The following is a 71,405-nucleotide window of genomic DNA, read 5'->3' as shown; positions in this document are numbered from 1 at the left end:
AGCAGCTTGTCATGTGGGTGTGGCGTTGTGTTCGTCCCTCAGGTGGGCGGAGCCCGCGATCCGTCTCACCTGAGGGTCGTTTGTTCGTCTAGATATGTCTTGTCTTTGTACCAGTTGACTGCTGGTTATTATATCCTTAATTCGGATCAGTTCACGGGTTTTGGTTTGCGCACTTTACATATTAAACCATCCTATTTCCCTGAGACTTGGCGTGATCGCTTCCATTTATTTTCGCTCACCCTGCCCGTCACAATTTGATTCAATTAAAGCTGTGGTTGGACGCTATGCTTGTACATCTTCCAGTGTGTCACATCCTGTCTTGAGCCCGCCCCTTCCTCTCACAACTCTGCTCTTGGCCGACACCCACAAGTTTCGTGTCACTGTTCTCATTTGTTCAGAGTTAAACTCTAGTGCAGTTGATGTTATCCCATGTGTGGATCATACTTTGACGTTTCCCATTGAATTGCTCATACATCCCACCCCTGCACACAACACTGTAGACTCTTAGAAGCAGTTAGGAGCATCAGATGCAAAGTGCTGTTTAATGAATGCATGCATAAAATCCTATTTAATATCTATTTACCCACACTCAGGTCCTGGCCATGTCTTTATTATTCCCAACATTTCAACATAGCCAGTGTGTGTCCAATGTTTTCATTTTGTGATGAAGGCCTGCAGAATGATTCCTACAAAAATGCCTGTGTGTGTGTGTGTGTGTGTGTGTGTGTGTGTGTGCTGTCTGCACAGCTAGAGTGCTTTGTGGACAAAGTTGAGTTTTGGAAACAGGTTTTTATTTGCAATGCCTACAAAAGTGCCACAATCCTTGATTATCCTTATCCTATATACAGATAAGAACAATACACCATGGCTATATTAATACCCAATAGTTTCATATAATACTAGTATAATACCCTTAGACCAGTAAAGAGTAACACCATCAATTTAGTAGTCTATGTTATTCATATTTTATGGTTTAAAACACTGTCATATGTCAACATCCAAAAATACATTGGGGGAAAAACAGCAGTAATAAATAATACAAAAATAAAATGATATCCTATTTCACATATTTGAGAAAGAAGAACACTGAAAATAACTGAATAAGATTAAAAATAAAAAACTGTCCTACAAAAGTAGAAAGTTAGCTAAGTTAGCTGTATACAAATGGCAGCTGAATGACTTGATAAATACAATAAAACCAATTTATGTTGCAAAGACTGAGAGGAAAACTTTGATTATAACAATATAACAAAGTGTTTAGCAAACCTTAATTTAGTAAACAATTTCAACAAACAAGTTTTTAAATCTGTAAAGTCTATGACATCATGTAAATGTAACGTAAATGTATCATATTCATCAATTTAGATTTCCACCCCAATTGAAAATTGTCCTCCGCATTTACCCATCTGTGCAGTTAGGACACACACACACACACTAGTGATTACTAGGGGGCTGTGGATCACACGTGCCCAGAGCGGTGGGCAGCCCTAGCCCGGCACCCGGGGAACAGTTGGGGTTAGGTGCCTTGCTCAAGGGCACCTCAGTCATGGCCTGTCTGGGAATCGAACCCACGACCCTCGGGTCACAAGACCAGTTCCCTACCACTAGACCATGACTTTTTATCAACTAAATGAAAAGTCTACACAATATAACCAAGTGAATTAAAAGAGAGACATGTAACATGTATGTATGTTAATTATATCCATATACACTTGGTTATATGCCTCTCTTGATTTTTATGCATTTTCTATTCATTTCTATACATCCATTTATTGCATTTCAAGTATAAATTAATTTTTATACACCAATTGGAAATGCTTGTATAGAAGAATGGGGATGAAATTTACGTTTAGAAATTCTTCCACTATTCCTGTGCAAATGATGAGTAGAATTATTTATTTATCTTATTCACTGTGGCATAAATTGTTTCAGGAAGGGTGTGAGGTCTTTCCAGCATTTCTTCATTCTAGATGATCACAAGGGGACAGAATGAACGAATAATTATCATTTTAAAATGTTTAATGTTTCTTAGCAAACATTTTTCACCACAGCTTTCACAGTAATGAATTAACAACACTGACAATGAGTTACTGTAAGGAAAATGGGAATAGAAGAAACATATTTTTATCGTAGAACAGTTTTGTCTGCAAAATAGATTTCTATTTGTATTTTTTAGATTTTACTTCCTAAATATTTTAAAATGTTTGCAATTTGAAGGTTTTCTCAGGCAAACTGAAGCATCCCGGTACATTAAAGGTTCTTCTCATGAACCATCTAAAACTACATTGGTGTCACTGGTACTGGTCACATTTAAGTTTGGGTGGAGACATTAAAAGGAAAACAAAATCAAATGGTGATTAGTGCAATGGGGTCTATGACACCAAAAATTGTGAGGAGATAGATATTAGTGTGTTTAAAAGCACGAAACTAATAAAAATGGCAAAGTTGTTCTGTTTGGGAAAACCAATACACTTTAATACAAATGTTACATTAATGTCTTTCAGAAATGTTTCATGCCTGTCACACTACAGACTTCCCCTCCCCCAACAGTACCTAAAGAAGCAACAGTTAATTTAAATGGCTCCAGACAGGGGCGATTCAGAGCTATAGGGGTGCTCAGAGCATTTTTTGGAGGGGGGCGGGGGTTTAGCTTGCTAGATAATAATGTCAGATAGCCACACCTACCAATAGCAAAGTACAAGAGTGATCAGTGATTCAGTGAAACTGAGGACTGCTATTAAGGTTCATAATGTGTGTAATGTGTGGTAATGTGTGTAACATGCGTAACGTGTATAACGTGTGTAACGTGTTGGTGCTGAGCGATAAAGATATCGCGTTACTTACTGGATCCACCACATCACAGTCAAACTAGCGTGTGAGTGCGTGCAGCTTGGGGGGAAGGGTAGGAGAGGGCAGGGTTAGGAGAGAGAGAGTGGATCATACCATTTGTGAGGCAAGGGGATGGCTGTATTTGTATTTATTTGTTTATTCATTTTCTTTATTTATTATTCATAATTTTTCTCTTACTTTAAGGTGCTGGGATTAAATTAATGGGTGCTTGAGCACCCCTAAAAAGGGGCAAGACACGCCTCTGGCTCTGGATAAATGGATAATAATGAAAAAATAGCTGTACGTATTTGCAGCAGATGTAAATACCATTAATGTCACAGCTTGGATACTTGCAGTAGCATTTATAAAATGGCTAGCTTTTAACCACAACACACACAAACCAAAATAAAGCACATCAGTATTATATATTTATACAGATTAGAAACATACAAATTCCACATTTCAAGCTAACACCTGAAATGAGTTCATAAGCTGTTATAGCTATTACTGTTTTTCTTTAGTCTCAAATAACTCTCAAATCTCAAGTAACTCAAACAGCAACAGAAATATTCACAAAGCAAAAACAAAACTCTTGTATTCAAAATCAACCTTTGTGTCTGTATCATTCAGCATGCATAACAAATCACATCCCTGTGATATTCACCTGTCTTAAGGTACCTGGTGTGGTCCCATTAGATTCTTGATTTTCTGAAGACAGTGCTGGACACCCTACTGTACTGTACACAGTAGAAGGTGATTCCAGCTCTCCCAGTGCCACAGCAGGTACTTCACGTCCATTCTGTACAAATGATATAGTGAAAATTTCATATACAACATATGCTGTAGGTTTCATCTTCCATACATCACTTAGCATCTCCACAAAGGACCAAAGAGTGGTATGTCTGTGTCTGGAGTTTTAATCATATATATGAGTTTTATTATTCATTACCTCAACTTCAGCATAGACAGTGTCTCCCTCTGGTTTACCTGTAGAAGATGGAAAGGGAAAAGATATCATTATCCCTTCAAATGTCAAATCAGTTACAGAAATGAAACAAGACAAAACACAAAACTAAACCTGAAGACATACATGATAACAGCCATGTGGTGGGATGATAAATCATCTCACCCTGTACATCACCTCTTCTGAGTCTTACCCTCACACAGAAGAATCAGAGCCAACTAGACTAGTGCTACCAGACACATGACTACTTCCAAATAGACACAAGACTACTTGCTAATACTAAAATTACTTTTTATCATCAGGCAGTATGTTGCATTGATTATCTCACATATATAGTTATTTTATATAGTTATATAGTTATTTATAGTTTATAGTTATTGTATCATAATCATTTGCACTATTATCTAGCTTGGAATTCTGCTTCTCATAATCATGCAATCAACTTTATCATTAAAAGATCAGGTTTCAAGACTGAACATTCATACATTTGAAGTAAAAGACCACACCTGTTGATTTTGTCTTGCTTTTCATCATAATGGGCCGGACCACAACAACACCAACAACAGTAATGGCCACTGCAGATATGACAGCAGGTATGAGCCATGTTTGCCAATTTTTTGAATCAGATTGCATGTGATCTAATGGAGATACAAATCATTGGTTATGATCTTGCAACATTTGTGAAGCAGTATAACAGGATGAAAGATAGAAAAGATGTTATCTGGTTTAAACAATGTAGTATTATTGATAAATGTTAAGACCCACCATTCAATGATTCAATGACTATTGTACACCACATTTATGAGTATTTATTTATATACAAACACTGACGACACTGTACATTGTCTGTAATTTACCATTAACATTTTTAACAACAGTGTGGATCAGTGTTTGTTTCAAACAGAGTCAGTGAGTCATCTAGTGAGCAATTAAGCAGAGACACTATGGAATAGTGCATTTCTAATTGTCTAATGTCTGTATGATATGTAATATATTGGTTTTATTTGTCTGGATAGAGAAATGGCAGCCACTCAAACACAGATGAATTCACTGACCAGACCCATCTGAAAACTGTACAGGTATGGTCCTAAAATTCCAATGAATGCACACAGCTGATGTGTGTATCCAAAACTCCCAGCATGCAATGCTACTCAATCAGAAGTGCAAACAGTGGAGCAAGTGAGGAGAATCACAACAGTTAAACTCCACATGTACGAACCTAAAATGATGGTGGAGGAAGATTAACTTTCTCTCTTCAATATGCCTTTGCTTGTTAGGTTGGGAGTGACTAGTAACATGAACCTTGTAGTTCTAAAGTGTTCTATCCAATAATCATTAGGATTAGAAGGATCATTTATTTCCAGATGAAATAAGAGCTTGTCTATCTGAGCACTCACGTCTGTTGTGTTTACACAATCTTATCTACCATGAACGTTCATCACATTTTGTAGAGGAAGAAGTTTATTAAAAGTTCATGCTTACATAATGCATGTTAAGAGTTATAATAAAACATTTCAAAATGCATGTGTAACTCAGTTAAATAAAAGTCTGTTGTCCAGTCATATAATTTGAAATTTTAGTGTTCTTAAAATCTCGTCTCGTCTCGATCTCGTGAACCCAATATCGTGTCTCGTCTCGTGAGCTGAGTGTCTCGTCACACCCCTAGTGACAGTGGACCATTAGGAGGCGCTGTGCTTCACTGACTGGCTACAGCAACACAGGCAGCACACAGACAGGGTAATGAAGGGACTGGGCAATTGATGATTATCCTAAAAGGATATTTGTGTGTGTGTGTGTGTGTGTGTGTGTGTGTGTGTGTGTGTGTGTGTGTGTTTGCACCTTTGCGATGACAGAGTTGTTTAAGGTTGCTCATATTCATGGCACGTGTTTTCCAACTGACTGGGTTACTAATGTTACAGATGATAGAGCTGCTGTCTCTGACAGACAGGAAAAGGGTGATGTTTCCAGGTGGTGTCATTTTCTTCTCCTCACAGGTTTCATTATAACAGCTAGAATTGATTGAGAGGTTATGACCTCTACATGTAAGAGTTATGTTACAGGGATCACTATCAGTGCTTAGATGGTCAGGAACAGCAGTGAGGTCTAGAGTCTCTACTGGACCTGTGGTAGAAATACACATACACACACACACACACACACACACAAAATGTGGTCTCTAAATTGCTTTAGTTGCTTTTCTTCATTCTGTGCTGGCAAGGCGTTTCCCGTGTGCAAAATCTACTGTATGTTGATCGTTAAATAAAGAACAGAGAAAATATAACATCATAACTGACAATAATACACTTGTTAAATAAGGAGACTCTGTTAAACTTACCCAACACAGACAGCGTGTACTCAGCAACTGTCTTGTCCTTTTGACCAGATGCTATTGCTCTGTACAGTCCACTGTCACTCTCCTGTAGGTTCATCAGTGTCAGACTGTGGGTTGTCTTATTGAACTCTACTCTTCCTTTAAAGGGGTCGTATGTTACCTCTTTAGAGTTAATGTAATATTTTACTATTTTAACGTCATTAAACATCCATATGAATTCTTCATATTTATATTCATGCTGCTGTACATCCAGTTGAACTGAACTGCCCACGGGCTTGAACACTTCACTGGACACTAAACAAATGACAAAGATAAACAGACTGGTTTATTTGAGGTGGGAAAAAACATACAATTTTTGTTAGAATTAGAACTGTACACTTTGAGTGAGCTGAACTCCCTGGTAGTTATAATATGTAATATAAGATGCAAAGTCACACTGTAAACAACACTGTAAAACATCAGAGTGACTGTGTAAAACTGGATTAGTTTGCTTGTGACAATAAGTTAGATAATTACATAAAACAACTCATTCACCTGCCAGCAGTTGACACCATGAACCAAAATGCATTATATAGCATACTGATGGTCCTCATCGTCTACCTTTAATTTCTGCATCCTCCACACAAAATGTTTTTAACATTTAATTTGCAATGTAGATTCATGTCTGCACCACACGTGATGACAACAATACTGACTGTAATAATGTTTTAGTGACAGTTTTCTGTTTCTGCTTTCTTTTGACAGACTATCTTGACAGTCCTTATAGTTTGTTTTATATATAAAGAGACAGGTTGGTATATAATTTTACGGGTTTTATATATTGATTGTCATGGTCCCTGAGGAAATGCCTCTTGTTTTGATTTTATTTTCTGGTTTCCTTTATTGTGTGTCTGTAACGTTCTGCATAGCGCAGAACAGGGAGGCGGACACAAACGCTGAGGAGAGCGAGATTTATTCAAGGAAATTCCAAAACCAGTGTTAAACGGACAGGCATGGGTCAAACCGGGAGGGCAGCCAGAACAAGAAAGGACAACGGGCATATTCAGACAAGAAACTAACGACGAGGGGGAAAACACGGAACAGGCAGATGTAGACGGATAACAAAACGCAAAGCTCAAACTTACGAACAGCAGGTGACGGGTTTAAACAAAAAGACCGATACGGACATGGGAGACACAGGGACTTTTATACACAGAACTAAACTAGGGACAGGTGATGACAATGACACAGGGGCGTGGTAACAAACGAGGAATCCATCAAAACCAACGAGCAGGGCGGGACAAACGGGCAAGAACACAGACACGAGGGAACCCAGAGTGACAGCTACGATAGGGGGCGTAGCCCTACGTGACAGTGCCTTTTATTTTGAATTTTCTGGTTGTGTAACTTTACGCCCCAACTTTGTAACTCCGCACCCCTTGTCATTTTTTCAAGTGTGTCTTGTTTGGTTCTTTGTTTATACTGTGTATTTAAGTCTTGTGTTTTATCATTTGATTTATCAGTCATTGTGTATGTTTGTAAGCACCTTGTTGATCATCTTTAACTGCAATGGTTCCCCAGTTCTATGTATTAGTGTTTTCGGACAGTGTTAGTTGGTGTTAGTGTTAGATTCATCTCTGTTCGATGTCTGTGTGCTTTGTGTAGTATTGTTAGTCTTGTTAATAACCCTCTTCATATTCTGCACTTGCGTCCAGCCTCCTACAGCCCAACGTTATATTGAAATTATAATAAAATATTATTTTATAATAAAGAATATTGACAATATAATAATAAACAAGCAAAGGTGCTTTAATTTTTTTCCAATTTAGATCTATCACATTTACCTGCTTACTAGCCCAATACATAAAACATTAGAAATACACTACTCACAAAAAGTTTGGTTTTCAGGTAAAATTTCAGGATGAACCTAAAGTGCTCTAATCTTTATAGATGGATTTAATGTAAAGGTCATGGTAGGCTGGGTCCCAGGCTCAGGGGAGACGCCCACTTTCTGACACACCCCCGCTACACCACTCCCTCAGTCTCAATCACCCGAGTATTGATGCAGCGCACCTGATTCACATTCCTCACATTCCTTTGCTGCATATTCATCAAGCATGACCCACGAGTGCTGACCGTGAGACTGTCCCCTTGAGTATTCCAGTGTTAATCCTTATTTAGTTGTACTACATTTACTACTTTGAGAAGAACCATAGTATATATACTATTTTGCTGGGCGTTTACTACTTTGATTGCTATGGACAATAAAACTCTACAAACGCCTTTAACGTCTCCTGCTGTTTCTGCCCCGTCACAGTATTTTTGCTGGGTATATTTTCTTTAACAAGAAACTTAACCGCAAAATGCAGAAAAACAGGTGTTTGATCCATGAATTGACCAACACATTTCCTGGTTCAATTAGAACAGTCCATCATGCTGTTCACATTTTGACATGTTGAGACAACAATGACACCTAACTATTGATCTACAGCCATTGCGAGACTTCAAACAGGATGTTCTCAGACGGAAGTGGCCACTGAGCTTAAAGTATCACAGAGTGTCATAACAGGTTGCAACAGAGATTCAGAGAGACAGGAAGAGTCACAAAAAGACAAAAAATTGGTGAATGCCACACAACTCCAGACACATTTAAAGGAGGTGAGAGGCACCCAAGTGTCTTGTCAGACCATTTGAAACTCTTTAGATCATAGTGGTCTGTGTGCTAGATGACCTGCAAGGGTACCTGACCACACCTGCAGACACAGGCATCATTGTTTTGTAAGGCAAGCCCATACTACTTGAATAACACCATTAATCCAGTCATTGTGCCCTTGATGAAGAGCACAGACCTAATTTCATCTTCATGGATCATCATTACGCAATGGATGCTGGAGATATAGTGACCTGCACTTTCTCCAGACCTGAACATTTGGGGCAGTCATGGCCTGGCGTTTAGGGAACTGGTCTTGTGACCGGAGGGTCGTGGGTTCGATTCCCAGACAGGCCATGACTGAGGTGCCCTTGAGCAAGGCACCTAACCCCAACTGCTCCCCGGACGCCGGGCTAGGGCTGCCCACCGCTCTGGGCACGTGTGATCCACAGCCCCCTAGTAATCACTAGTGTGTGTGTGTGTTCTGACTGCACAGATGGGTTAAAAGCGGAGGTCAAATTTCAATTGGGGTGTAAAAATCACAATTGACAAAATATGGCACATTTCATTTCACATTTCAACATCATAGAAAACCTGTGGGATCAGCTGAGTCGCCGTGTAGAGGCTCGTAAATCTCTACCCCAGAATGACTCTACCCCACCTCAATGAGCTGAGGGCCCTTCAAGAAGAGTGGGGTGCCATGCCTCAGCAGACAATAAGCCGACTTACGAACCGCACAAGATGTTGTTGTCAAGCTGTAATTTATGCTTAAGGCCACAAGATACTGAGACATTTTTGTTGGGGTATACACACCACTGTTTTTGGCTTTGGTTTCTATAAATTTGAGATGAGAAAATTACCATTGCATGTTTATAATTTAATGCCTTATTATCATGCTATAATATCACTGTAGCATGAACATCTTACATTCTCCATAAATTTCACTTGAAATCCGAATATCTTTAACCACAGGAAATACTGTACAACACAATAGATCATGCTGTTCAAGCTTCATAACTACCAACCTTGGTGAGACAGACCAATTTAAAATTGTAGAATGTCACAGACCCTCGGAGGTCTAGGGGCCTTTTTTCTGTTTAAGCATGTTTGTTTTCATAAATTTGTCTCTAAACATACTTATTCATAACATTACACCCATATATTTCATATCAGAATGCTTCAATAATGTGACACTTTAAAGAAGACTTTAAAGAACTTATTACCAAATTACGTTCACTACCATCATCGCCATACTGAGTAATGTACTTCCCTTATACAACAAAGACTATACTAGACTAAAAACTAGAGTAAAACAATCAACTTTATATACAATTTAAAATTATTTAAACATTGAAATGAAAAGTTTAGAAGAATCTTTACCTTCAGCTGAGAATAAAACACTAAAAAGAGAGAATAAAAATAGAGCGAAAATCCGTTGCAGTAACATCGCTGGAAAACTGAACTGAAAATTAAATGTTTCCGGTTTTTCTGAAGCAGCAGACCACATGTGACAGGCCTTCCTGTTTTGTGCTACTGCTCTAACACATTTTCTATGTAGTCATATTGCAAGTACATATGAGACACAGTACTTGCAGGAGAAATACATGTTCATATAAGTGTGTAGTGTGTGTTTTTGTGCCTAATTCAGATCCAGTGCCAGATTTCCCCTCCACCCCTATGATCCTGCTCTATTCCACTCCACCCCTATGATCCTGCTCTGTTCCACTCCACCCCTATGATTCTGCTCTGTTCCCCTCCACCTCTATGATCCTGCTCTGTTCCCCTCCTCCACTTTGATCCTGCTCTGTTCCACTCCACCCCTATGATTCTGCTCTGTTCCCCTCCACCCCTATGATTCTGCTCTGTTCCCCTCCACCCCTATGATTCTGCTCTGTTCCCCTCCACCCCTATGATCCTGCTCTGTTCCCCTCCACCCCTATGATCCTGCTCTGTTCTCCTCCACCCCTATGAACCTGCTCTGTTCCCCTCCACCACTATGATCCTGCTCTGTTCTCCTCCACCACTATGATCCTGCTCTGTTCTCCTCCACCCCTATGATCCTGCTCTGTCCCCTCCACCCCTATAATCCTGCTCTGTTCTCCTCCACCCCTATGATCCTGCTCTGTTCTGTCTCTCCAGGCCAGCCGAGCTGCCCTTAAACAACTCCTACACAGAAGTAGAGTGAGTTAGAGCGTGCTGGAGATGTTTGTGGGTGTTTGTGGCTTCCTGTGACAGTTATTTTTATTTGTTTTATGTGTGACTTTGTTTCCTGTCTTCATACTGAGCTTGTTTGTCCCCGAAGCGCCTTCATAGATTTGCATATATTTTTGGATTTTGTTTCTTGAAACAAAACCTGCACCAGGTTGTCATGCATCCATGCTCTGAGAATTCAATTACCCAGGATTCCACAACCTGGCTTAACATATCCTCCTCCCCTCATTACTAAACTCACACCTATTCTCCATTTCACACACGCACACACATACCTAGACTCTGAACCTTGCAAAGTATTGCAGAACTATAGTACTCATACAGCATTTTTTTGGATACTTGTACGTGTATTCTGTGGTGCTTTTGACATGGTCTGTTTTCTACCTCTCTTGTGAGTTTGCACTTTTGTGTTGGTTGCCTTGGCTGTGTGTTTTGACGATCTCAAGATCACGTTTTGCTGGCTTGCCTGTTCTCTGGTTTTGACCATACCATAATCTTCATTTATCTGCACACGTCAGCTCATACTAAGATGTCCCAATCATCACACAGGTACCAGTGGTGTATATATTGTGTAGCTTTTTTTCTAAAATATATCAAATGTAGTGTCCAATCTGACAGTGCACACAATATCACAATGACTCCCATGGTCTTTCCCTGGGTTTTTACATCATGATCGCATCAAACATTTCTTAACCATATTATCTCACTACTCCTATCATGGCCTTACTGTGTATACAAGGTCAAAGCAGTTCCTCTTTCTCTGTTTCTGTGTATTCTCTGTCAGTGGAAAATTACCAGAGGTTATTAGTCAGAAAGCACAAACAAACCCTCCAGGATTTTGCTGACAAAATCGGGCACATTCAGTTTAGGCTACGCTAACAGTTAGCATCCCGTAGGTCTTGCCACTGCCTCGGTGTAACGGCGGTTACTTTGAAAGTCTTTATTCTCCATCAAGTCCAAACAAATAATGATGGCTAGGCAATTGTATTCTGTCCAGTTAAACATACTGAGTTTGTTAAGGAAGGTGGAGGTCCTTGGGAGCTTAGGTGTAGCATTCTAACCACACCCAGTCTCTTCAGGGTGGATTTGTTTTTTTCAATCTAGTAATTACAAAACAGTAGTAGGCAGGAATGAGTGAACTTTTCAACTTTTTTTGCATCCTGTACAAAATGGCGTATGTCCTATGCTCAGTACGTTTCATGAAGAGCAGTTAAACTTACATTATCAGACTAAAACACACAGAGGAAGTCAACCCTTCAGCAGGAGCCATGCTGCTATCACCTCCCTGAATGTGTGAAAAGTCTGTGCCGTAGTCTCAGAGTAGCTACGTCGCTGACTCCCAGAGCAGGACAGGGGAGACCGTAATGACGTAACCCCACAGGAAGTCCTCGAGAGTTTAGATAAGCTCGGTTTGGCTGACCAAGTCAAAATCAATGTGTTCAAACCCCTCCCACATCTCCCCCTCCTCTCAAACATGGATGCTTTCACCCCACGCTCCACTGGCCCCTGCACTGGGCCTCATGCTGTTCTTCTCAAAGTACGTAAACAGACTGCTGCACTTCTTAGCTTTGGCACACAAGCTCCTTTAAGCTCCAGTAACCAGGATGTGTATGACTGTAACCCCTGGTCTTCTCGCCCGTCCTCCCCATACATACAAAGCTGGTGAAACACTACTGGTGAGATCTGAGGAACCTTTAGTAAGACCTCTCTGGTTTGGAGGTTAAGGATGGGACAGCCTTTGGCATGAAGGAGGCCCTAATGTCTGAACTCAGGTGAATCCATCACAAGAAGTCCTCCATGCACCTAGTCAGTCTGTCATATGAGCTCTAAATAGCTCATGCATCTCATCAGTGTACCAGACTGAGTTACTGGAACTAGCAATTAGGGAAGTGAAAGTTGGAAAGAGAAGTTGGCATGACTCATACTGCAGGGCACGCTCGGCAGTCCGGCTGTGCTGTTGTTCATTGGGTCGTTCTGTCGTCTTCTGACTTCATCTCTCACACCTGTCTGACGAGGTGCATTTCAGGTGACCCTAAAATTTGATGCTCTTTTAATTTCCTGATCATGCACTGACGTTCTTCAGCTTGGCGGGAAACATATTTCCATTGACTCGCAGTAGCAGCGGAAGGGGGGAGGGGTGTTGGTAGCCATGCTGGGTGTTGCTGGGCTGCACACACACACCTCCTCCTGTGTGGTGGCTGCAGACTGCTGCATTTCTGTGTGAAGTGTGAAAAAGCCTAACACAAAAAAAATGAAAACATGAACTGTGTATGTAATGCATTTAAACAGAGTTGCATGGATGTTTGGGAAAAGTATATTTCAATTATTTTAATTGTTGGAGTGACACCTCCTCCATAAAACTGCATGTGCACATTCAAGCAACAATGACAGCAAGCTCATTATAATTTTAAGGTTTTACATTTACTAAATAAGTATTAGACTATTTCTGGCCATTTTCATTTCTATTTTTGCTCGCTAAAGTACAGACAGCTGCAAGGGTGATCTCCCTGCTTACGCTGAACATTTTAATGAAACTATGCAGCACATTGCAAGATGGATCATGGACTACTTACTGTATATGGTGTAATGCCCTCAGTATGTACTGTACACTGGTCCTTGTAGTAGCATGTAGGATAGCATCCACTGTGCAGTAAATGAAAACCAAACTGTGAGGTCATGTGAGTATATGAAGGTTCCTTCCACTTCTGGAACCTTTTTTGGTGGAATTTATGAAACATTTTCCACCACCGTTGCGTGATGGGATTCATTACACCACAAAGACAACTCTGACACATTTTGGTTGTATATGGCATACTGATTTGGACACAATCACACACTCCCTCCCACAAACTTTGAAGCAAATTCACATCACCATTATGGGTATGTTATATTACTTCATAACATAGTGTTTTATGTGTGAAATGCTTCAAAAAGTCAAGATATAGATCAGGCCAACTTCAAAAATCAACAGTGGGTGTTTAATTTTTTGTGGAGGACGGTTGCTGTTCATTTTATATTTACACAAGCAGACCTTTACCTTACTTGTGGGTAGAAAACTGTTACAGCCCCCGCAACACCCCCCCCGCCCCTCCCACAGGTTCCGCAGTCTTCTCCTCCGCTCGTCTGCACCATACATGCAAATCAGGCCAATATATATATATATATATATATATATATATATATATATATATATATATATATATATATATATATATACACACAATACAATATATATATATATATATATATATATATATATATATATATATATATATATATATATATATATATATATATATATATATGTATATATATTTACAGATAAAAACGGTCTGCAAGCGAGTTAAATTTAATAATTAGTGGTGGGCCGTTATCAGCGTTATCGCCATAAACGGCCCACCACTCATTTATATATATTTATTACGTGTGTTGATGAGGGTGGAGGTCCTAGGAAGGTGATATACAGCATTCTAACTACACCCAGTCTCTTCAGGGTGGATTTGTTCTTTTTCTTGAGTTCTGTCAGATATGTATTTAAATTACATTTACAGTTCTGTTTACTTGGTTAGTCTCACCCTTATACAGCACTTGTATTGTGTGTATATACTGCTTGTGTCCATATACTATAAATGAAAGACACTCCCACCCCAAACAGTTCACCACACACCATGAGTCACACATGCAATGTCAGTCAGCCTGTCTCTCTCTCACTTAGGGTTTTCTAGCAAATCATGAGGCTGTTCTCTAATCTACTGGTGACACATCTTTGTGAATAACTTGTGACCAATGTCTTGTTTTCTTCTGCATGCGTGTCAAAGAAAACAGGACAAACCCTCGAAAATGAAAATGGTCACGTTCTTGTCATTTAACTTTTCCGTCTGGTGGCTCAACTCGTTTGGTGACATCACTAAACGTCACGAACTGAATATTACTGAACTTACCCATTTCTTTCTGAGATAAAAGAACACCTCATAATGCGCAGGTATGTAAAGAATCTGCATAAAACAAAAACATGTGTTGCATGTGTCATTTCTCTGACTCTGGTACATCTGCGTATAGTGCTGTGTCTGTAGGACCATCGCGTAAATTACAACTAAGATGAGAACCAGCACTAGCAGAAGAGCTAAGCATGATCTGTCATGAAGTAGCAGATTCCAAATCTTCATTCTTCCAAAAGTCTTCATTCCTGGTACCATGTCTTGTTTTCATCTGTGTGTGTTTCAGAGAAAATAGAAGTGTGACATCTAGTGTTGAATGAAATTCCAACTTACTGAATCGCAGGACAGCAATGTGGCATTAATGATGTAATATGTACATTAGATTATTATTTTACTTTATGAAGATATAAATGTTTGTTATGTTAATTGTTTGCCTAATCTCTAATCTAGAGGTCAGAATAATTTGTAACCTTAATCTTACTTGTAAAATACCTTCTTTTTGAAGTTGTTATAATTTGCTTCTTTTGTACTAGGTAGTGTATTTTAATGTTTTTTTTTCTTTGCTTCGTGAAATATTTCAGATGGAGACCAACTCAAACTCTGCTTCTTCTCTCCCTCCGTCCCTCACTCCCTCCCTCCCTCCCTCCTTCCATCCCTCACTTACTCCCTCATCCCTCCCTCCCTAATGCAGGTTCTTCACTCGTGACGTACACATCCTTGACCACTGCTGAATGTGAAGAGGTAAAGGCTAAATCATTGTAGCTGTTAAATTCTCTCTATTGTATTATTCATTTATTTATTATTTACCTAAATCTGCAAAACAAACAATATATGTAAATACAAAAATTAATAACTCCCAAAAATTAACTGTTTAAAAATGTATTATATAGACCTGTTAATTTAAATGAGATATATTTAATCCACTTTTTAATAAATTCATGAATACATCAATACATTAAAACATTTTGATTAATCCTAATTCTAATATTTTAAATAATGCAAAAAAAAAAAAAAAAACCCCATCGGTATCTATTGATACATAAAATGAACACACACACACACACACACACACACACACACACACACACACACACACACACACACACACGACATTGCAGTAGCATAGACACAGGCCACTTGGTTAAATAATTAGAATTTTTTAAAAGCTATTTTGTGTCTCATGGGAGCATCAACTATTTCTGTTCTTGGTACTGTTCAAACAAGGTAAAAAAATACATTACATACAGTAATCCTGAGTCCTGGAGGAGCCCGCAAATGAAAGGATTTATGTTTAGGCTGCTGTTGGAAACGATGTGTATGTTTTTACTTTCTCATATGTGATGGGGTTCCATCTGCAGCTTTATTGACCTTTTTCACTGTTCCATAAATGGTTTCAGGCTTAGAAACACCCACTTTACTGTAGACTGTTGATGGGGAATTCTGAGATATCTGGGTGATCATAATAAAACAGAATTGTTAGCATTGTTAACATTCAAAATATCAGACTTTTGATAAGTCATATTGACATACAGTCATATATAAGTCACAGATAAGTCATAGATTGCATTGGGCAGCTCAGGAGAGTACACCACAAAAAAAAGTTTCTGCCATCAACAGAAGTAGCTTTTAGCACAATCTTAACACTGGTTAACATTGGTTAAATTGAAACGTGCTAGCTCATATCAAGCCCTGAATATAGTTTTGGCTTTCAAAAGCAGTCTAGAACCAGGCCTAGTGCCCACCATTGTCAAGAGCAAATCTCCACCATTGGAAGCGTGCCAGAAAACATTCTGCACACAGTATAAAGCATATTTTATCTCTACTGATACTAATGCAATTTGGCTACAGCAAATGCATTAGGCTAGTACATTCAATAACTGTGCTACGTCTTGAAAACTGCATTTATACTAGCTTAATAATTCAGAATACAAACAGTTTTTTTTTTAGCTGTTTTGCAGTAACATGAAACCACCTGCTCACATTTCGTTCATTATAGAGAGGATTTTGCAGCACCTGAGCAGATCCATCACTCGGGCGTGGCAGCATCCCTATGATACTGTACAGAGTAGAGGGTCCATCTGTCTCCAACCTCCCCCCATTTCTTGGTCTTTCAGTTTCATTCTGCAGACATGATTCATTCACATACACCATGCTGTGGGTTTCATGAGTCCTTCAACTTTCTTAAACAATATAAAGTGTACACTAGAATAGCAGACAATATTTAATGTTTTATTAACAGCTGGAATTTTACCTCAATTTCTGCATACACAGTGTCACACGGTGGAGAAGCTATGCCATCTAGAATAACAAACAGAAAATGGACACTTGAGGATACCAATGAAGATGAGTTATAGAATATAATCCAAGATTTTAAAACACTTTTGTTAAAAACACTTACAGTCTTGCTAGGCAGCAGCTTTATGCTGGCCATAAAGACAAATGCACATACTGAATGTTAATGATTACACGCCAATGAGTCTTATGAAGGTTTGTCTTTAATATTTTTAAAGACAGAAAGATTATTTTTAAAGATTATTTTTAAAAGGTGGCATATTCACCAGAGATGACTCGCAGGTTTATACATGACTGGATTGGCTTTTATGATCATTACGACTGATCGGTGCTTACTGAACAAACCCAGAAAATGTGGGGAAGCAGCCTTCTCTCCAGTGGTGAAAATATTCACTAATCACTACTCTATGATACTTTTGTTTGGTTTTTCATTTGTATTATTGCCACAGATGCTCAGCACATAGATGGAGGGACACCACCCACACACGCACACAAACACACGAACACACCCACATACACACACCCACACGCACACACTTACACCCTCTGCTGGTTACTGATATCCTGCATCTGTGCTATTTTGCTGTCTCTTCTCAGTAAAGCCCACAGGCGCCTACCTTTAAGGCTGCACCTAGCTCCTGGTACTGTGCTACAGAAGATGCCTGTTTCGCACTGATGCACCAAGAGCCTTACAGGCAGTGTTTTACTGTTTTGGTTTGACTCTGATTGCCAGTTTGTGCGTTCACCACATCACCTCTTGAAGCAACATCTCTTACATCATCTTCATTATGCAGCACGAGTTTCTCCAAGTTTGTCTTATAAAAGTGTATCTCCAATTATAAAAAGGCTGTTCATTTTATTGTCTTTTTTATTGTTATTGGATGTGATTTAGAACATTATAAAGATGATACCTGTGTTCTTCCTCCTGACTCGTATGACACAACCAACCACAGTCAGCAGGAGTGTCAGTGCCACACAGCTCAGGGCTAGTATAGTGTAGAGCAGATAGTTGGTACCTCCCACTGGAGAACAAAGTGTATTTTAGAGAAAACTATTTATGTGTACAATAAGATTGAAGGTGTGTGTGTGTGTGTGTGTGTGTTTTAGAATTAATTTGTACCTGAACAGATTTCTTTAATCTCTATGGTACTTCCCTTCCAGCTGACTGGGTTGCTATGGTTACAGATGATAGTGCTTCCACTGACAAACATAGAAAGGGTGTGGCCTCCTGAAGATGTTTCCTTGTTCTCACATATGTGATTAGTACAGTTAGTGATAATTGAGAGGTCGCGACCTCTACAGGTGAGATTACAGGTATCACTTTGCTGGTGATGGACAGGAGAAAACACTGGAATCTCAGCTGGATCTGGGGAACAACCACAAACATCACTGTGATACAACATATGGTATCAGAGCAGTCAGAGTGGAGGAATGATCTACATTTGATGACTATTCACAGGATCTGTTATTATCTTACAGCGTCTCTCTAGGGTGGAATGTGGGTACCTTAAATAGCATGAATGTTTCTCCTCAAGTTTACTATAGTGGCAACACTGTTATCGACTTTCATTACTGCTATGAATGCTGCCTTGTAATTTTTAAGGTATTACATTATGGCAAAACTCACTTGAAAATACTCAATTTAATGATACTTAATAATGTTAAATGTAAACACCTTAAAACATACTCATCAGAACTTTTGTCATCAAATATATCATCATAAACTTCTTAACTGACATTACTGTTCAGAAATGATTCAGTAATGCATTTTTCCTGTGTAATCAGTGTTAAGACTTACCCAATACAGAGAGTCTGTACTCCACATCAATTCTCTCCTCTTCATCAGTAGTAAGTTTTGCTTTATAGAGTCCACTGTCACTCTTCTCCAAGTTATTTACTGTCAGACTGTAGTCAGACGTATCAAACTCCATCCGACTGTTCTTAGCGTTGTATGATGTTTCTATATTAAATTTTGTTTCATATTTCAGTATAAATGATTTGATATACATCCATGAGAGGACATTGAATGGTTGTTTCCTGTCATTCATGTGCAGCTGAACAGAACTGCCAACCACCTTAAACACATCACTGGACACTGTAGAGAAAGAACAAACGTATTCTGTTCATGCTGTTTTTTTTTATTATTATAACATTATTTGTAGTATTGTATTTTATGTTTTTGTATGTAATTGAATTGTTATAAATTTTTTACAAAAGACATCCTGCTTGCTTTTTTTTTATCTGCAGTTTTTAACCACAACGCTTTTGTAACGGGCGCGAGGGAGTCGAGGATACAAAGACGAGGTGTGTTCAAATAAAGGCTACGTTTATTAAGCTGGATGCAGGACATGCTTAAAGCATGCTGGAACAGCAGTCAAACACAACTTGACAGGACACACTCACAGCGTGTTTCACTAACAACAATCACTAATGTTAAACACACAGATCACATTAAAGACGAGCACCAAACGTTACAAACACACACACTATATACACGTAGCCTAACAAGCACCGCGTGAAACACATTAGACTAACGAGACAAGTGAACACACACACCCAGCCACACCCATGGGCGTACATATAAAGACATGGAATACATTAACACACGCCCGACGGGAGAGGTTCGGGGCTGTAGCGTGACAGCTTTATTCTCAAAGTCCCTCACACAAGCTCAATGTCACTGTACAGATATACAAAAGGAACAAAAATAGGAAAGACATAATAGTAAAAATACAGAAATACTAAATACAGAATATGAGTCAATATAAAACATACATTGGGGAGCAGAATAATAAGGATAGAACAACAGAGTTAAGGTGCTGCAACATTGAATGATTTGCACACATAGATGAGAGATGAAACCAGGTGATGGTTTATATCATATTTGGATACATCTGTAAATATAGATGTGGTGGGGCAAGTTCTCATTTTCTCAGTTGTCAGAAAAGATTATTTATATTACTCTGAGATATCTTGCTTCCAGTGTATAATCATATTTAAGATAATCACAAGTGAATTAAACTTGAAGTGAAAATTGTGTGGCGTTGCTAGAGGATCTATGTGAAGGAATATATCCCACACCACCACTGGCCCGAGGAAAACCTGACTTGACCCTCAAAAATGCATCCTGGTTGAATCTCTGCACACCAGTGTTGAATTTGAATGGGATTAGCCTGCTATGGGTCACATGTATGCACAATTCTCAGCATGCTCCACTGGCCTCTAACATGCATGAGTGGTTATTGTCCACAAGAGTGCAACCAAAATGCTGTGGTGTAACACCTCCTCAACGTCCTTCGCCACACACACACACACACACACACACGCACATAAGTGGGTGCTTTTTATTAAGCACATGTTTATTTTTGCAGAGTTGGTTCCAAGGTAGACCCCACATCACATCAAAGGTATTTGCTTTCTCAAACAGCACAGGAATACACTTAAATACTGTCCACTTAAATGTGTCTTATGCAAAAAAAAAAGCCCAAAACTAAAAACACATAACTAAACTCTTACTAAGCATTTATGGAATTTCATCAGTTTGAAAATAATTGATCTTTTTATTTATCTTTTAGCAATGCATTTTAACAAAATTAGTGCCAGATGTACATATACATACCACAAGGTTGTAGTCATCTGATATCAAACGTTTAATCAATTATGTGAATAGATCTTCAACCAGCAAGATAGTGTTGCATATTTATCATCATATGCATGTATAACACAATGGTTTATACTATTCATAATTTAAGGACAAGCTTGGCTAGCCAGCCATTATACATCATAAAAATAATAAATAGATAAAGTTTTGAGGACTCTACCTGTCGCTGAGGTCAAACTGGAGAGAATGAATATCAGCTGTGTTACCATCGCCATTGCACTGAGAGTGAAATACTTCCTGTTCTTGTGCTTTATAACCGTCCATGTATGTACTTCTGAATAACGACCTCCTAATTATTTTGTGTGTGCACTTCTAAGAACAACGACCTTAGTCTTGATACACACACCACAACTTAACTTAAAGAAACAGAAACCCAATAATCCCTTACGGATCTGTGGCATGGCTGTAAGCTTAATTTGAGTTTAACATTAAATGTGCAAATCCCAATTGGAGTTCCTGTATTAGGAAGACCGCAATAGCAACAGCGAAATACCTAGCCGTCTTGGACGCTCCCACAGGTATGGGACACGCCCACTGTAGGTGGAACGCAGGTAGGGAGTGGGCTTGGTGCCGAAGTGGGGCGATAAATGTGAGCGTATTCACTTCCTTTCTGGGTGAACAAAGACATTGCAAATTGTTTGGCGTGTGACCGTCGCGGCTGGAGGAACTGAGTTTGCGTTAGTGCAGTGGTGGCCATCCAACTGAGAAACGGAGAAGTACACACAGGGGATTCGACCGGTAGGTCGCTGGAATGTTGTGCATAGACGTGCTGGTGAGTGGCTATTGGGAAGCATGGCTTATCGGCTACTAGCCTGTGTGCTAACTGGCTGTGCCTTTACTTGCATAGATTGCGAAGTGTTGGCTTTAGTGGTGACTTTAACAGGTGTGGAATTGAGCGAAATTCAGATCAGTTTCAGGACCTTTCTAAACAGAACAAGAGGTCCAGCAAAATTCAACAGCTCGTTGTGGATGGTTCTCAGATGCACTCTCTTCAAGTACAAGTAAAAAATCTAGTACACGTTTTACACACAGAAATACTAAGTAAATTTAACATAGCAAGACACAATTTGGGTTAGGATTAGGGTTACACCCACCCACCACGCCCCCGCCCTAGCGCTGGCCCTGATGTATAACCTGTTACTTTCCGTGTCCATTTCATGACACAATAACCAAGAAGAACAGGACAGCGAACACCATCACAGCACAGCTTTGGACAGAACTGCCATTTGGGTTGGACTTGTTACTGTTCCCTGCAGACAGAAATGGGTGGTGATTTTGTTACACATCTTTACCATGGCATGCAGTGGATATGTGTGCAAGTGCATGTGCGAACCTTCACAGAGTTTAATGTCCAGTGTAGTGTTGATCCACATGGCTTTGTTGCTGACAGTACAGTTGACAGTCGTGCCGGTGACATGCAGGCCAAGATTGAGGTTTGATGATGCTGCGTTTTTTGCCTCACAGGTTTCATTAGAACAGCTAGTAGAGACTGAGAGGTCCTGACTTTCACAGGACACTTTACATGTGTCACTGCTTTTCTGAGGACGACTATAGGTAAGAATTGGAGCCACCACTGGATCTGAGTACAAAAAACACACAAACATCCCATAAACAGTCCCATAAATATTCCTGCTCTATTAACTGGTTCAGGTGGCACTGGTGTTGAACATAGCTTCAGTGTGATATTACATAACAATTTCAAAGATTCTGATGCGATAACCATATTTATTACCAACCTATCCTGCATCAGTACTTACCCAGTACAGAGAGTGTGTAGCTAGCAATGACGATTTCCTGCTGATCTTCTCCTTTCACTATATACTTTCCAGAATCATTCTTAGTTAGGTTCTTCAGTGTCAGACTGAATGTTGTCTTATTCAAGTCCACTCTATCTTTATAAGCAGAAAAGTCCGTTGCACTTGATTTTTTTGAGTATATCAATATAAGTTTGTCATTAAACATCCATTTAAGTTCTTGGAAATGTTCAATGTTTTGCATTTCCAGATGTATGTCCAGTGAACCTCCAACCACCTTATACACATCACTGGACACTAAGAAGCAAAGACAAGACAATTAGTTTGGTTTAACAATAATAGCAGGACTTTAATTTGACTATTTTAATATATAAATATAATATAATATTAAATATAAATAATAATAATCTTCTCGATACCATAGGTGAAAGTCAGAACATAGATTGACCAGTAAATTGAGAGCTTTGCCTTTTGGCTGAACTCTGTCTTCACCACAACAGTCCAGCATAGCATCCACAACACTGCAGCCGCTGCACCAATCCACCTGCCAACCTCCCGTTCCATCCTTCCCTCACTCATGAACAAGAACCCGAGATACTTGAACTGCTCCATTTGAACCAAGGACTCCTCTCCAGCCTTGTCCGACTGACTATCATGGTCTCAGTGTTAGAGGTGCTGATTCTCACCCTGGCTGTTTCACACTCAGCTGCAAAATATCCAGTGAGAGCTGGAGGTTCTGGCTTGACGCCGCCAACAGGACCACATCATAAGCAGATGCCGTAACAGTCAGAACTGTACACTGTCTCTTTAAGCAGCAGCGAGTTCGCCTGCGTCAGTACGCACCGCGCAGAGAGAGTTAGTTTAGTCCTCCCTCGGTGCTACTCACCGACAGACTACTTGGCCCTGCTCATTCATGTTGTTTCTTTTCATTGTGAGTAACGCAAGAGAGCTTGTAATGGTCTTCATTCATGTATGGATGGTCCCGTAGAGCTGGAGCTCAGACTGTGTGAAATAAACCAAGCTTCTTACCATCGACAAGACTGCCAAGTTTCTTTCCGGCCTCCTCCCTGTGCTCCACGACTCATCTCCTAAGCTCTGTTGTAAAGCATCCTTCTATCCGGTTTGAAGTGGAGACTTGATGTCCACTCCCCAAAGCGTTACAATACGGAATCCTGAGGCCACCAAACCAGAGATGGAGACTCGAGTTTGGGACTTGTACTCATCTACTCGAGCAGGGCCTGAATTTCAGTGCGGGATTGCGGGAATTGCGCACTATTTCTTCGATTCCCGCAATTGTAGCCATAATAATGCGGGAAACTGCCGCACACAATTACAGCGAAAACGTTCAGCAAAACAATAGCTCGGTTTGTATTGTGAGACGGACAGATAGTCGGACAGACCGACGTCCGTACTGGACGCTGCACTCGGCGCGCTCACTCTTCCTAGCACCGCAGCGGTGGCGACGTTGACCAAACTAATCCTCGGAGTCACAGACAGGTGACGGTAGTAAACTAAAGCAGCAGTCCAAAGATATGTTTCAGTCCAACTGGCCAAGAATATATCCTTGGCTCGAATTTAATAGTGGTGAAATGAGCTGCTCGATTTGTAAAATGTACGGTGCTGTGCCTTTTACCAGCCGATGCTACAAAACATCGAGTTTAAGTCGCCACTCGGCTAATGTCTCTCATACAGCAGCACTGAAAAGAAAGCGCGAGGCTGATCTGAAAGAGGTGGTCAATAACGGAGGAGAAGGGCAAAAAACAGATTACCAGCGTTACCAACTTTATCACTTTGAGTGAGATTTGATTTTAGGAGGGGGTGGCGGCGTGTGTGTAAAATATTGGCCGGGGGGCGGGGTGTGCGTGTGTAAATTTTTTGGGGGGGGGGGGGGGGTGTAAAATGGACACATTAAGTATTATATCAGAGCGATATAAGCGAACTAGTGGCGCCAGAGCGAACTAGTAACTAATTGAATCATAGATGTAGATCAGAGGTAAATAAACTAGATTTTTTCAGCGTGAGAAATCGGATGTGGCGTTTGTGCGTGTGAAGACGGTCAAATGCGTGTGTCTCATGCTCATTGCGTGAGAGTTGGCAACCCTGGATTACTGCAATGTATACATTTCTGCCTGATGCCCAGTCAGCTGATTGTGATGTGATGACACATTTCAGCACACAAAACAGATGTAAAATTAAGTTATAACAAGCCTAACCAATGTATGCTAATTTCAGCTTGGCCCTCCAAGAGAGCAGTTGGAATGTTTTTTTTTTTTTTTTTTTTTTTTTTAGAAAAGAAAGACCAAGTAGAGGACAGATCAGGGTAGAGAAAAACCAAGAGACAAATTACAATGTATATATATTATATACATATATATATGGATGTGTATATATATACACTGTATATATCTTGTTGAAGCACAGCAAGACCTGTATTTAGGTTCACCAGAAGTATCCCCCCCCTAAAATGTAGAAATCCCCCTTATGTGACACATTTAAGGGGGGAATTCCCACTCATTTTGAAAAATGAATTTCAGGCCCTGTACTCGAGTAGCACTTAAGTCGCATATACAATAACTTCAGACTTGACTTAGACTTGCATTCAAAAGACTTCCAACTCGACTTGGACTCGTGAACAATCTTTTATTTGTAATATTCTTTTGTGTTTCATTTGACAATCTCTTCTCTGCCTGTCTGTATGCTTTTCACTTCCTGCTCATGAGGGTCCGCGCACGATGCGTCAAGTATAAACCTAGCTTTACATGACACAAATGTGCGTGCCGCAAACCACCGCTATCGTGGCGGCACCAGTGAGGACGCTTTCTTACATTTACATTTATGGCATTTGGCATTTTATCCAGAGCGACTTATATTTTTATCTCAATTGAGCGTTAAGGGCCTTGCTCAGGGGCACCTCAGTCATGGCCTCAGGTCTGGGGATCGAACCCACGACCCTCCGGTCACAAGACTCCCTAACCACCAGGCCATGACTGCCCTACCTTGCTTCTGTTCCAATATTCATAATGAGTTTTGGGTACAAGTAGCAAAAAGAAGAGCAGCAAACAGCGTGTGTGGCATAAAAGACAGGACGCTGGTTCCACCACATCTAATTTTATTTGCTACCTGAAAACCCACCCGGAAAGGTTAGTCACAACAGGTGTTACACCAGATTCTGTGACCGTCGTGTTTTGTGACCACAGGGGGTGCTATGTCGCAGTTTCTGTTCAGAGGCACGAACGCTTTACAAATGATACGTAAACTACGCTAATGCGGTTTCTTTTCTTGTTTTGTTGGTGTCCATGAGCCAAAAGATGACAGATGTTTGTATTTACATTTTATCGTCTCTTAATTACATAAATGTACTTAAACAAGACAAAGAAATCATGAATGGGATGGACAGGTGAACCGTTTAACTGGGGTCACCAATTCTGACGGCAGCCATCAGAATATGTGACCCACTAAATCTCCAGGTAACAATAGTACACCGTGACTCCACAATAACAGAAACCAATGAAAAAATTACCCTAACCATTTATTAGTCTATATTTAAACATTTTATTCAAATGTTTAGAATTACGATTCGTAATGTCAGCATCTTGCAGAGCTTGCTTATGATGAAGCTTGCTATTTTCATGTAAAATGATGCAACAAAACATTCTTGTTTAAGTACATTAATGTAATTAAGAGAAGATGAAATATAAATGATCTGTCATCTTTTGGCTGGCGGAAACCAACAAAACGAGTAAAGAAAGCACATCAGCGTAGTTTACGTATCATTCGTAAAGCGTTCGTGCCTGTGAACAGACACTGCGAGATAGCGCCCCCTGTGGTCACAAAACTCGACGGTCACAGAATCTGGTGTAACACCTGTTAGGTTATCATCTGCTACAAACAAGCTTAGCGTCACAGTTAGTGTGTTATAACAACCTAATGTTTAGCCAGTTAGCTTGGTATTGACTTGCCACTAGTGCACCAGTAGAGAGGGTGTTCAGTCATGGAGGCCTCATAATGCGCCCTCACCGAGCCAGGCTAAGTGTAAGTACCCTGTCAATCTTGATCTTTTTAAAATGTAATGTGTTAGTTGCAAAACATATTCCTCTTATATTGGAACACTAAAAGACACCTTGAAGTTCAAATAGATTGTGTTGTATCCAGTTCATTAGGAGACAAAAAGTTGTTGCTGCAGGGCTTTTTATGTCAAAATCATTATTGTTGTAAAATTTGAATTCTGTTTCTAATTTTTATTTTATAATTACTAATTTGGTTTCTATTTTCTTTATATGCAGACCTTTCATATATGCCCTATAGTTTAAAAAATGTGATTGTTAGAAAGATTTTTATATTTTTTTATTTCACAGCCCTTTATCTTTTAGAACAAAATATAGCAGATGTTCTACTGAAAGAAGAGAATATTGTATCCAGAAAAATACATTTTGGAGAAAAATACAGATACAAAATTTATCTGGAAAACATTTGTGTGTGCACGCGCTTTTTAAAATTTTATTTCTTCATTAACCAGTTTAAGGTATTATACATCAGAAGTGTCATAACAGAACTATAAAGTGATTTGCGACTGCAGTGTCACTCAAATATTTGGGACTTGACTTGGACTTGCAAAAAATGACTTGTGAGCATCTGCACCAAACTGAACCCTCTTTACCACTTGGCTATGACAAGAAATTTTGCAACTCAACCAGGACACATGCAGTGAAGGGGATCCTCAAAACATCCATCCAACCACAGCAACATTTAATTCATCACCACAATAACCAAAGGTCCTCCAATACCTGTAACCAGCTACTAAAATTCCCAATCTTTGGTAGATACATGTCTGTCTATACGTGTGGCAAGCTTTGGTCCTACACCCAACATTCACTAAAAATAAAGCACCAACAATGATTATACTATATATACATTAAAGAATATTTATTATCAACCGTCTTGATATAATGTTCAATCATCTAATATCAAATGTTTAATCAATTATGTGAAAATATCTTCAGTCAGCAAGACCACATTGCATACTTTTAACGTCACATGCATGTATGACACAGTGATTCATAATATTCATAATTTAAGGATAAGCTCTGCTATCCAGCCACTGTAGATCATAAAAAAACAAATTAAGTTTGAGGACTCTACCTGTAACTGTGGTCAAACTGCAGAGAATGAATATCACACGTTTTACCATCGCCATTGCACTGAGCGTGAGATGCTTCCTGTTCTAGGGTTTTACTTCCGTATAACGACTGACTTATTCTTACATTTATGGCATACGCCCTTATCCAGAGCGACTTACATTTTTTAAAATCTCATTTCTATACACCTTAGTCATGGCCTCAGGTCTGGGAATCAAACCCACGACCCTCCGGTCACAAGACCAGTTCCCTACCACCAGGCCATTCTTGAAGCAAAGGGCCTCATGTCCATATTTAAAATGTTTACATTTCAAGACGTATGTAATGTAATACAATGCATAGAAAAATACATTGTACAGTTTACAGAACAGTGTACAGTGACATTTGAAGTTAGTGATGGCCTAAATGGTGTGACCTGTAATACTTTTTCCCAAAGCTCTTTCTGCTCTGGTAGTGCCTGAATATATGAGCCCAATTTCAAAATAAACCACCCCAAATTCTTGAGCGTTTGAGGTGATTCTGAATTAGAGGTGGTGCATCGGGTCTTGGTGCAGACTGAGAGCACTTCTGCAAGAAGCAGTAGTCCTTGCGTGCATCGCCTGCCGTATACCGGAAACCACAACTGAATTATGTGCAGGACGTGGAGTGAGACAGACATCCACTGCTGGATGTACAGACACACATTCATGCACAGACACACAGACAACTGTTTTATCGCACTCACGTACACTCTGAATTTTCTTGGACTATGGGAGGAGACGAAAAACCCACAAAGAAACCCACACAGGGAATACAAGGAGACTCCAGATAGGGATTTGAACAAAAGATCAGTGCTGAGTGGAAAACATAATAACCAGGAAGACATGTTGCCCATTTTCATCTCTTTACAGAGCCAAAAACAGGGGTTTAATGTGATTATTACTCTTAAGTAAGTGTCTCTTAAGACACATCTTCTTTGTTCTGTATTTAACTATATGTATTATCATTAAACTCTTTACTGACACCTGTGTGTTGTGAATCTGTACTCTCAGCGCTGGTAACAGAACACTGAAGGTTGAACAAATTGAGAATTCTGTTTACCCCTGATGGTTTTAATTCCAGAAAACCCTTAACATGGACCAATTAGACAATATACCTGAAATAGTAATCAATGGAGAGAAACACCAACAGCTGCACCAGAATTGCCATAATGTCAGGTCTACTTCGTCCAGTAGCGAACCGTGACCATTATACCTGGTAATTTGTTTCCTCTCCTAATTTACTGCAATTAAAAAAATAAAAAATAACAATTGAGACGACAGTACAGCTTTAGAAACGCAATAAACAATAACATCTGTACTAGATAACTTCTTAAGCAAAATAAGGTTCACAGCTTCGTGTTCCTCGGGAGCGGAATATGTAGACAACACGCACGAGGGCATCAAAGGAATGAATCGAAACTAGCTAGCGGTGGTATGCTAACGACAGCTAGCGTTGCCACAGCGGGCGGAAATTATCATACAGTTAAGCCCGCCCATTAAGAGGGAAGATATGATTGGTCAATTTTACTGTCATTTGAAACTGGTATTGCGCTGAATTCTAACTGCCAGGTCCTCTGTAAACGAACAGCGGGCATCACAGTCCTGATAGGGGGAGACACAGGCTCACAGGCTTCCACTTAACCCCTCACCTTCCAACACAGATTCAATAGACACGGGTGAATAATTTATTTGCTTATATTTTTGTAATTGCTTAGATGTCGATTGTCAAACTGTAAGTAGATCAAATAAAATTGGATAAATTATATTATATACATTTATGTTTTAAGAATATTTTAGGCTCTCTGAGAGGGCGTAGAGGGCCCTGACGGTTCCCCACTGACTTCGTATTTCGCAAACATGGAAAGATAAGTTAAACCTCTTAGCCAACAAACATGTAGAGGTTAGCAATAAGCTGGTACAAAGAAACAACATATAAAGGGACAGACAAGCGGCCCTCAGGTGGAGAACTTACTAATGAGTGCCACTAATGGCATACACACAACAAAACAACACAGGACAACACAAACTCTGCCACTGCTGACGGAGGCAACCGGCAGGGGGCATCCATACCGTGACGCATCTCCATGGCAGTGCGTCCAGTAGCAACAGCACGGTGACATTAAAAAAAGGAGGGAGGGTGGAGACAAAGTAGGAACGTGTCTGCCGTGGTCCTAGAGCTGAAACAGACAATCCACATAAGCTACTTGCCCCCCTGGGCAGAGTCCTGGACTGACTGGGTCATTAACGGACGACAACCACGCCCCAGTCGGAGCAGTAGCTCTTCTCGCCTGAGCCCCTTGGTCTCTAACACATATGGGGAGCCTCCACCTCATAGGGTTGTTCTTTCAGACTAGTGCTTCAGTTACCCCAAATCATCAGGGGCTCCTGCCTACAGAGGAGAACCACCATACACCTCCAGGGAGGAGCACCTACACATTAGACACACAGACATATTAACACGTCCCTGGCCATTCCACATGGCTACGGACCCCACTAGTTCCCCACCCCCTCCGCCAGAATTTTTTAAGGGGGGGGGGGGGGGGGTACACCTTCATGAGGATTTACAAAGAACCCTGCACAAAACACACACAGAATCAACATGAACATCAACTCTACATATACAAAACACACATGCAACTCAACACACGTGACAAGCAGCATAAAAACGCACTCGCACACCCCCCTCACTTTATCCACGACAAACCACATACATCTCACACAGACAAACACTTACCACAAGACATGACACACACGACATGGATGACCCGCTTGCCAAACGTTTGAGGACCTACATACACACGCAATTGCCTGATGTCCCACACAGGAAGTAAATGGTATACATGTAATGTGAGAGAAATTCAGCAGATACAATTCTTGATCTTTTTTTTTGTTTGTTTGTTTGTTTTTTAAGAAACTATAATGGCCTGTATTACTAGTTTCATAATGCTTTTGCAATATATAATTTAATTTACATGAGTTTACAGTATATGTTTAAGTAGTATTTATTCTCTGGATTATTTAATGGGGGCAGCGCCCCAGCGCCCCCTATTGACACGTCACCACTGCCCACAAGAAAGACAAAAGCATGTCAACTGGCTTTTTGTGTCAATACTCCAAAAAAACTTTGTAGTAAAATAAAAAAATGTAACAATTCAATAAAATGCAAAAGTACATACAAAAATACTTAATAAAGTAACAAATGATGTATAGTTTATTACTTGTTCACGTTTGCATCTGACCAAGAACACTCCTTTACCCAAATACTTGTCAGGCATAATGACAAGTATAAACACTTGAATTATAGTGTTTTAGATACATTCATGTGTAAATATCCAATAAACACTCGTAAGTTATAGTGTTTCTCTCGAATGTGCGTCTACAGTTAGCACACTCACTTCCTTCCTTCATCGTTTGCATTGCTGATGATCAAATCAGTTAATCTTGACTGAATTATATGAATGTAACAGCTGAGACTAAATTACAAATTACAGACTATGATACTGTTCGACTATAAACTATAACATGATGCTGTTATACTATTATCTGGGACAGATACAACATACCTGTAATGGGAATCAAAACAGAGAGAAAAACGAACAGCCGCACCAGAATCGCCATCACGTCAGCTCTACTTCTTCTTTTTAAATAGAGGATGTTTTAAACATAAAGAAGAAATACAGCACCATTGTAATTCTGGTTAAAATATTGCATTAATATGCAATAATATGCAAACAAAAATCTGGCATATGAACATTCACATATATTGATGCTCATATTTTCAAATGGATGCCTGTCTTGTTATGGTGTATAAAGAGCACATTTTACACCTCCATCTCACTTCTACAACACTGCAGAATCTATGCAAACCACGAGATGAATGAAACTTCAATTAATACAAACACCTTTCAATAACCCAAGGTCACTTTACAAGCACAGGTTCAAGCTTTTACAACTTCTTTCTGGCAAGGTGCAGCAGACCTTGTGCACAACATGACCCAACATGTCATTACAGGAAACCACAACTGAATCACGTGCAGGAAGTGGAGTGAGAACACCCATGACAGAGCATGAGCCACCAGTGGTTGTACAGACACACCTTCATGCACAGAAAACTTTTATTGAACAAGAAGACAAGGAGAGACACACTCAGAGAATTTTGTAGGGACAGCCAATTTACCTAATTTCCTCCGTGTTTCTGGACTGCATTGCCCATTTAATGTTTTAAAGCTGGTTCTCACCTCTTTACAGCACATGATTAACACAGAGCCTGGGTTTAATGCAATTATTTCTTTAGCTTTTTACACAGAAGTCAGATAGCATGATTATGTGAGACTGCTTGATATGTTGGGGCATGAAAAAGGAGCCTTTTAGACCCTGGGGACATCTGCTCTGAAACTGGACTGCTAGGCTGATTATCAAAAGTTGTTCAGGCTTCATGTAATATAATTAGTAGGAAACTTTGTAGGGCAAACAATTAATGTAACTAGTTTGCTAGTCTATACATAACAGGCAATAATGATTTAATAAACACCAGTGCATTATTTTTTCAACTTTTAAATAATAACAGAAATTCTTGAGCACCTCCTACAAACTGAGAAAGTATAATTCTGCTAAAATACTTACCTAAACTGTACAAAAACTTTGCTAACTAATAAGGAACATTAAAAAAATCAACAGTATATTCATTTATATATAGACTAAGTGTGATGGTTATGACATGACAACAGACGCATGCAGATTAAATTGAAGGGGTATAATTGGAATTGTCATGCTGAAATGGGTAGAAGGCAGATTGAGGATTATCCATCAGAAACACAATCCACTGGAGTCATAACACCAATAAACAATTCAGAGATGCAGACAAAGTACAGGGGTGAACCAAAGAGAAATGTAGAAAACAAACCAGCTCAAATATTCAGACTTAGAAAAACAGAAACATGATCAGTATGTTTACTAAATTCAGCAATACTTCACAAACACCATATGCCTGAGACCAACAAACTGTTCGAATAGCCTACTACATACTGCATACTGCACTCAGTATATACTGGGTACAGCATACTGGTCTTCGTAGTAGTATTACAGTTTCCAGTATGAGACAAAACCAAAGCATAAGTGAACATGTAACCACCAGAGATTAGCGCTTGCTTTGTCTCAAAATGTTTTTTAGAAGATGATTATAAGAACAGCTACCATTATATACCGTTTAATGTTTACCTCAGGCGTACCAGTAGCCTACAGTATTTTGCTATTACCTTGTTCTTGTCCAATGCTGAAATTAAACGTTACTTCAATTTGCTACACATACTGTATGTGAATCTACTATCCTTTTAAAAAGTATGAATAAAATAAAGGTTGGGGCAATATTGAATCTTGGATTTTAGTTGACTTTATTGATTTTCCAAAAAAAAAATTGATATATGAATGATATGATGCATACATTTTTGCAAAAATAATAATGAATAATGAGCACAATAATTTCAAACACTAATTTATTGCAGATACACCTTCTACACATATTACCTATTCCTATTGTTTAACCCCCATATACAGGTTCACAAGAGAGGTCAGTACTGTCATCTTAATCTCAGAACACCTGTCCTTTGTCTGTCATCACTGAGACTGTCATGCAGAACTGTCACAAGCTACTGTCAACTCCCCTGTCCATGCTCTTGAGGGGGGAGTACCATCACAGCTGGGGAAAGGCCCGGGAGGTGGGGATTCTTCTTTATTGGCTCGCCAGTGCCACATCCTACCACGTGTTTTCTGAGGCATGGGATGTTCCCTGAATTAGTGCATGATACTGTCCACCGCACTGCTGAAGGGATTATGGACAAAGAGTGGTCCACATTCTTCCTGCTGAACTGGAGGACATCGGTGTCCAAGGCCAGGTCTGTGGTGAAGAGGGCATTTGGGATGATGAAGACTCAATGGAGATCAAGCTTTGTAAAGGCTCTTGAGGTGAAAGCGGGATTATTAAAGGTCCTTTACAGTATCAGTTGTCACGGTGAGGCGGCCCCCTACCGGCCGCCTCCGTCCACAGCGGCTGTGTTGTTGTTGTTTTGTGACGTCGTGTACGCCCCTCAGGTGGGCGGAGCCCGTGATCCGTTCCCACCTGATGGTCGTTTGTCTGTCTATATATGTCTTGTCTTTGTACCAGTTGACCGCTGGTCATTATATCCTTAATTCGGATCTATTGCACGGGTTTTAGGTTTGCACACTTTATATTAAACCACCCTTTTTCCCTGAGACTTGGCGTGATCGCTTCCTTTTTGTTGCTCACACCTGCCCGTCACAGAATGACCAGCCACCCTTCGGAAGCCGCCGAGTCTCTTTTTCTTTCTCCTTCGTTCGTGGTCATGTCTCGTGGTAAGTGTTTGTCTGCGTGGTGTTTTGTTTGAAGAGCTCCGCCGTGCTTAGGTGTTTTGTGTGTGTGTGTGGCACGGCGAGGACCAGGGCAGTCTGCCCTGAGAAAGCTTTTCATGTCCGTTATTCGTTGCGAGAGTTCCGCCGTGCGTTTGTTTGTGTGTGGCACGGTGAGGACCAAGGCGTCTGCCTGGGAAAACTCTCATGTGTATGTTATAAGTGTGTACGGGTAGCGGACCGTAGGATCAGTGTGCATGCTCGTTTGTTATATGTTCAATGTTGCATGTGTGTGACGCGGTCGCCGCTCGTCACGGTCGCCTCGCTCCCCGTGTGTCTTGTGTTTAATGTGGAGAGCGACTGCGACTCTGAGCGGCGCGTCACCATTGTGTTTGTATATGTAGAGCACGCATGTTTTTGATCCCGTTCGTTTACCGTCTGTGCACTACTTTCTGTTTGTGTAGTATTTGCGTGTTCGTTGTGTCCTAGCGTGTTCGTGAAATGTCGTTGTTATATGTAATTCCACGCTTGCTCCTCCCCTTAAATGTGTGTTTGGGGGGGGGACCGGTTGTGGTCCCGTGCCACTGGGTATGGCACGGAGGGCGTCGGTGTGGCGCGTTTGTGTTGTATGTTGGTGTGTGGTTGGGTGTGTGTGTGTGTTTGTATGTGCCGTTTCTGTGCAGGTGCTTCCCCCTGGCGGTGTCGTGGTGTTCCTGGACCTTGTGGGGGTCTCCACCTGGCAAGAGCCCCCTTATATTGTGGGGTGACCGGAGCCCGGTCATGAAGAGCCCCTCCCTAGAGGGCTGGGGCCCCCGGATGTTTGGGGACCATGGGGCTCCGGTCTGAGAAGCTCCTGCTGAGGAAGGAGATCCTCCCTCCTGCCCGGGGTGACCAGGAGGCCCTTGGGGCTGCTCCCTAGCCCGCGTCGGGGGTGCTCTGGGCCTCGGTCTCTGGCGCTCCTGGGTTGGGTGGAGGAGTCCACCTTGCGATGAGAGGCCCCGGGAGGGGTTGGCTCCCCAGGAGGCTGGGGTGACCCCTAGCAGAAGGCAGGGGTCAGCTCTGGGAGGAGGTAGGTCCAGGAGGTGAAGTAGCCACGCCTCGGGGAGGTAACCTGCACACACGCACACACTAAGGACGACAAAGGAGTCGTAGCTCCTCGTCCGCACACCCTTGGGGCTCTCTGGCTAAATGCCGGTTAGGGCGTGAGGGCCCTGTGACCGACTGGGGCGTGGTTATGTGTTGTTAACGGCCCGGTCGGTCCAGGGTCCCGCCCGGGGAGGTGAGCTGAGTAATGTTTTATGTGTTTTGTGTTTCAGCTCGTGGACTGCAGGAGGTGTGTCCCTGCCTGTCCTTGCCTTCCTGCCCCTTCGTGTTGTTGTGCAGCCGCTGTGTGCCACACACCCAGTGGAGGGGAGTGCGGCTTGGTGGGGGGGTCTGTCACGGTGAGGCGGCCCCCTACCGGCCGCCTCCGTCCACAGCGGCTGTGTTGTTGTTGTTTTGTGACGTCGTGTACGCCCCTCAGGTGGGCGGAGCCCGTGATCCGTTCCCACCTGATGGTCGTTTGTCTGTCTATATATGTCTTGTCTTTGTACCAGTTGACCGCTGGTCATTATATCCTTAATTCGGATCTATTGCACGGGTTTTAGGTTTGCACACTTTATATTAAACCACCCTTTTTCCCTGAGACTTGGCGTGATCGCTTCCTTTTTGTTGCTCACACCTGCCCGTCACATCAGTAATGTAATATAAAATCATACCTTGTAACTAATTACAAGGCTTTCTATTATTAGTCTTGCCTTAATCTTAATCGTATTCTCTGTGCTAACCCCTGTCTTTGAGGCCTTCAACTCCTACATGTAGCAATAATTCAAAATGAAATTAAAATTAATAATGCACATGTAAGCATAAATGGATTTTTATATCTCTGATTTTTTTCATGTTCAACAGGCTACATGGAATCAGTGGAAAACTCATTTTTAAACACTAACTAAAATATAAAAAACATATACTGAAAGTTATCTTACCTTGTGTTTTTGCTTTAGATTTCCCCCCCTTTTTTTTTTTACTTTAATGGGGTCCATTTTGCATTGTAGTCTGTGAATTTATATTATTTTTACTCTAGCGTCTGATAGGTAATTTAGTTAACAGGTTGTGAAGCAATATTTAGAGGCTGCTAAGATAACACTAGCTAAATAACTGTTAAGGTTTCTGAAATCGTCCCTAGACGTAGATCAAAACCATCAGGGTTCATAGACACTATTATAAATTTGTACAGCCCTCAGAGTTCTGTTGCTGGCCAGGAGAACAGATTCACAAAACACGGCTGTCAGGAAAGAGTTCCAGTTGAATAATACATGTAGTTAAATAGAGAATAAAGAAGATGTATCTTAACACAATTGGGTAATGTCACGTAGGGCTACGCCCTCTATCGTAGCTGTCACTCTGGGTTCCCTCGTGTTTGTGTTCCTTGCCTGTTTGTCCCGCCCTGCTCGTTGGTTTTGATGGATTCCTTGTTTGTTACCACGCTCCTGTGTCATTGTCATCACCTGTCCCTAGTTTAGTCCTGTGTATATTAGTCCCTGTGTCTCCCAGGTCTAGTTGTCGGTCTTTTTGTTTTCTCTGTGTTTTGCCTGTTCGCCCTAGTGCTGCTGTTCCGTGAGTCTTCCTTGTTGTGTTCGCTATGTCTGTCCGTATTTCGTGTCCTGACTGCCTACCCGTTATGACCCATGCCTGTCACTTCGACTCTGCCTATGGAATTTCCCTTAATAAATCTCGCTCTCCTCAGCGTTTGTGTCCGTCTCCTCGCTCCGTGGCGTGAGCCACGTTACATAAAGACCGACCTTACAAGGACACAGCGAGGGAGCGAGACTCTGGTGAGTTTACTCGCTGCGATGAGATGTTGGCTGGTTCGGTCCAGTTCAACTCTCCGATATCGCAGCGTGAACGAACCAGAGACAGAAATTCCCCTGGCGCTGTGGGAACACGGAAGTCTCGACGCGCACCAACGAAAGCCCAGTCACTTTCAGTTTCGACTGGCTTTCGCGTCGAGACTCCTGTTGAGCGCTACGTGTCTGCCCGGCTTGATCACTATAGGGAGGAGAAACCTGTAGTACAAGTCGCGGGCAGACGGATTGAATGCACAGACTGGCGTTTGCTTAACCCTCGGTTGGCTCTCGATGGCTTCTGCGAGCTCCTGACGCCTCAGAGGAGGCGGAGCCGTCGCAGAGAGAGCCACCGAGGGGCTTCTGTGTCTGTGTATTCTTCCAGGCTCACCCAGGACCCTGAGGAAGAGGACCCACCGCCTCTGATCCCGCCGGCTACTCCACATGACACCCCCAAGTATTTTTTGGGGGGGAGTACTGGCCACGTCGGCTTGGCGGTCCCGCCCCCCGATGATGTCAGTATGGCGGTCTCGCCCCCCGATGACGTCAGTATGGCGGTCCCGCCCCCCGATGACGTCGGCTTAGCGTACACGCCCCCCGAGGACGTCGGCTTGGCGTACACGCCCCCCGAGGACGTCGGCTTGGCGGTCCCGCCTCCCGAGGGTTTCTCCTTGCCACAGCAACCTGTTCCCGCTGCCCGTAGGCAGTCCGTGCCTGTTCCTGTTCCCGCTGCCCGTAGGCAGTCCGTGCCTGTTCCTGTTCCCGCTGCCCGTAGGCAGTCCGTGCCTGTTCCTATTCCCGCTGACAATAGGCAGTCTGTGCCTGTTCCTGTTCCCGCTGCCCGTCGGCAGTCTACGCCGGTCCCTGTACCCGCGACCCAGGAGAGGTCGTTCACGCCGATCCCTGTCCCCGCGACCCAGGAGAGGTCGTCCACGCCGGTCCCTGTCCCCGCGACCCAGGAGAGGTCGTCCACGCCGGCTCCTGTTCCCGCTGCCCGTCTGCCGGCTCCTGTTCCCGCTGCCCATCTGCCGGCTCCTGTTCCCGCTGCCCGCCGCCCGGCCGCGCCTGTCCCCCAAGAGACTGTGCTGCCCCCTGTTGGGCATGGACTCCGTGTGCTGTCTGCTCCGCCCTGTGTTCCTGCTCCTGTGCCCGGGTTCCCCATGTTCCCCAGTCCTGTCCCTGGTTTTGTTTTGGTTCCTGTCCCTGTGGTTGTGTCTGTCAAGGTCTGTGTTCCTGTTCCCATGTCTGTTTCCTGTGGTGTCATCTCTGTCCCAATCCCCATGTCTGTTCCCCAAGTCATCACCCACCTTGTGCCTGTGCCTGTCAGTCGTCCAAGCCATGTTTGCCTCCGTGTATACCTCTGCCCTGTCCCCTGGCCCGTCTCCTGTGTCTGTTCCCAGTCCTGCTCCCGTGCCTCGCCCTGTCCCTGCCTGTATCGCCATGCCCCGGTCCAGCTCTTGGCCAGTGTCCATGTTCCCTGTCTTTGTCCCTGCCATGCCCCAGGTCCCATGTCCTGTTCTGCCCGGTCCTGTCCCTCCGGTCTGTCCTGTGTCCGCTGTCCCTGTCCTGTCTGCCCTTGCGTGCCCCGGAGTGGCACGCTTTGATGGGGGGGTTCTGTCACATAGGGCTACGCCCCCTATCGTAGCTGTCACTCTGGCTTCCCTCGTGTCTGTGTTCCTTGCCTGTTTGTCCCGCCCTGATTGTTGGTTTTGATGGATTCCTTGTTTGTTACCACGCCCCTGTGTCATTGTCATCACCTGTCCCTAGTTTAGTCCTGTGTATATTAGTCCCTGTGTCTCCCAGGTCTAGTTGTCGGTCTTTTTGTTTTCTCTGTGTTTTGCCTGTTCGCCCTAGTGCTGCTGTTCCGTGAGTCTTCCTTGTTGTGTTCGCTATGTCTGTCCGTATTTCGTGTCCTGACTGCCTACCCGTTATGACCCATGCCTGTCGCTTCGACTCTGCCTATGGAATTTCCCTTAATAAATCTCACTCTCCCCAGCGTTTGTGTCCGTCTCCTCGCTCCGTGGCGCGAGCCACGTTACAGGTAACAATAATTAAACATATGTATGATTGGTGTATATCAGGAGAGGAGGACTGGATCTAGGGGAAGTGGAAAAATACAGGGAGAGACAGGGGGAGAGATAGAGACAGACAGACACAGAGAGAGAGATACACAGAGAGAGACAGACAGAGAGATTGTAACTGAGGAACAGACACATTATGAGCATGAGTTTAGGCCTCATGTTAAATTGAATGACTAAATTTAGAAAATATGTCATACATTACTTTTATAAAGCCAAACATGTTGCACTACACTAGATGTTACTGTCATGTCAGGAACTGTCAGGAACAATCTACTTGGAGTTGATTGACCTTAATCATCCAAATTCTCTTCTGCTTTTCTGTAACTCTGGATTTTGACACACCAAGGCCAGTTTGTTCAGCATTAAGTTTAAAGGTAAAGTTTATGAAACCTAGCAAACCATAAAGGCATGCTGTGGAATACTTTCTGTCAGTGATTATTTTTGTTGAAATTACAGCTAAAAGTATCACTGTGATGTGATCCTTCCAATAAAGGAAGACTCACGGGATTTTAATAATTACGAACTCATGTGCAAACCACCAAAAATCACACGGTCAAAGAGATACAAAACTAAATATGCTGATAATAACAGCAAAATTTAAGAAACAAAAAAATACATGGAGAAAGCTCAACGTGTCAGCAAAACGGGAAACAAAAAATACACAGAATAAACTCAATGTGTCAGCAAAGGGGAAAACAAAATGTGTGAAAAACGAAACGCACAAAAATACAAATGAGAAACCAAAAAAGCCAGGGAAGTAACTGGCAGCCAGAGGCGTACAAACATACCAAACCTTCCTAAAAAATAACAAATGGGATAGGAAGAGAAACAGCGTAGGAAAACTTGAGAGAGGCCAGGAAGCGGCACAGGAATAAAGGACTTGAATGATAAGGAAAGACTAGAGAGGTAGAGAGAGAATGCACAAGAAACGAGCGGACACGTAACCAGAGAAAGGCTGACTGAGAGAATTCAGTTAGTGGCAACAAACAACTCAGCAGTGAGACACTGCAACTGTCTTCCTTAAATAGGGGGAGGAAACAGCTGCAGGTCATCACTGCTGATTTTGGCTCCGTCGGGAACTGACTCGCGAGTCCCCCCTGTGGCGGCAGGTGGGGTGGCCCTGGAACCATCACCAAGGCTTTTCGTGCACGTGACCTTGCAACATCACCTGAGCAGTGACCCTGTGGTAACCCCACCTCCTTTTCTTGGTCGGTGAACATAGGTGGGGTGTAGCCGTACAGACACTCGAAGGGTGACATACCCAACGGCGAGTGCCACAATGTGTTAAGGGCATATTCAGCCCACACTAAATGATCTGCCCAGGAGGACGGGTTAGAGGAGGCTAGGCAATGCAGGGTCTGTTCCAAGTCCTGGTTAACCCTCTCAGTCTGTCCATTAGACTGGGGTGGAACCCCAACAACAGACTGGCCTTGGCTCAGAGCAGGTCGAGAAACACCACCCTCCCCCCTAGAAAATTGGGGGCCCCAGTCAGATACCACATCCTGGGAAAACCCATAGTTTCTTACCACATGGGTCAGGAGCAAGGAGGCCGTTTCATGGGCCAAGGGGAGTTTGGGCAGACTGATGAACTTACTAAACTTAGTGAATTATTCAACAATAACCAGTATAGTGGTTAGACCCCTAGAAGAAGGTAGACCCATAATAAAATCCATGAATTAGTGGGTCCATGGTCTAGAAGGGATAGACAGAGGGTGAAGTAACCCGTTGAGCTTAGATCGAGAGATTTTGCCATGGTTACACACATCACAGGCTGCCACGAAACCTCCCACCTGCTGATCCATGCTGGACCACCAAAACTGCCTCTTAATGAACTCAAGAGACCATCGCTCTCCAGGATGAGCCACAAAATGAAATGTGTGACCCCAATCCATAACTTTGCGTCAGACGTTCGAAGGAACGTAAAGTCGACCTACAGGCCCCCCACCAGGATCGGGCTCCCTGGTAAGTGCCTTGTTAACTATTCCTTCTATCTCCCACTGGATGGGAGCAACCACAATCTCAGGGGGGAGCACAGTCTCAGGGACCTGAAGCTTCAAAACTACTGACAGTCTGTTCTCTTCTTCCTAAAGGTGAGCGCAGGTCAGTGGCGTTGTAACGAGTGCTGATAACGGAGTTTATCCACTTTTTACTTAGAAAACAACAGTTGCGTACATAACAGAGCTCGTAGTGCTCCAAACGTGACAAAGTCCTGAAGCATATCACGCCTTATGTTCAGAGGTATCAGAAGTATTCACATTCATTACTCAAGTAGAAGTATAGATACTAGGATTTAAAAGTACTTCTGTAGAAGTGGAAGTATCAACTCAAGCTTTTTACTCAAGTAAAAGTGTTAAAGTACTGCTTTCAAAACTACTTAAAGTATAAAAGTAAAAGTAATGTAAGGGAAAAAAAGCCATTAAGGACAAAAGCTTAGGTCGCACCACAGGGGTCTATAGTGCACTAGCCCACAGAGGTGTTTTTTTACATCTACACGTGATCTGCAATTTGACAGCACAGATTCCGTGACTGTTTAACATTGACATATGAACGAGACATGCAAAAAGTTATGTCCATTCAATAACTGCCTTTCACCGTTTTGTATTGTAGCAGCGAAACACCACGATGGAAGGCAGTTACTACTATAACTGTAAAACTATAAAAGAAAGAAAAACAACACAGTTTGAGTACAATGTATACCACAAAGCACTAGAGACTATACAAACCAAACTGAACAAAATGATATGTAACCCACGAGACAAGAGACAGGCATTAAATACACTCAAACAAAATGAAAACACTTGTGAAACATGAAACGTTCTTTATGCTACATATATAAATACACTAAAGGAAAATATACAATTTTTTATTTTTATTTTAATTAATACAAAAATAAAAACATTGGTATCTGTTGCTACATGAACTGAACACACACACATTACAGACAATGCAGTAGCCTAGACACAGACCACTTGGTTAAATAATTAGAAATTTTTTAAAGCAGTTTTGTGTCTCATGGGAGCATCAACAATTGTCCTTGGTACTGTGCAAACAAGGTATAAAGAGACACTATGTACAGAAATCCTGAGTCCCGGATGATCATGCAAACAAAACAATGTGTATGTTTTTACTTTCTCCTATGTGATGGGGTTCCATCTGCAGCTTTATTGACTTTTTTCACAGCTCCATAAACGGTTTCAGGTTTAGAAATACCCACTTTACTGTAGACTGTTGATGGGGAATTCTGAGGTCTCTGTGTGAGCATAATAAAACAGAATAAAAGCATTATTAACATTCAAAATATCAGACCTTTGATAAGTCGTATTGAAACCGCAGCATTGCATGATTGCTTTCAAGAAATGAATTATGAACAAATCAAAATTGCACGACCATCTATTTATATATGAACATCAATTTCTTCAAAAGAAATTGAAAACATTTGAATCAGAATTTTGTTTTTCTTACCGTATTTGCCACTGTGTAATAAGTGTTGGGGAGGATTTGGTTTGCACAAGCTTCTTGTTGCTAAATATAATCAATAAAAGATTAGGAACAAAATAATGATATTATTATTATTAGAATTATTATTATTAGAATTATTATTATTATTATTATTATTATTATTATTATTATTATTATTATTATTAGTAGTAGTAGTAGTAGTAGTAGTAGTAGTACTAGGAGGAGGGGAATGAATAGAGAATGTGATGCATGCAAAGCCATAGAATACACCCCAGTCATTTGAACACACATACAGTCATATATAAGTCACAGATAAGTCCTAGTCTGAGTTGGTAAACTCAGGAGAGTACACCACAAACTAATGTTTCTGCAATCATCAGAAGTAGCTATTAGCACAATCTTAACACATTGGTTAAATTGACACATGTGCTAGCTCATACCATCCCTGAATGTAGTTTTGACATTCAAAAGAAGTTTACAACCAGCCCTAGTCCCCACCAGTGTCAAGAGCAAATCTCCCCCATTGGAAGCCTATGGAAAGCTACAATTTGGCTACAGCAAATGCATTAGGATGGTACATTCAATAACTGTGCCACATCAGAGAATTTAATTTTCAGAGCATATCTGTCACTGTGACAGCTCCGGACCCTTCCCTGTGGGCGTGCTGCTACGTTGTCTGCGTGTCGTTATGTCCATGTTTGTGAGCGTGTTCGTAAGTTGCACCTGTGCCTTGTCTCGAGGTCACGTGGGTCTGTGTAATTCACCTATTTAATGTGCGTTTGCGCAGTGTCTTGTGGTCGTCTTTGTCTAAAGTTCATGCCCGTGTAAGCATCCACGTCAGCGTGCTTGCACCGTCTGTGCTGGGATTTGTGTTTTTGTGTAATAAACGTTGTGTGTTGCACCTTACGACGCTCGTCGTGCCTCCTTCCTGCGAGCGTCACAATATCTTACAAAAAACTCTAATCTCCAAGCAAAAATAAACATAACTTGGGTTTTATTACTAATAAGAGTTGTAAATTACCAGACAGAATTAATTAAACTGGGCCAATGTATAGTAAGCAGTATTAAACTGGTTTTAAAGCTGCTGAAATCAAGACTTTTGAAGTCTTTGCTAAATTCCTCTCCTAGAAAGCCCATCTCCTCCCTTCAACCAGACACCCTCCATCCAATCATGTGCCTTCTTTGTGCTCCGCAAACCCTATGCTACGTAACTGACAGGCAAGGAGAACCAATCATAGCCTTAATCCTACATGTTAAAACGGACCGAAAAATGTATCTTTGACCAATGCTTGTGCTAAAAGGTTTGTATTTCTTTTCAGCATAACTTGCTTCCAAACTGCATGTACACTAGTTCAGTAATTCAGAATACAAACTTTTTTTAGCTGTTTTGCAGTAACATGAAACCACCTGCTCACATTTCGTTCATTATAGAGAGGATTTTGCAGCACCTGAGCAGATCCATCACTCGGGCGTGGCAGCATCCCTATGATACTGTACAGAGTAGAGGGTCCGTCTGTCTCCAACCTCCCCCCATTTCTTGGTCTTTCAGTTTCATTCTGCAGACATGATTCATTCACATACACCATGCTGTGGGTTTCATGAGTCCTTCCACATATGTGATTTAATGCTTTCTTAAAGGAAACAACATAAAGTGTACACTAGCGTAGTGGATGGTATTTCTTAATAATAGTTTGAATTTAAATTACCTCAACTTCTGCATACACAGTGTCACACAGTGGAGAAATGGCATCTAGAATAGCAAACAGAAAATGGACATTTGAGGATACCAATCAAGATATACTGTGACGTGCGGAGGAGCAGGCACGGCGACAATGACAACGGTGCAACATAAACTTTTAATGAACACGAAAACACGTAGCTTCGCCACAGTAGTGCAAGCACGATACAGAGACACTCACACTGGCACGAAAATTTAGACAAAGACGAGCACAAGACACATTAAATAGGTGATTAACACATACCCTCGTGATCTCGAGACAAGGCACAGGTGCGACTACGAACACGCTCACAAACGACCCACACCCACGGAACTACAAACATGGACATAACTGCACGCAGACGACACAACGACACGCCCACAGGGAAGGGTCCGGAGCTGTCACCGTGACAATATACTGTATTGTGATATTGTAATATCACTGGACGACGCTAACTCCCATGAGCCCCCACGGCTCTGATATTGATCTGTGTTGTGTGTAGTGTAAAGACATGTTGTTGTTGGTTATTGTATTGGATTGTGTGTGCTATTAAATTAAGTTGCCCCGTATCGTGTGTGTACAGTTGTGGTTGTGTAATGTCATTTCATCCTTGCCATTCCCTTGTGTGTCATGTATTAAGTCGTGTCTAATCTGGTATGATTACATGATTATGCTGATTGTGACGTTCGGTGGCTGGACGAAGGACGAGACACGAAATCCTTTTCTCACAGACGTCACGTTTATTGACTACAGGCATTGCGCAATAGCGCACGAGTAACGTACAGACACGGCAACGTGTAGACATTAGACAGCGACGAGCACAGGACACTGCGCGAGCGCACATTAAATAGACAGACCACATTAGCCCCACATGATTACGAGACGATTCACAGGTGAGACAGATTATCACACGACATATCCATCACCACAGAGGTCCACAGACGCAGACAAAGCACGAGGACAACGTATACACACGCCCAAAAGGGAGGGGCCGGGGTCCTCAACGTGACACTGATGAAGCATTAATAAAGCCTGTATTTGCGACTATAGATCCGCCTACTGCCTCTTCTGTCCACACCACGCCACAATACGATCCTTGATTTTTAAACTATTTTGTTCAAAAAACTTACAGCCTTGCTATGTCAACAGCCGTTTTACAAATAGAAAAGTGAAAGGTGATCTGGTAATATGCTGGCCCAGGGCCGGAGTGGGCCCCTTTTTCAGCCCGGGAGTTTCATGCCCAAATCCGGCTAAAATTATTTTCCCCTCCCAATCGGCCCAAACTAGAGATTGACATGAGCCGGCCCATCGGGAATCCTCCCGAATCTCCCGATTAGCCACTCCGGCTCTGTGCTGGCCATAAAGACAAATTAACACGTGTTATTGATGTGTTATTAATACTACAATGAGTCTTATGAAGGTTAATCTTTAAAAGATTATTTTTAAAGGTGGCATATTCACCAGAGATGCCTCGCAGGTTTATACATGACTGGATTGGCTTTTATGATCATTACGACTGATCGGTGCTTACTGAACAAACCCAGAAAACGTGGGGAAGCAGCCTTCTCTCCAGTGGTGAAAATATTCACTAATCACTACTCTATGATACTTTTGTTTGTTTGGTTTTTCATTTGTATTACTGTCACAGTGTGCTCAGCACATAGATAGAGGGACACGCACACACACACACGCACACACACACACACACACACACACACGCACACACGCACACACACACACACACACACACACACGCGCACACGTACACACACACACACACACACACACACCCACCCTCTGCAGGTTACTGATAGCCTGCGTCTGCACTTCAGTTGTGCTATTTTGCTGTCTCTTCTCAGTAAGGTACCTTTAGGGCTGCACATAGCTCCCGGTACTGTGCTACAGAAGATACCTGTTTCACACTGATCAGCCTTACTGGCAGAGTTTTACTTTGTGGCTAATAGCGGCTGTTCTCACTGTCACCATCACAATTCCCAAAAAATCATCTTAAAATCATCTCATCGTGAAACATACAATATCAATTACGAGTTGCTTGATTACTGTTTAAATTGCAATAATTACTTTTACGTTCTCAATTCAACCAAATATTCTTCTGAAATTCTTTTTGTAGGGGAACAAAACAAAAAAAAAAACCTCTTGTTTTAAGAGATTATAATACTAAATATGATTTATACATATGAATAAAAACATAGGGATAAGTACATTAATAAATAGTTTATGCTTGTTAAAATGATACTCTTTAGTGTGTGTACAACATCACTTCACCACATCACCTCTTTGAGCAACATCTCTTGCTTCATCTTTCTCATTATTCAGCACGGGTTACTCCAAGTTCGTGGTATAAAATTGTATCTCCCGTTATAAAAAAGCTGTTCATTTTATTGTTTCATTGTTATTGGATGTGTATTGGAAAAAGATGAAGATGATACCTGTGTTCTTTCTCTTGACTTGTATGACACAACCAACCACAGTCAGCAGGAGTGTCAGTGCCACACAGCTCAGGGCTATTATAGTGTAGAGCAGATAGTTGGTACCTCCCACTGGAGAACAAAGTGTATTTTGGAGAAAACCATTTATGTGTACAATAAGATTAAATGTTTGTGTGTGTATTTGTGTAAAATTAATTTGTACCTGAACAAATATCTTTAATCTCTATGGTACTTTCCTTCCAGCTGACTGGGTTGCTATGGTTACAGATGATAGTGCTTCCACTGACAAACATAGAAAGGGTGTGGCCTCCTGAAGATGTTTCCTTGTTCTCACAGATGTGATTATAACAGTTAGAGATAATTGAGAGGTCGTGACCTCTACAGGTGAGATTACAGGTATCGCTGCTTTGCTGGTGATGGACAGGAGAAATCACTGGAATCTCAGCTGGATCTGGGGAACAACCACAAACATCACTGTGATACAACATATGGTAACAGATCAGTCAGAGTGGAGGAATTATCTACATTTGTTAATATCTTAGTGTCTCTCTAGGGTTGAATGTGGGTACCTTAAGTAGCATGAATGTTTCTCCTCAAGTTTACTATAGTGGCAACAATGTTTTATGACTCAACTTTCACTATTGCTATGACTGCTGTCTTGACATGTTAAGGTCTAAACTACATCTATTATGGCAACACTCACTTGTAAATACTCAATTTAATGATACTTAATAATGTAAAATGTTAAAACACTTACTCATCACAACCTTCATCATCAAATATATCATCAAATATATCATCATTACTGTTCAGAAATGATTCAGTAATGCATTTTTCCTGTGTAATCTGCAGTGAGACTTACCCAATACAGAGAGTCTGTACTCCACAACAATTCTCTCCTCTTCATCAGTAGTAAGTCTTGCTCCATAGAGTCCACTGTCATTCTTCTCCAAGTTATTTATTGTTAGACTGTAGTCAGACATATCAAACTCCATCCGACTGTTCTTAGCGTTGTATGGAGTTTCTATATTAGATTTTGTTTCATATTTCAGTATAAATGCTTTGTTATACATCCATGTCAGGTATTTGAATGTTTGTTTATTGTCATTCATGTGCAGCTGAACAGAACTGCCAACCACCTTAAACACATCACTGGACACTGTAGAGAAAGAACAAATTTGAATCTGTTTATGTTCTCATGACTTGTAAGTTTATTTATTTTATATTATTTGTATTATTGTGTTTTATTTTCTGGTTGTGAATGAAATGCTATATACATTTTGTACAAAGCAAAACCTGCTTGTTTTTTTTTATTTTTTTTATATTCTTCTTCCTTGACCACCATTCTAAAACTTCAAAATGCAAAATACTTTTTAAATGCTTTATTCTCAAAGTTCCTGACCCTTCAAGATCAAGGTCACTTTACAGATCAAATCATGGAACACATATGGATGAAAAAAAAAACACTAGGAAAGACATAAAAATACAGAAATACTAAATACAATAGACATGTCAACAATATAAAACATACAGTGGGTAGTAGTGTCAGACCTGGAGTCACTACCTCCTCCCTCCACTAGAGGTCACAATCACCGGAATTTTAGGAATCAGCGGTTAGCTGTCAAAGTTGATTGAAACCAGTACTAAAGCTCGTCCTCCCCAGCCCTACCTCGCGAAGTATTGCCACCTCTTTACGAGTGACTACTGGGCGTATTCCTAGTGAATTCTCTGATTGTCTTTTTGGTACTTGATCTCGTTCTGGTTTTGTCGTTTGCCCCGGTCTAGCCCTCCGGTACTTCTGCCTGACCTCGCCTGAGTCCTCTGATCTGGCTGCCGGTGTCCTGCCTTCCCATAGCCTGTTTCTCCCTTTGCTATTCCCTTTTTTGTGTATTTTGTCCTCCTTTTATTAAAGGAACTCTGCCTGCACACTCTGCTCATGGATCCTCATTCACAGCCTGATCACCAGGCGTTACAAGTACAGTAATACGAACAACAGAGTTTAGGTGCTGCTACACTGACAGATCTGCACACATAGATGAGAGATGAAACCAGGTGATGGTTTATATCATATATAGATACAGCTGTAAATACAGATGTGGTAGGTAAAGTTCTCATTTTAGCAGATTTATTTTCTTTAGCACTGTTCATAGTCCAGACTCTTCCCTTTCACTCTGAGATATCATCCAGTGTATACATCATATTTAAGAAAATTACAAGAGAATTAAACTTTAAGTGAAAAATGTGTGGCTTTGTGAGAGGTTTTATTTGAAGAAATGTATCCCACATCACCAATGGCCTTAAGGAAACCTCAAAAATGCATCCTGGTTGAATCTCTGCACACCAGAGTTGAATTTGAATGGGATTTGCCTGGCTATGGGTTACATGTATGCACAGTTCTCAGCATGCTCCAGTGGCCTCTAACATGTATGAGTGGTTACTGTCCACAAGAGTAGATACAAAATGCTGTGGTGTAACACCTCCTCAACGTCCTTCGCCACACACACACACACACACACACACACACACACACATACATTAGTGTGTTTCCCTTGTCAGCTCTAGAACGTACGTGGGGGCTTTTTAAGCATAGGTTTATTTTCGCAGAGTACTGGCTTACAGGAACGAAAAAAAGATTAGACCTTGTATCACCCCAAAGGTTTTTGCTTTCTCAAACAGCACAGGAATAAACATCAGTACTGGCCACATACTAAACAAAAATAACCAAACAAGAAACACACAACTAAAATCTTACTAAGCATTTAAGGAATTTCATCAGTTTGAAAACAATTTTTCTTGTTTATTTATATTATAGTAATGCATTTACTATTTAACAAAATATGTGCTAGATTTGTTAAATATAGATGTAGATGAGCATACTACAAGGTTGCAATCATCTGATATCAAACGTATGATCAATTATGTCAATAGATCTTTAATCAGCGAGATGGTCACGTACTTTTAATATCACATGCATGTATGACACAATGGTTCATACTATTCATGATTTAATGATAAGCTCAGCTAGCCAGCCACTATAGATCATAAAAATAACAAATAAAGTAATAAAGTTTTGAGGACTCTACCTGTAACTGAGGTCAAACTGGAGAGAATGAATATCACATGTGTTACCATCGCCATTGCACTCTGAGAGTGAAATACTTCCTGTTCTTGGACTTTTTAAACAGTGTGTACTGAATAAGAACTATTCTTGATCCAAATTTAAAATGTTTACATTTCAAGACATATGTAATGTAATAGTAAAAAAATATGTAAAATTATGATTAAAATACCATGAATTAACAGAATGAATGATTAATACATGTGAGCCTCCATAAAGTCATCTGAGTGGCTTACCACTCTCAGCAGTGTTACCAGATCTGTGTCACTATTGTATGTGTTTCTCTGTGTGGTTATGAACAAAAAGCTGAAATTTGAGAGTACAGTGATACTTGAAGTTAGTGATAGTCTACATGGTGTGACATGTATTACTTTATTTTACCAAAGCTCAGCTCTGGTAGTGCATGAATATATGTAATAAAATAAACTACTTGGTTTCACCTGCTTTATGAATTTTATTTGGTATAGTGTGTTGTGCAGGTGATTTGGGGAGCTTTTGTTGTAGTGTGATTGTAACTTGTGCAGAGTAGTGCTATCACCCACTCCGGTAGTCCTTATCCACATAATTATCTTTTAGTGTCATTGTTTAATGTCTTATGTTTGTAATAAACTTTGATTAGAGTACGACTGTTTTTAGCTCATTTATTTGAGCACTGTGAGAGGTCCCCAGAGGTCAGGGTGAGGGAGAAGGGAGACGGACCAGACAACGAGGTGTGTGGGGTAGTTTCTGTCCCACCTTTAGTCTATTAGGTGAATTCTAGCCTTGTCTCCGCACACCCACATATATTTAAACCGTTGTGCTTTGCCTTCCATTGTTGGTTTTTGAACAGACATTTGTGTCGTCAATCGTGAATGTCTGCTTGCTTCTCCTTTCACACGTTTTTTTTTTCTATTTCTCTGACAGGAACTTAAGATCTACAGTTCATTAAGTGAACAAAAAAAATGATTCAAAGAAAATTCAGCATTAATAAGAAGTAGATATCCAAACTAAAATATTGCATATTAACACTCACATTGATATACTTTTATTTTCAAATGGATGCTTGTCTTGTTTTGGAGTATAAAGAACACATTTACACCTCCCCCTCACTCCTACAACACTGCAGACCTGACTGAACTGTTGCTGAATGTATGCAAACCACACACGTATCACACGTTTTAAAACTGACACCTTGGTTCTCATCTCTCTGTACAGCACATGATCAACACAGAGCCAAAAACAGGAGTTTAACGTGATTATTACTGTAATGGGACATTTTTAAAACAGGCCTCCAGTGCCATTCATGCTGTCTTCTGTATTGCTTTTGTGTTCATCTACATCTGTGAACACCCCTAGTGTGTAGATTAGGTAGTCATTCATAGTTTTGGCTAAGTCACATGGATAAAATGTATCTAAGGAAGAAGAGACACCAGGCATGATATGGGGAACAGAACATTCTTGATTGATGATGCAGTGTGGGGTAGTGCTAACATCACCGGACAGTGCTATCACCAGAGATGAATTTGACCTTATGTCCTAAATTCTGTCATGAGTACTTATGTAATCAGATCAATCAATCAATCAATCAAATTTTATTTATATAGCACTTTTTACAACAGTTGTTGTCACAAAGCAGCTTTACAAATGTCCGAGTCCTAGCCCCCAGTGAGCAAGCCAAAGGCGACAGTGGCAAGGAAAAACTCCCTAGTTTTTGCATGAGGAAGAAACCTTGAGAGGAACCAAGACTCAGGGGGGGAACCCATCCTCCTCTGGCCGACACCGGTCACCATGACAACAACAACAATTTATACAGAAAGAAGAGAAAGAAAAGGAAAAAGATGTAATAATGTCCGTCATGGTGTAGGCATCCGGTTAGGCAGGAGGTGGCTGGCCCAGGATGGATCGCTGGTCTCCTCATCTCATTATTCCTCAAGCAGGCGGGCAGCCATGTGGAGAAATGAAACAGGGAAAATTAGCGCTGCATGTAGTTAGTATAAAGATTTGTGATTACAGAGGGGGGTTAGCTCTCTTCGAGTGTATGTAACGGAGATCTCTGGACCAATCCACTTTATTTTAATACTTTAAATACTTCTATTTAAGTTTTATTTTACTCTAATATCTTATCCATGCCTCTGTGTGTTCCTGCTCACTCCTTAAGGTTCAAATTTCAATAACATTTCTTTAGTAATGTAAACAAGTCTGAGCATAGTGTGTATAGTATTCACATTACTACATATTTTGGGATATTGTGGCGCGGGGATAGAGGCAGCAGGAGACAAAGCCTATGGACTAAATGCTTTATTGTTCATAGTGCACAGAACAGAAAACCTCAGACCAATAGGTGGCGATGGAGATAAGGATGGCACTCAGCAAGTCCAGAGAGGCAGTCCAGTGGTGTTGGCAGCGTTCCAGAGAGCAGGATGCTCGTAGAGAACGGTGAAGGCTCAGCACTGTGCAGCACTGGACTACATGACCTGTGGGCTTATAAGATTATGGCATTAGAGGTGGCCAGATGTTAATAATACGGTGATTGTGAACGGGGGAGTGACTGGGTGTGTGAGGGTGTGCTGCGTACTGAAGCGGGTGTGCGTGTGTGGGAGTGTCAGTGCGCACGAGCGCCCTCTGGTGGTTCGCGGGCTCTCTCACCGTGACAGATATACATTTATAAGTATGTTTTTTTTCCGTGTCCATTTCATGACACAATAACTGAGACGAGCAGGACAGCGAACACCATCACAGCACAACTTTGGACAGAACTGCCATTTGGGTTTGACTTGTTACTTTTCCCTGCAGACAGAAATGGGTGGTGATTTTGTTACACATCTTTATCATGGCATCCAGTGGATATGTGTGTAAGTGGATGTGCGAACCTTCACAGTGTTTAATATCCAGTGTAGTGTTGATCCACATGGCTTTGTTGCTGACAGTACAGTTGACAGTCGTGCCGGTGACATGCAGGACAAGATTGAGGTTTGATGATGTTGCGTTTTTTGCCTCACAGGTTTCATTAGAACAGCTAGTAGAGACTGAGAGGTCCTGACTTTCACAGGACACTTTACATGTGTCACTGCTTTTCTGAGGACGACTATAGGTAAGATTTGGAGCCACCACTGGATCTGGGTGCACAAACACACAAACAACAAAATACAAGTATATTACAAGTACTGCTGGTTACACAAACCGAATGCAAAATGGTTGTACACCATTCATAGTGAGATAATCATCAGCAAATGGATGTGTCAAAGTCCCATAAACAGTCCTGCTCTATGTGATGGTTCAGGTAACACTGGTGTTGGGCTTAGCTTCACTGTGATACCACATGACACACAAGATTAGGACAAAATAATGTAATTTACTTAATTTCATACACACCTTATGTTTCTGTTTTCCATTAATATTGTAAGCTTTGTCCTTTTAATGTACACTATGCATGACAAATTCTTAATTACCATTAAAAATAGAATAGAATAGAATAAATAATGCCATTTCAATTGATAATTATTCCTTTGATTCAGGAATACACTTTACCAGTGAGTGCCATGCTCAAAGACTTACCCAGTACAGTCAGTGTGTACTCAGCAATGATGATTTCCTTCTGATCATCATCTATTTTTACTATATAATTTCCAGTATCATTCTTCATTAGGTTCTTCAGTGTCAGACTAAATATGCTCTTATTAAACTTCACTCTGCCCTCATAAGCAGGAGACACATTTAGGTCTTCACTTTTTGTGTATATCAACATAAATTTAGTTTTAAACATCCATTTAAGTTTTATGTAGTTTTCAATTTTTTGTTTGTCCAGATGTATATCCAGTGAACGTCCAACCACCTTAAACACTTCACTGGACACTGTAAGAAAGAAAGAAAATATAGTTTATATTTAATAATGATGGGACGTTAACGTAATTGGTGCAATGAGCCACCCAGTAAGGTGCAAAATGATCTGCAGTAATAGAAATAAAACTGCACTATTCTGGCTTCTCTGGCCTCAGCGTCCTGCCTCACCCTCACAACATGACAGAAGGACGAGCACAAAGGATGCGAAAGGGTAAATATGGAGGGGGGAAAGGCAAACGCCTCCCTGCACTACCCTTCGTGTCCACTAGAGGAGATGAGCAGGTTTCCCTCCAGGGATCAGCTAATATTTGCGGTCCTGTTCTTGTGCAGTGGAAGATGAGAGACTGGTTAGCTTCTTTAGGGAAATGTCTGACCTGGTCTCCAGAGAGGAAGCTACCAGTCAGTGAGGGGCTCGCTTCCTCTGTCCCACAGCTCCTCCCACGGCACACCAGCACTAACCCTGGTCCTAGCTGGCTTCACTGTCCAGGGGATGGACTCCCCTCTGAACTCTGACGAGGAGCGGCCACCGAACCAGGACTGGCATGGCTGCTCGTCCTTCCCTGAGGCAGTGGAGTACTCTGATGATATAGTGGACTACTTAGGGAAGGAGGCCAGTCCTTGGGAAAGTATCCCTTAGTGGGGGTTCTGTCATGGTTCTCCCTTGACATAGGAGGGACATAGGAGAGAGGAGAGATACACACTGCTTCTCTGTGTGTATCTGTGTACAACATCAGACGCGCTGACATTTTTCTGACACTTAAATTTGTACCTGAATCAGCTGTTCAGTAGCTTCTATATAGCTGCAGTCAAAACTTTATACATTGGTTTACTTTCATTTGAAATAGCTTAATATTTTAATGGATATTTTAGACAAAGCACTCCCACGTTAGAGTAACAAGTTGGCTGAGAAGGACAGGACATTTATACTTCAGGAATGACATTACAAGATGTTTAACACAAATTTAAATCAGACGTATATAGTGTATTGTGGCACAATACACAACAAGTGCTTGTGACCTTTCTGTCAATCCACCAAGTGGACTTTACAGCAGGCAGTAAAGTTTAACCGTTTCGTGGAACTCGTTTTAACCAGGTGTCATGCTTTAGTTTTCTTGTGGGAACTCTTTGGATCTAGCGAGCTAGTGTTTACAGTTCACTAACTTTAACATTTCCAAGTGGTTTAGTTGTCAACTGAGAGTTTCCTCTCTGCTCTTTTACAAAGTGCAAAGACTTCCCACAAACTGTGGCGGTTGGTGCTAAAAGTTTTGAGAGGGGTGCAAAATCTATTTCACTCAATTGATTATTCTAGACTGCTTATTATTCTAGTCACTTCTTCACTATGCCTTCTAATGCCAGTACTGTAACCGTCATATAGCTGTTGAGTGATGCTAAGCTTCCCAAGAAACCCCAGCCTAATAGCAGTCAAAATGTCTGCAGCTACTTTTGTGCCGTTCACATTTTTCAGACATAAGACATTACTGTTAGCCAGTAACTCCTTTTTGTGATAGGTGAGAAGTGCAAAATAGAAAGTGATAACGCCATAACGTGCACAACACTAAGCCTTTGACGTGGTCCAAAATAAGGAAACAATAACCAGCAGTCAACTGGTACCAAGACAAGACAAGGACAGACAAACAACACTCAGGTGTTGGGAAACCTAATGGCCCCGCCCACCTGAGGGACGAACACAACGGAACAACAGGACAACATAAACTGCTGCTGCTACTGCAGACGGAGGTGGCCAGTAGGGGGCGCCCGTACCATGACACTTTCCTCGTAAAAGAGCAGGAGAAGCCCCGGAGTGATGAGTGGAACAAATGTGGGAAAAAAGTAACCAAACACGTAAGTCTCAAAGGACACAAAGACACAACATATAAAGGGACAGACCCTCAGGGGGAGAACTCACTAATGAGTGCCACTAATGGCGTACACACAACAAAACAACACAGGACAACACAAACACTGTCACTGCTGACGGAGACAACTGGCAGGGAGCATCCATACCGATACAGATCCCCATGGCCGTGCTCCCTGGACAGAGTACTGACTGGGCCATTAACAGACGACGCCCCCCGTTGGTCAAAGGACTCTCACGCACCTCAGCTTTCAGGCTATATTCCCCCGAAATACATAAAGTGTGTGAATGCGTCCATAGGCCACGGTGGGGAGTGGATACCCTCTTCCTGTGCCTACGTCTCATCTCGGGGAGCGCCTGCCCACGGCATAGTCTCAATGACCAAGGTCTTGGCTCACCCTCCAGGGGACTTCTCCCCCACCAGGGACTCACATCTCAGGTTAGACTACTCTGACCTACCCTGGACTTTTAAGGCAGGCCTCCAAACCCGTTTCCTCCGGAGCCCCTTGGTCCCCAACACATATGGGGAACCAAGGGCCTCTGGTCACCCCAAATCATCAGGGAGCTCCTCCTGAGGAGACACCTTAAGGCCCAGGAGAACCACCATACAACTCCGGGGAGGAGCACCTGCACATTAGACACACAAACATGCTAACACTAGAAAACACATGCAACACATGACACACTTGACAAGCAGCATAAAAGCGCACTCGCACCCCCTCGCAACAACTCAACGTATACAAAACACATATACAACACAAATCACCTGCTTGCCAAAAGTTTGAGGGCCTACATACACAACATATAAAATTGCCCGGTGACCCAAACATGAAGTAAATGGTATAGCCTACATGTAAGAGGAATTCAGCGGACACAATTCTTGATCTTTTTTTTTTTTTTTAAAGAAACTTTAAGGTATTACTAGTTTCATAATGCTTTTGCAATATATAGTTTACATGAGTTTATATGTATAAGTAGTATTTATTCTCTGGATTATGTGATGGGGCAGCGCCCCAGCGCCCCCTAGTGACGCGATACCCCTTCCCACAAGAAAGACAAAAGCATGCCAAGAGCATTCTTTTACTTTGTGGTAGAATCACAAAAAAATCAATAAAAAACAAAAATACATAAAAATATATACTTATTTAAATTATGTATAGTTTCTTATTTGTTTATGTTGCATCTGACCAAGAAACACTCAGTCAGTTATAATGACAAGTATAAGCACTTGAATTATGGTATTTTAGATACATTCATGTCTAAATAGCCAATAAACACTTCTAATAAGATAATGTTTCTCTCCATTGTGCGTGTACTGTTAACACATTCACTTCCTTTCATGACGTCATGTTCATCGCTGATTATCAATCAGTTAATGTTAACTGAATTATATGGATATAACAACAGAGACTAAACCACAGATTACAGACCATGATACTTTTTGACTACTATAATCTGGGACAAATTAGACAACATACCTGTAATGGGAATCAAAATGGAGAGAAAAACAAACTGCCACACCAGAATCGCCATCATGTCAAGTTTACTTTCTCTTCCAAACACAGGATGTATTATGTCTTTGCAAACCACATCCTACAAACTGAGAAACTAATTCTGCAAAAAATACTTTGGCTGTACAAAAACAAAACTTGACTAATTAAGAATGTCAAAGAAAAAAAATCAACAGTACATTCATTTATTTATAGACTCAGTGTGACAGATATGACAAAATAGACAATTGCAGATTTTCCATGATGAGTACAAACACAAAAGCATGAAAGAAAAAAACATTCAGAAAGAACTCACACTTAAATGAGCAAAGAAAATACGACGGAGATAAGTCGTCTCTAAGTAGCAATAATAGTAGCAGCTCCAAGGGAGACGTGTATTCCTCAGTGAATGTGCAGCACTGGACTGCACGAGCACAATAAAGGGTGCACACTGATGGGGGACATCTGTTAGTAGTCAGATGATTGAAACCGGGGAAGTGGTGCTAGGAGGTGTGTGCTGTGTGCGTGTGCGAGTGGGTATACGCGCCCTCTGGTGTCCTCCCGGCCGACCCAACGTGACAGAGCCCTCCAAGGACCCCTCCAGCCGACGTATCCTTGGTCTTCCAGGACCCCGAGGCGCAGGACAGAAGGAGCCCATCCAGTAGTTGTAGGGGCCAGAGCGGTGAAACGGTCTCGCTGTAGCTCAGTGGCCCCTCACGGAAGAGTTTTAAGGGCCAATACATGGAAGGCCCGGGATACGTGGTGGTCCTCTGGCAGACTGATCCTGTACATAACTGGATCCTGTACATTAACAGTTTAGTGATGATGTAAGGGCCCGCGTATGGGTCTCCCAGCTTACCTCGAGGTCCCAGTGGCCCGTCGCCTGTTGGAAACCCAGACCTTGTCACCGATCATTTAGGAGGGTGCCTCACTCCTCCTACGGTCTGCCTTCTGCTTAAAGCGTCGGACGGCCTCTTTCAGTCTCAGATGGGTGTCTGCCCACACCCTCTCGCTCCTCCTGCACCACTCCTCAATGACAGGCTGGTCCGATGCTGGGGTATTCCATGGGTACAGGGGAGGCTGGCGACCAAACACACACTCAAAAGGGGTCAGACCTGTGCTGGCTTGTGTGAGGGAGTTTTGGGCGTACTCCGCTCATGGCAGGAGTGAGTACCAGGTTTCGGTGTGCTCACTGCAGTAAGACCTTAGGAACCTCCCCATCTCCTAGTTAGTCCTCTCCACCTGTCCATTAGCCTGTGGGTGATATCCAGATGTGAGGCTCACCGTGATGTTTAATTTGGACAGAAATTCCCGCCACACCTGCGAGGTGAACTGCAGTCCCCTCTCCGACACAATGTCCTCGGGCAGGCTGAATAGCCGAAACACGGAACAGGAGATCTGCAGTCTACCAAGTGGTGGCCAGGCAATTAATGCAAGTGTCAGAAATGATACTATTACTACAACTACTACTTGTGTCCAAAGCTTTGAATATCCTGAAAATGCATAAATAACGAAACGGCATGTATTGTCACATTATTTCTATTATTATAGGTACAGTGTTTGATTTGTACACAAGAGTTGTCGTACAACAACAACGCGTCATCCATGTTGAAACACTTGCGTGCTCGGCATGAGGCAAGCAAATACATGCCACTGCTAATGCTGGAACTCCTGATGGTGAGCTTATAAGTATGTGTATATATAATATATAAAATGTCTTTGTTGCTATATACTCTGTAGAAACTTACTTTCATGTTTCTTCTACACAGTGTCCAGAAAACACAGATTGGATGAGGCCTTGGTGGACATGATGATCAAGGATGGCCAGCCTTTCTCAATGATTGAGGATGAAGGGTTTAGGAATTTTATCCAAATACTTTACCCATCTTACACAATTCCAAGCTGCAAAGCTGTTAAGGCAATGGTGGATGCCAGATACACCACAGGCAAAGAACAGGCCTTAGCTGAAGTTAAAAACGATTCAGCTGTCAGCTGAAGATTAACATGGACGCCTGCCTCGGAAAAACATGCCATTATGTCACAGAGAACTTGGATCTGACAACTGTACTCTTAGGGGTACAGTATTTCCCAAAGAGCCATTCAGCCTTCTTCCTTCTTGATCCTTCATGATCAAGAAGGAGAGGAAATGCCCGAGACAAATGCACCTGAACCAGGACCATGGAAGAACTTATGGGCTTTGTTGGACAATCATGTTCAGTCCACGCTCAATTAATGTTCCCAGCAAAGTATTAGCAGCGCATCTGCCAGTGCAGCTGTTGAGATCCACGGGTATTACATGTTAGGATTACTGTTGAAACTGCTTCAGAATAATGTATTTGTCATTCATTGGCTTTTTTTTATGTCTTGTAGATATATGAAAGAGCCACATCTGGCTCGAGGACAGGACCCACTAAAACATTGGGCTGCACAAAAGACCATAAATCCAAACTTGTGGACACTTTCTACCAAATATCTGTGCATACCAGCATCATCTGTGCCATGTGAACGTATTTTTTCTAAGGCTGGAGAACTACACAGCCAAAAAAGGAGTATACTGAAACCGACAACTGTTGAAATTTTTATTTCTCAATAAAAATCTTTCCTAAATCTTTTGTTTGTTACTCATAGAAACACCAATTATTATATTTTTGAGGGAGTGCTTATAATATTTTACTTTTGTGTAATGTATTGTGATGAAAAACAAAACAAACCACACTATTTTTAAAACCTTTATTGTAGATATGGTATTTGAAGCCGTTACAGTGAGGTCCGGTGCTTGAGCAGCTGCTATGACACCACCAGATGTCACTGTTATTACTTATACTGAAGCCTTGATGCTTCGAATCATTTTTGGCACAATTCTACAGGAAGCCTCAAAGCTTCGTAAGGCTTCATTTGCCCATCACTACATAACACCAATAAACAACCAGAGAGGCAGAGAAAGTACAGGGAGCGATGCAAAGAGAAATAACAAAAACGGTCAAATAGCCAGGCAATCTTAAAAATGGAAACAGAAAAAATGATCATTATGCTTGATAAATTCAGCAATACTTCACAAACACGAAATGACCTATATATGGATGTGTGTAAATGGGGGACAGGTGTCACTCAGTAATGAGGGGAGGAAGATCAGGACAGCCAGGATCTGGAATTCTGTGTATTGGAGTCCGTGAAGGCTGAATGCATGACACTCAGTATAGACTTAGAAATGCACCATGTATGATCTAGATCAGGGATGCACAACTTGAAGGAGGAGCCAGGCCAAAAATAAATGTAAAGCTGCTTGAAGGGCGCAAGTTAAAATAGTTAAAATTAACTTAAAATTGCGGGCCACAACATATGTTGTGTTGTTGTTGTTGATGATAATAATAACAATCATCTTCATCATCATCATCATCTCAATCTTCTTAATTATATCCATGTGAAGATGCCACTGTGGTAGGTAACTGCACACATCATTCATCACACCTGAACCTGCAAACACAGCAAGAACAAAAATAATAGTTGGAAAACAAGAGTCTAAGCCTTTGGGGTCTGCTAAATATTGAATAGGTAAATTTAGAAAAGAAGTCACACAAGTGTTACTGTCATATAACTTCTCAATTTCCTATATTCATAATTTGTATAACTATATATCACAATATATATGAAATTCCATGGTGAGTTATGAATGGTATTATTATGGTAAGGTTTATGAAACCTGGAAAATCATAAAGGCATGCTGTGGAATAGTAATACTTTCTGTCAGTGATGTTTTGGTGGAAATAACAGCTAAATTGTCCTACTGAATCTTGTCCATTCACATTGTTACATTTAGTTAGGAATATACATGTATAACCTGTTCTTTTCTGTGACCATTTCATGACACAATAACCGAGACAAGCAGGACAGTGAACACCATCACAGCACAACTTTGGATAGAACTGCCATTTGAGTTCGGCTTCTTACTGTTCCCTGCAGACAGAAATGGGTGGTGATTGTTACACATCTTTACCATGGCATGCAGTGGATATGTGTGTAAGTGCATGTGCGAACCTTCACAGAGTTTAATATCCAGTGTAGTGTTGATCCACATGGCTTTGTTGCTGACAGTACAGTTGAAAGTCGTGCCGTTGACATGCAGGCCAAGATTGAGGTTTGATGATGTTGCATTTTTTGCCTCACAGGTTTCATTAGAACAGCTAGTAGAGACTGAGAGGTCCTGACTTTCACAGGACACTTTACAAGTGTCACTGCTTTTCTGAGGACGACTATAGGTAAGATTTGGAGCCACCAATGGATCTGGGTGCACAAACACACAAACAACAAAATACAAGAATATTACACAAGTACTGCTGGTTAAAATGGTTCTACACCGTTCATAGTGAGATAATTATTGGCAAGTAGATGTGTCAAAGTCCCATAAACAGTCCTGGTCTATGGGATGGTTCAGGTAACACTGGTGTTGGGCTTAGCTTCACTGTGATACTACATGATACACAAGATTAGGACAAAATAATCTAATTTACTTCATTTCATACACACCTTATGTTTCTGTTTTCCATTAAGGATTTGTCCTTTTAATGTACATTATGTATGACACATTCTTAATTACTATTAAAAATAGAATAGAAAAATGATGCCTTTGATTCAGGAATGCACTTTACCAGTGAGTGCCATGCTCAAAGACTTACCCAGTACAGTCAGTGTGTACTCAGCAATGATGATTTCCTTCTTAGCATCATCTATTTTTACTATATAATTTCCAGTATCATTCTTCATTAGGTTCTTCAGTGTCAGACTAAATATGCTCTTATTAAACTCCACTCTGCCCTCATAAGCAGGAGACACATTTAGGTCTTCACCTTTTGTGTATATCAACATAAAGTTAGTTTTAAACATCCATTTAAGTTTTATGTAGTTTTCAATTTTTTGTTTATCCAGATGTATATCCAGTGAATGTCCAACCACCTTAAACACTTCACTGGACACTGTAAGAAAGAAAGAAAATATAGTTTATATTTAATAATGATGGGACGTTAACGTAATTGGTGCAATGAGCCACCCAGTAAGGTGCAAAATGATCTGAAGTAATAGAAATAAAACTGCACTATTCTGGCTTCTCTGACCTCAGCGTCCTGCCTCACCCTCACAACATGACAGAAGGACGAGCACAAAGGATGCGAAAGGGTAAATATGGAGGGGGGAAAGGCAAACGCCTCCCTGCACTACCCTTCGTGTCCACTAGAGGAGATGAGCAGGTTTCCCTCCAGGGATCAGCTAATATTTGCGGTCCTGCTCTTGCAACATCAGATGCACTGACATTTTTCTGACACTTAAATTTGTACCTGAATCAGCTGTTCAGTAGCTTCTATATAGCTGCAGTCAAAACTTTATACATTGGTTTACTTTCATTTGAAATACCTTAATATTTTAATGGATATTTTAGACAAAGCACTCCCACGTTAGAGTAACAAGTTGGCTGAGAAGGACAGGACATTTATACTTCAGGAATGACATTACAAGATGTTTAATACAAATTTACAAACAGTAAATCAAACGTAAATCAGACGTATACAGTGTATTGTGGCACAATACACAACAAATGCTTGTGACCTTTCTGTCAATCCACCAAGTGGACTTTACAGCAGGCAGTAAAGTTTAACCGTTTTGTGGACCTCGTTTTAACCAGGTGTCATGATTTAGTTTTCTTGTGGGAACTCTTTGGATCTAGCGAGCTAGTGTTTACAGTTCACTAACTTTAAGATTTCCAAGTGGTTTAGTTGTCAACTGAGAGTTTCCTCTCTGCTCTTATAAAAAGTGCAAAGACTTCCCACAAACTGTGGCAGTTGGTGCTAAAAGTTTTGAGAGGGGTGTAAAATCAATTTCACTCAATAGATTATTCTAGACTGCTTACTATTCTCGTCACCTCTTCACTATGCCTTCTAATGCCAGTACTGTAACCGTCATATAGCTGTTGAGTGATGCTAAGCTTCCCAAGAAACCCCAGTCTCATAGTATTGTCTATGTCATAGTATTATTGTTATTTTCCGTGTCCATTTCATGACACAGTAACCGAGACAAGCAGGACAGTGAACACCATCACAGCACAACTTTGGATAGAACTGCCATTTGCATTCGGCTTCTTACTGTTCCCTGCAGACAGAAATGGGTGGTGATTTTGTTACACATCTTTACCATGGCATGCAGTGGATATGTGTGTAAGTGCATGTGCGAACCTTCACAGAGTTTAATATCCAGTGTAGTGTTGATCCACATTGCTTTGTTGCTGACAGTACAGTTGACAGTCGTGCCGGTGACATGCAGGACAAGATTGAGGTTTGATGATGTTGCGTTTTTTGCCTCACAGGTTTCATTAGAACAGCTAGTAGAGACTGAGAGGTCCTGACTTTCACAGGACACTTTACAAGTGTCACTGCTTTTCTGAGGACGACTATAGGTAAGATTTGGAGCAACCACTGGATCTGGGTGCACAAACACACAAACAACAATATACAAGAATATTACACAAGTACTGCTGGTTACACAAACCGAATGCAAAATGGTTCTACACCATTCATAGTGAGATAATTATCAGCAAGTGGATGTGTCAAAGTCCCATAAAGAGTCCTGCTCTATGTGATGGTTCAGGTAACACTGATGTTGGGCTTAGTTTCACTGTGATACCACATGACACACAAGCTCCAAGACTTACCCAGTACAGTGAGTGTGTACTTATTAGCATAGATTTCCCGTGCTGTATTGTATATTTCTATTTTATACTTTCCAGTATCATTCTTAATTAGGTTCTTAAGTGTCAGACAAAATATGCTCTCATTAAACTCAACTCTTCCGTCATAAGGATGAAATACTTTTAGGTCTTCATGATATTTTGTGTATGTCAACATTGATTTTTTGTCAAACATCCATTTAATTGTTCTGAGGTTTATACGACGTTGTGTGTCCAGATTTACATCCAGTGTATGTCCAACCACACTAAAGTAATCATGGGACGCTGTAAGAAACAAAAAAAAATTATGTTAACATAATAGCCGCCTAAAATGCAAAATTATCTGCAGGTTTTCATCACCTTTAAAATTGCACAATATGTCTCACTGTTGAGTTCATAAAGACACAGTAGTTTAAAGGCATGAAGAGGAACAGTAAGAAAGCAAATGACAGTCACGGTCCACCCCTGACTCCTCCCTTGGGTTACTCTGTGCATGTGTGTTCATCTGTGTTATTCGTCTCACCTGTCTCTAGTCTCTAGTCTCATTTTGTATTGCACTTGTCTTGTTAATGTGAGTGTATTTAGTGTGAGTCGATGGTGGGTGGAGTGCCTCCGTGTTATATGTGTTTTCTGTTGCTAAGCGCTATTGGTAATAGAAATAAAACTGCACTATTTTCGCTTCTCTGGCCTCAGCGTCCTGCCTCACCCTCAAAACGTGATAGAAGGACGAGTCCAAAGGATGCGAAAGGGTAAATATGGAGGGGGGAAAGGCAAGTGCCTCCTGCCTGTCGTGTCCACTAACCCCATAGCCAACACTCTGAGAGGAGAAGAGCAGGTTTCCCTCCAGGGATCAGCTAATATTTGCGGTCCTGCTCTTGCGCAGTGGAAGATGAGAGACTGGTGAGCTTCTTTAGGGAAATGTCTGACCTGGTCTCCAGAGAGGAAGCTACCAGTCAGTGAGGGGCTCACTTCCTCTGTCCCACAGCTCCTCCCACGGCACACCAGCACTAACCCTGGTCCTAGCTGGCTTCACTGTCCAGGGGATGGACTCCCCTCTGAACCCTGACGAGGAGCGGCCACCGAACCAGGACTGGCATGGCTGCTCGTCCTTCCCTGAGACTGTGGAGTACTTGGGGAAGGAGGCCAGTCCACAAGCGTTCGAATACTCTCTAGGGACTCCTCTGGATCATCTACGTGGAGGGGGTGGAGCTGCCTGGGGGAGGGTGGTTAGTGGGAAGGGGAGTCTTCTCTTTCCTCAGATTAGGGGAGTACTATGGAGATGTAGAAGTCCAAAAGGACCTCAGTAGGTTGCAGCACCTGCGGGGTTGTGGTCCCAGAAGGACAGGGAGTTCCTGCATGGCGTCCAGGACAATTTGTGTTTGTACCTGTCACCATCCATGTATGTGTCTCTGTTCCTGCGCTTTTGCCTTAACTCTTGCTTCCGTTTATGTCCTTTCCCCTTCCCATCACTGTGTCTGTGTTTGTCCCCACGACTGTGTCTACTGTTGTATTTGCCCCCCCCCCCCCCCCACTTCCTTTGCCCCCCTTTACCACAAACACTTACCACAAAACATGACACACGCATGACACGAATCACTTGGTTAATTACCTACATACACACGCAATTGCCTGATGTCCCACACAGGAAGTAAACGGTATACATGTAATGTCAGAGAAATTCAGCGGATACAATTTGTGATCTTAAAAAAAAAAACAAACTTTAATGGTCAGTGTTACTAGTTTCATAATGCTTTTGCAATATACAACTTACATAAGTTTATATGTATAAATAGTATTTATTCTCTGGATAATTTGATGGGGCAGTGCCCCAGCGCCTCCTATTGACACGCCACCACTGCTCACAAGAAAGACATGTGCCAGTACTCCATGTTATGGAACCAAAAAGAGTGTTCTATAACGTTGCAGTAAAATCACAAAAATGAACCAATTAAATAAAATGCAAAAATACATCATACAAAAATACTTAAAGTAACAAATGGTGTGTTCATTACTTCTTCGCATTTGCATCTGACCAAGAAACCCTCATAATGATAACTATAGTGTTTTAGATACATTCATGTGTAAATAACTAATAAACACTCAGAAGTTGAAGTGTTTTTCTCCATTGTGAATCTGCTTTTAACACAATCAAATCAGCTAATGTTGACAGAATTATATGGAACGTAACAGCAGAGACCAAACTACAATTTACAGACTATGATACCATTTGACTTTAATCTGGGACAGATTAGACAACGTACCTGTAATGGTAATCAAAATGGAGAGAAAAATGAACAGTCGCACCAGAATCGCCATCATCTCAGCTCTACTTCTACTACTACTCTTTCTAAATACAGGATGCTGTTTCATTTTATTAAACGTGGGAAACACAATGAGCTCGGATAAACTGAATTAGGTGTGATTGAGCAACAAAAGCCCTACTTTTGTTGTCAGTAACAAAAGCAACAGCTCCATTGTGCAATGTAAACTGTATTTGCGCCATAGACTGAAGTATCAGTGTCCTGTCCTGCCCCAGTGTCTCGTCAGGGTCCACAGCAGAATAACTCCTTTTCAAATAAACCACGTGAACACAAGTTCCACTTCACTTTTTAGAATTAGTATTTGCAACAGGGTAACACGACAATGTCTTCAATAAGAACCTTGAGGCTCGGAATAAAACAAACGCCATGCTATTCCTTCCTTTTGTTTGGAATCCTGTCCCCACTTATGTCATCAGGCAACTTCCCCCCCCCCAAAAACAACACTTGCCACTAGACTCGATGTCAGTTCTGCGCAAACACGCAGAGGTAATACATCACCATTGCAATTGAAGTTAAAATAGGTAGCACTCTTCGCTTCGTAACGCAAAGTTTCCAAAAGACATCGATGCCTGCAACTGCTTTGCAGTATTAAAGAAAATATTTACACCTCCCCATCACTTCTACAACCCAAAACTCTGCTGATTGGGGACTCAGTCATCAGAGATGTATGGAGCACCAGTATAAAGGCCTTTTGCTTTCCTCGTGTTACTGTCTGTGATGTGATACCCATGATGCTTGTGGATAATCTAATGTATGGAATCACTCGCCTGCGGAACTTACACCCAACTGCCAGCAGTAATGTCAGTAATGTCAGTCACAGGAGCTCACCGTCTCCTGTCAGAGAATCTGTCCACAGTCTCAGAGGTAAACTCCAGGAGATTGAAGAGGTTCTGCAACACTACAGTCTGCAGTCTTGTAAGAACTCACCTACTTCTCCTGCACACTCAGTGAATTCTCAGGTCTGACACACTGGAACCCATGCTCCTAGCGTTACATTCCACTTCTTTTAAATAGCCGGTGGCTTGGCTCTCAGAATCGAAATAAAAATGTCATCGGAAGAAAACATCGTAGTACAAAACATTGTAACAAACAAAATTTGATCCCAGTGAAATGCACAAGTGATGTAAGCTATGCTGATCAAACACATCAAGTCTTCAAAGTCTCACAAACAAGTCTTTTATCATAGCTAAATTAATTGAAGATTGTTGTCTGGACTTTCTTTTTCTAACAGAGACTTGGCTTATTAGCAATGGAGCAATAGTGCTAAATGAAGCTTCGCCTCCAGACTTTAACTATTTTAATGTCTCTAGAGTAAATAAGAGAGGGGGTGGTGTTGCATGTTTTTACCATAAAGCATTCCGCTGTAAACAGATCTCATTAGGGGAACATCCTACGTTTGAATATCTGGCAGTACAACTCAACAGTACTTATTCAGTTCTTTTGATTGTTATCTATCATCCTCCCAGACTACATACAAATTTTCTTGACTATTTTGCAGAAATGCTTTCTAGGATTTTAATAGATTTTGATTTATCTCAGAAAATGGGAATGAGTTAGTTGAAACATTCACACACAGAGTTAGGAACTGTATTGATGCTGTGGCACCAAAGGTAACTAAAATTGTCTCTGGTAAAATTAAGATGCTCTGGAGAAACACTCCATCTATTATAAAATTTAGGCAAGATTGTAGGCAGGCTGAGAGACGTTGGCGAAGGTCAAAATTGCAAGTACATTTTGATATTTATAAAACAACATTGCAGAATTACAACAGTGAAGTGAAATCAGCAAGGAAAAACTACTTCTCTACCTTAATCAATTCATCCAATAATAACTCAGCTGTCTTGTTCAGAAGTATAGATCAGCTAGTAAACCCCACCTCCTGTGTCTTCCCTGAAACTTAAATTGTGAGGAATTTGCAATATTTTTTAGGGACAACATTACTAGTATAAGGCAGAACATAGCAACACGCACCAGTAGACTATCAACCCTTATAACAGTTACTCAGCCTAACTTTAACTTTAATATGTCTTATTTCCAAGAAGTTGACATGGTAAGACTACTTGGTGTGATTTCATCACTAAAATCCTCTACATGTGAACTAAACCCTTTACCAACATGCTTTTTCAAGCAGGTTCTGAACTCATTAGTTAATGAAGTTCTAAAGATTGTTAATCAGCCTCTGCAACTGGGAGAATTCTCTAATATTCTTAAAACAGAACAGATATCATGATCCCACAATTCTCAACAACTATCGACCTATATCTAACCTTTCCTTTCTTAGCAAAATCATTGAAAAAGTTGTGTCAATCCAGTTGAATAATTATATCAAAGTAAATCAGATAAATGACACTTTTCAGTCTGGTTTCAGAGTTCTCCACAGCACTGAAAAAGCACTACTTAAGGTAGTAAATGACCTGAGATTGAATAAGGATGCAGGCAAACTCTCAGTCCTTTTTCTGCTAGATTTAAGTGCCGCTTTTGACACCGTTGATCATGAAATACTTCTTGATCGACTACAGAGCTGGGTGGCTTAGTCTTAGACTGGTTTAGATCGTATTTAACTGGGCGTGATTACTGTGTTGCATTAGGTACCTCTTCCTCCACACGTCAAAAAATAACTTGTGGCGTCCCCCAAGGATCAATTATTGGGCCGTTACTGTTCAACCTGTATATGCTTCCGTTACCACATATCATTAACAAACATAGTATTCGTTATCATCAATATGCAGATGACATTTTACATTTCTCTAGAACAGGGGTCACCAACCTTTTTGAGACTGGGAGCTACTTCTTGGATACCAATTATTGCGGAGGGCTACCAGATTAATACGCATCAATCGAACGAAAAGTTGTTGCATGTGCGAGTGTCAATTACTAAGTGGGAAGACCGCTAACACCCGCGGACAATCTATAATAGTAGCGAAAACATAAATGATGCAGCGCTTTGGTGCATGGCACTATAGTGAGCTATTTTTAAAACAAGCCCGCGGGCGACATGGTGCCCGCAGGCACCACGTTGGTGACCCCTGTTCTAGAACCTAAAGCCCTAAAATCAATTTGTTCACTTTGACTGCATAGATGATATACAGACATGGATGTCTGACAATTTTCTGCAATTAAATAAAGAGAAGACAGAGATTCTTGTTCTTGGTAGTGATTCACAAAGGAATGATGTCCAGACTCATTTAAATCAAATTAATCTGAATGCCAAACTATGTGTTAAGAATCTGGGTGTCACCTTTGATAATGAGCTTAGCTTCAAATCACACATCATGACTACATGCAAGACAGCTTATTTTCACCTTCGAAACATTGCTAAGGTCCAAGATATGCTCTCTCCTGCTGACAGTGAAAAACTTGTCCATGCATTTATCACATCAAGGCTAGATTATTGTAACGCTGTTCTACCTGCTCTTCCAAAGAGCTCTATTTCGCACCTACAGCGAGTTCAGAACGCTGCTGCAAGGGTTCTGACCCGCAGGAGAAAGAGAGATCATATTCTGTAAAGCACTTTGAGTTGCATGTATGTATGAAAGGTGCTATACAAATAAAGATTATTATTATTATTACAACACGAATCTATGCAAACCACGATATGAATGAAACTTCAATTAATATAAACACCTTTCAATAACCCAAGGTCACTTTACAAGCACAGGTTCAAGCTTTTACAACTTCTTTCTGGCAAGGTGCAGCAGTCCTTGTGCACAACATGACCCAGCATGTCATTACAGGAAACCACAACTGAATCATGTGCAGGAAGTGGAGTGAGAACACCCATGACAGAGCATGAGCCACCAGTGGTTGTACAGACACACCTTCATGCACAGAAAACCTTTATTGAACAAGAAGACAAGGAGAGACACACTCAGAGAATTTTGTAGGGACAGCCAATTTACCTAATTTCCTCCGTGTTTTTGGACTGCATTGCCCATTTAATGTTTTAAAGTCGACAGTTTGGTTCTCATCTTTTTACAGCACATGATCAACACAGAGCCAAAAATGGGGTCATATGATTATATGACTGTTTAATATGTTAGGACATGAAAAATTTGTCTTTTAGACTCTGGGAGCTTCTGCTCTGAAACTGGACTGCCAAGCTCATTATCAAAGTTGTTTGGGCAGCATGTAATGTAATTAGTAAGGCATTTAGTAGGACAGCCTAATAAATGTCTGAAGTAAGTAGCCACTAGTTTGTTACTGTATACATAACAGGCCATAATGATTTAGCAAAAAACACCCCTACTTTTTTTTTCAAAATACTTTTAATAACTTAAACCGTACAGAAAATTTTGAGCACCTCCTACAAACAAACTGAGAAACAGCTATGATTCTACTAAAAATACCTCGGCTGTACAAAAACCTTGCTAAGTACTTAAGAATGTAAAAAAAACAACAGCATATTCATTTATATATAGACTGAGTGTGACGGTTATGACATGACAACATAGACGCTTGCAGATTAAATGGAAGGGTTACAATTGGAATTGTTGTCAGGCTGAAATGGGTGAAGGGCAGATTGAGGATAATCCATCAGAAACACAATCCAAAATATGGAGTCATAACACCAATAAATAATTCAGAGAGGCAGACTCTGAATCTTAAATAGAAACAGAAACATGATTGGTATGTTTATTAAATTCAGCAATACTTCACAAACAACAAACGAGTCCAGTTGTGTGTAAATGGGGAACAGGTGTCACTCAGGACAGGACAGCCAGGTTATGAAATTCTGGGTATTGGAGTCCTTGAGGGCTGAATGTATGACACTCAGTATAGACTCAGAAATGCTCCCTGTATGACCTAGAGATATTGGGCCACCCTGCTCAGAGTAAGGTGTTATTTTATTAAAAATAGTAATAACCTTAATTTGTATATCACCTTTCATACATGCATGCAGAAAGTGTATTACTTTGCTGTTGTATTACTTAATCAATAGGTTATCTATAGGGGTACGATCAAAATAAAGTGTTAGAAATTATATAAGAAACTTATAGGTTGTTGGAAGATAGAATAATCACAATAGAATTGTTCAATAATGAAAGGTCATTATAACCATGTGCAGGTGCCACTGTGGTAGTTCACTGTACACATCACTCATCACACCTGAACCTGCAAACACAGCAAGAACAAAAACATTTGGAAATATAATAGAAAACCTTCTGAACAAGAGTTTTGGTCTCATGCTAAATTGAATGGCTAAGTTTAGAAAAGAGGTCATACACTACTTTTATAAAGCCACAGATGTTTCTCTATACTAAGTGTTACTGTCATGCAAGTCGTTTTCCTGTATTCATAATCTGTACAAATATATCATTAGATATAGTAATGTCCGCAGTGCTACAATAATGTTGGCACCTCAAGGGTTAGGATTA

The 71,405-nt window shown here is 41.2% G+C and overlaps 4 protein-coding genes and 1 long non-coding RNA gene across 16 annotated transcripts in view; 1 reads left to right on the top strand and 4 right to left on the bottom strand.

Moving 5' to 3' along the window:
* Nucleotides 1-10,465, bottom strand: part of LOC143482615 (uncharacterized) — a 12,088-nt gene extending 1,623 nt beyond the window's left edge. The window contains exons 1-9 of one of the 5 annotated variants that reach the window (XM_076981017.1): nucleotides 10,135-10,465; nucleotides 6,129-6,419; nucleotides 5,633-5,914; nucleotides 4,300-4,431; nucleotides 3,779-3,816; nucleotides 3,494-3,628; nucleotides 3,028-3,097; nucleotides 2,845-2,889; nucleotides 1-1,966 (exon numbers count right to left, since the gene is read on the bottom strand). The exon at nucleotides 1-1,966 is cut by the window's left edge and continues 1,623 nt beyond it. In XM_076981017.1, coding sequence (XP_076837132.1) covers nucleotides 3,029-3,097; nucleotides 3,494-3,628; nucleotides 3,779-3,816; nucleotides 4,300-4,431; nucleotides 5,633-5,914; nucleotides 6,129-6,419; nucleotides 10,135-10,261 — 1,074 coding nt within the window. In that variant the 5' untranslated portion in view covers nucleotides 10,262-10,465 and the 3' untranslated portion in view covers nucleotides 1-1,966; nucleotides 2,845-2,889; nucleotide 3,028. Of the gene's footprint in view, nucleotides 2,890-3,027; nucleotides 3,098-3,493; nucleotides 3,629-3,778; nucleotides 3,817-4,299; nucleotides 4,432-5,632; nucleotides 5,915-6,128; nucleotides 6,420-10,134 lie in introns of all 5 variants that reach the window. The other 4 variants (XM_076981016.1, XM_076981019.1, XM_076981018.1 and 1 more) reach the window with 4 other exon arrangements.
* Nucleotides 10,466-14,672: 4,207 nt separating this feature from the next.
* On the top strand, nucleotides 14,673-18,127 carry LOC143482770 (uncharacterized). The gene is made up of 4 exons (XR_013122292.1): nucleotides 14,673-14,947; nucleotides 15,025-15,154; nucleotides 15,595-15,644; nucleotides 17,793-18,127. It is a non-coding gene; the product is annotated as an uncharacterized LOC143482770 (long non-coding RNA).
* On the bottom strand, nucleotides 15,908-31,727 carry LOC143482768 (natural killer cell receptor 2B4-like). 5 transcript variants are annotated; one of them, XM_076981280.1, is made up of 10 exons: nucleotides 31,668-31,722; nucleotides 31,329-31,402; nucleotides 22,614-22,907; nucleotides 22,190-22,435; nucleotides 18,994-19,290; nucleotides 18,316-18,561; nucleotides 18,107-18,217; nucleotides 17,155-17,201; nucleotides 16,884-17,024; nucleotides 15,910-16,352 (listed from the first exon to the last, which is right to left on the bottom strand). In XM_076981280.1, exons 2-10 carry the CDS (start codon nucleotides 31,381-31,383, stop codon nucleotides 16,227-16,229), a joined length of 1,563 nt encoding a protein of 520 aa, XP_076837395.1. In that variant the 5' UTR covers nucleotides 31,384-31,402; nucleotides 31,668-31,722; the 3' UTR covers nucleotides 15,910-16,226. The 5 variants fall into 5 exon arrangements, with proteins under 5 accessions (XP_076837398.1, XP_076837399.1, XP_076837396.1 ...); XM_076981283.1 differs by lacking the exons at nucleotides 31,329-31,402; nucleotides 31,668-31,722 and adding an exon at nucleotides 30,500-31,318 and having other exon boundaries at nucleotides 15,908-16,352; XM_076981284.1 differs by lacking the exons at nucleotides 31,329-31,402; nucleotides 31,668-31,722 and adding an exon at nucleotides 28,881-30,483 and having other exon boundaries at nucleotides 15,909-16,352.
* A 7,996-nt stretch (nucleotides 31,728-39,723) lies between these two features.
* LOC143482870 (SLAM family member 7-like) lies at nucleotides 39,724-57,464 on the bottom strand. 4 transcript variants are annotated; one of them, XM_076981444.1, is made up of 13 exons: nucleotides 57,317-57,464; nucleotides 56,989-57,142; nucleotides 53,371-53,667; nucleotides 52,686-52,931; nucleotides 52,462-52,602; nucleotides 49,802-52,296; nucleotides 47,581-47,877; nucleotides 46,921-47,169; nucleotides 46,719-46,829; nucleotides 44,257-44,300; nucleotides 43,966-44,106; nucleotides 42,554-42,613; nucleotides 39,724-42,341 (listed from the first exon to the last, which is right to left on the bottom strand). In XM_076981444.1, exons 6-13 carry the CDS (start codon nucleotides 49,854-49,856, stop codon nucleotides 42,216-42,218), a joined length of 1,083 nt encoding a protein of 360 aa, XP_076837559.1. In that variant the 5' UTR covers nucleotides 49,857-52,296; nucleotides 52,462-52,602; nucleotides 52,686-52,931; nucleotides 53,371-53,667; nucleotides 56,989-57,142; nucleotides 57,317-57,464; the 3' UTR covers nucleotides 39,724-42,215. The 4 variants fall into 4 exon arrangements, with proteins under 4 accessions (XP_076837559.1, XP_076837557.1, XP_076837560.1 ...); XM_076981442.1 differs by having other exon boundaries at nucleotides 49,802-52,289; XM_076981445.1 differs by having other exon boundaries at nucleotides 43,999-44,106; nucleotides 49,802-52,289.
* Nucleotides 57,465-59,715: 2,251 nt separating this feature from the next.
* Nucleotides 59,716-69,357, bottom strand: LOC143483008 (uncharacterized). The gene is made up of 7 exons (XM_076981670.1): nucleotides 65,971-69,357; nucleotides 63,695-63,994; nucleotides 63,219-63,464; nucleotides 61,674-61,970; nucleotides 61,036-61,281; nucleotides 60,839-60,954; nucleotides 59,716-60,474 (listed from the first exon to the last, which is right to left on the bottom strand). The coding sequence occupies exons 1-6, from the start codon at nucleotides 66,077-66,079 to the stop codon at nucleotides 60,860-60,862; spliced, it is 1,293 nt and encodes a 430-aa protein (XP_076837785.1). The 5' UTR covers nucleotides 66,080-69,357; the 3' UTR covers nucleotides 59,716-60,474; nucleotides 60,839-60,859.
* Between the last annotated feature and the right edge of the window lie 2,048 nt (nucleotides 69,358-71,405).

The sequence above is a fragment of the Brachyhypopomus gauderio genome, chromosome 19 (assembly GCF_052324685.1).
Source record: "Brachyhypopomus gauderio isolate BG-103 chromosome 19, BGAUD_0.2, whole genome shotgun sequence".
NCBI lineage: Eukaryota > Metazoa > Chordata > Actinopteri > Gymnotiformes > Hypopomidae > Brachyhypopomus > Brachyhypopomus gauderio.
The sequence above is the reverse complement of the archived record's forward strand: the minus strand, read 5'-3'. Positions and strand labels throughout refer to the sequence as shown.

What these genes read in the sequence shown, in the direction of transcription:
- LOC143482768 (XM_076981280.1), bottom strand. Translation starts at nt 31,383, where the DNA reads ATGGCGATTCTGGTGCGGCTGTTCGTTTTTCTCTCTGTTTTGATTCCC. An exon ending in TGTTTTGATTCCCATTACAG is followed by an intron (nt 22,908 to 31,328) that starts GTATGTTGTATC and finishes TTTGCTTCTTAG; the next exon opens with TGTCCAGTGATGTGTATAAG. An exon ending in GTACAGACTCTCTGTATTGG is followed by an intron (nt 18,562 to 18,993) that starts GTAAGTCTTAAC and finishes GTTGTTCCCCAG; the next exon opens with ATCCAGCTGAGATTCCAGTG.
- LOC143482870 (XM_076981444.1), bottom strand. Translation starts at nt 49,856, where the DNA reads ATGGCGATGGTAACACATGTGATATTCATTCTCTCCAGTTTGACCTCA. An exon ending in GATTAAAGATATTTGTTCAG is followed by an intron (nt 46,830 to 46,920) that starts GTACAAATTAAT and finishes TTTGTTCTCCAG; the next exon opens with TGGGAGGTACCAACTATCTG. An exon ending in AGTCAAGAGAAAGAACACAG is followed by an intron (nt 44,301 to 46,718) that starts GTATCATCTTCA and finishes TTGCTATTCTAG; the next exon opens with ATGCCATTTCTCCACTGTGT.
- LOC143483008 (XM_076981670.1), bottom strand. Translation starts at nt 66,079, where the DNA reads ATGAAACAGCATCCTGTATTTAGAAAGAGTAGTAGTAGAAGTAGAGCT. An exon ending in GTACACACTCACTGTACTGG is followed by an intron (nt 63,465 to 63,694) that starts GTAAGTCTTGGA and finishes TTGTGCACCCAG; the next exon opens with ATCCAGTGGTTGCTCCAAAT. An exon ending in GGATATTAAACTCTGTGAAG is followed by an intron (nt 61,971 to 63,218) that starts GTTCGCACATGC and finishes TCTTTCTTACAG; the next exon opens with TGTCCAGTGAAGTGTTTAAG.